Here is a 72,089-nt window from a genome sequence, read left to right as displayed (position 1 = left end):
TAGTTGAAAAAATGAATTTGCACAGGTACTATTTGAGTAAATTTATTTTAAAAATATATTATTTAAGTAAAAAAACTCTTATTTATCATCCGATATTTACATGCCTCTTCAAGATTTCCTAGTTTTTGCTAAAATACAATTCTAAGGTTTTACCTTAATCAAGATGACTTGGCAAATTAACATTTAAGCTCGAGTCTCCTTCACTACATTAACCAAATGCTTAATGAAAAATGCATCCTAGAATTTTAGATATTATTGGAGAGTTTTTACAATAAACGAGCACTCCATACAATAAATAATGCACACAAATAAACTTGATATTACAAAATAACTTATATATTTCTCACTTATATATTATTCAACATATTCAATTCTAATTAATAGACTTCACTTCATACTTAAATTCTAACATAAATAAACATATAAATTCACATTCTCCGAAAAGAGAGAAATTTATAATTCTAAGAGCAAGTCTTTTTCTGAAAAGCAGCAATAGTTAGCTACCAGGTTGAATATTTCTTCAGATTGATTCCAAATGGTACGGCAAAGATAAATGTAGGGTAAGCTGTCACTTCTACAAAAAAATCAGAAGCTTAGGAAAGAAATGTATTTTTATTTAATTTGTATAATTTTTTACTTTTTTTTTTTTTGGAAAATACGAAAAAAATAATAACATAGTTGAGGTGATGATAGAATTAGAAAGAGATAAAATAATGTTATAAAAAAGTATTTCCTGTTTTGATGTTATCTGTCACATTACATTTTTTTTCCTTATCTCTCTCTTTGTGTTTTTATTTTTCTCTGCAGAGGTCTATCGTACTTTTTCAGTAGATAGTGAATCAATATTTTTCCTTTAATAAATAATTTTTGCCCGTATTCTGTCAGTTTGGTTTTATGGGTTCTCATTCTCTTTCTAATAATTCCGACCACTTCAAGTCTTTTCAGCTCTTTCGAATTTCGATCAATTATTGGTTGTTTTCTTTAAATTTTTTAGAATAGACAAACGGATGGCACATATTATCCTTATCCCAGTTAATATTTATAATAATAATGAATAACATGATAGTAAGTAGTAACGATTTCAACAAGTTGTTCTGACCATATCTATTTTTTATTTTTAAATCGATTCCCAACTCCATTTTAATTTCCCTCCATAAATTTGAGAAACACATGGTTTGGTTTCAATCATTATAATAGGGTTTCGAATTTGGGCCAGTAGGCCCAGTCCTCAACACTGGTGTACAGTTATCAGTCAAAGATAATTTGGAGGCCATGCTATTGGCAGCTCCATGATTGACCTTAATTAACACTGACTTTTTTTTACTAAAAAACCCTTTAAGAAAGATACAATGGAATTTGCATAAGTCCAGTTATCTTTAATTTGTTGCTAAGGTAATTTAATTTGTATTTTACTATTAGTGTTCTGTTTAATAAATTTGCAATAACCAAATTAAATCCAAAGAATAGCAAAAAAAAAAACAATAAGTAATATATATAGTCTTAATTATGTTGCTTCTACAGGTAACTATTAATTATCTACGGGGAAACTTGGGAAAGATTATTCAAAGACGGTTGCTGTAGTTGATCTTGGAGGTGGCTCTGTTCAAATGGCTTACGCAGTCTCAGAAACTGATGCTGCAAAGGCCCCACAGGCACCAGATGGTGTTGAATCATACATAACGGAGATGTTCCTCAGGGGAAAAAAATATTACCTCTATGTACACAGGTTAATTTATTTCTATATCATAGATAATTATATATTTTTGTATGATCATAGTAAAGTCTAATATATATAGTTGATAGATATTTAAATTTCTTATTATATATTGTGAGTTAAAAGAAATTAGTTTTCGCTTATCAATTGGGTATTTGCTAATAAATTGTAACATCTTTCAGTTACTTGCGCTACGGTTTGCCAGCTCGTGCAGAGGTTTTAAAGGTTTCTCGCAATGCCGAAAACCCTTGTATTTTGGCTGGTTTTGATGGTAAACACAGCTTCTCTATTTCTTTATATACAACTGTTTCGATGCTACGTCCCTTTATCTCCTGCTATTGTCTTGATGATATATTTATCCACTTAGACAGTTCCATAAAAAAAACATATAAAGGAGGTATATATATAAAAAAATCAACAAAATTATTAAATTGCTGAACTTATAAAATTGTATATTTTTATGTATATATGTTTAAGTTTTAAAAGAATTTATACGGGGGAGAGGAAGGCTTGGTAGGATCACCCCTACTCCCTTAATTTGATCCATATCTGCTACACCATTAAGTTAAAAAAAAAAAAAAAAAAAAAATCTTTACATTGTTGCTACAATGTAGTTGTGGACTGTCTTTTAAAACCATGCTCATATCCATGCAAGTGATCGAAATTCGTTACGTTCTTTTTCTTCTTAATCATAATTATAGTGTATTCACGTGATCTTAAGTTGGAATCTTGATGTATTTTTTAATTTTGATGGATAAATTATAATTATTGTATAATTCCATTGATATGTGCACCCTGATCTTATTCTTCTAAGGGTATTACAAATATGGAGGAGTGGAGTATAAGGCTGCAGCTCCCTCTTCTGGTTCAAGCTTGAGGGAATGCCAAAGTGTAGTTCTTGAGGCTCTCCATGTTAATGCAACATGCTCTTATAAGGATTGCACTTTCGGTGGGATATGGAATGGTGGTGGAGGAGCAGGAGAAAACAACTTCTTTGTTGCCTCTTTTTTCTTTGAAGTGGCTGATGAGGTAAACCTTATTTAATTTTATATATTTAACTATTGAAATATATGAAACACATTAGAAATTCTAATCAACCACTTTTTTGGTTCATAGGCCGGTTTTGTTGATCCAGATGCACCCAATGCCAAAGTTCGCCCTGTGGATTTTGAGAATGCTGCAAAGGTTGCTTGTCACACAGAATTGAAGGATCTCAAGTCCATTTTCCCTCGTGTTAAGGATGGAGACGTTCCTTATATATGTTTGGATCTTGTTTACCAATATACATTGCTCGTTGATGGATTTGGTATGTTTTGTGTTGCCATTGGAATAGTTATATCTATTTAAGTGAAGTTGATACGAATTAATCAATTGTGTTCATGCACTAACTGCAATGATCAATTTTTCAGGCATAGATCCCCAGCAAGAGATTACGTTGGTGAAGCAAATTGAGTATCAGGATTCTCTCGTGGAAGCAGCGTGGCCACTAGGCAGTGCCATAGAAGCCATATCATCGTTACCAAAATTTGAGAAATTAATGTACTTCATTTAACCTTTAGACAAGGAGCCATGTATGTGTGGCATGTATGAACCGTATCTTGAATAAATATGGTTTTGTGCTTAAAATGAAGCTTATCTCTAAATATTGACATTTTGAATAAACATAATACAAAAGTATAACCATACCAATGGTGAAATTGGCAAAATTAAAGAACACAAAGAAGGTGGTTCTAACTTAAATATTTGAAGTTAAATAGAATTATAAAAAAATGAGTAGATAAGAAATACGATAAATAATGATAATCAATAAGATATCATCTAAATTACTACCTTCGTATAAAATTTATCTTAAAATAATTATTTGTTTCACCAATTTATATTATTTTATATATTAATTATTTTTATATTAAAATGTCTCTAATTAAAGTATGTTTTATTAAAGTATGTTTTACGACGGTCTCTGCTCCTCATATTATTATTTCCTATAATTCAATAATTATAAAGAGTTTTCAAAAAAAAATTACGAATAAAATAAAACCTTGTGGGTAGAAGTGTCGATCAAAACTAAACAATAATCAAATTATGTTTCAAAAAGTAATTACAATGAAATAAGAATTGAAACCTAATACTAATTCAATTACTAGAATTAAGTCTAACTTAACAATCAATTGAAAACACAAATTCCTAACTATTGTCCTGACGTCACATGTTATCAGAGCACTTTGAGTACTCTTCAACCTCATCATTATCATAATAGACCTCATCTATAAACATACACCAAAAGACAACAAAAGATAAATGAGGTGAAAAATATCTCATTCTAGTTATCGATGTAAGTTATGATTGGATAGGCACACAAAAATAATCAACAGATATACATATACATTTAAAATTAATAAATATTAATACATTGTTCAATAGTATGCCTTTTCAACATATATCACATTCACAATTTACAACCAACCAAGATATAATGATTATGTTACGATAATGCAATGGACAAGGATACTCCTAAACTATATGCATGTAACACCAATAAGACAATTGTCAACTATTATCTAAAGACCAAGTATGAGTAGTTTAGGAAAACATGTGTGTCAAGTCATTACAATACTCTACATTAGGATGATATACATTAGGACGCGTTAAGATAGAGGTTTTGCAAGTTATATCTCATGCACATAATGGGTAAAACTCACACTACTACCAAACAAACTATCTACACTGGTTCTATTATGTCTTCTACATTAGTTTTAAAAGCGATGTAGAATAGAGCGACATATAAAGTGTATAGCCTTTTACATCAGTTTTTAAATCGATGTAACATATACATATTTACATTGTTTTTTTTTTTTAAAATAGATGTAGATTTATACATACATTTACATTGGTTTAGGTATGATTCGATGTAGACTTATGTCCTCATTAATTTATATCAATTTTTTGATGAAATGATGTACAATTATGTCTTAATCTACATCATTTCAAGTATGAATGATGTAGATTTTAAAGATTGTGATTATTTTTTGTTCTTTTTGTTTTAACTTGTAATGAAAAGATATATAATTCTTGGGCAAATTGATCCACACACCCATATTTTATTTCTTTTTGTTTTAACCTGTAATGAAAACATATATAATTCTCAGGTAGGTTAATCTACACATCCATATTTTGATACACACATTCACATCAATAAAGACAACTAATAATTAAAGCTTGAAAAATGTTTTACTATTGGAAATTAATCAACACATCTAACTTGGAAGTGTTTAACTATTACATGAAAAATCATGATCTATTTCTAAATTTTTCTAAGAAATTTACCTATTAACTCTGAATATCTTCCAATTTAGTTTCTAGCAATGATGCAACATATCGTCAAAAAGCTATAGCATACAAGATGATATTAATTAGATCATAATCAATACAAAATAATCAATGCTTAAAGGAAAAAATTATATTACTCCAATCTAATCATATCTTTTACATCTCCTTCAATTATGTCTAAGATCCATCTCATGTAGTATCTACAATTATAACCTCCTTGTTGTCAATTACTCTAAATTGAATACCAAATTGAGTTGTATAATTATTCTTTTAATTAAACTAATAAAACACATTTTTAGGCATATTAAGATTACAGACCACTTATTATAGGATAAATCCAATCTATATTCTTTGTGTCGTAAATTTATCACCCATGACATTATTTACGACCATAACACTAAAGAAAATAAACATAAATTATATGATTAAAATTTATATAAAAAAAGGCATAAAATTAATACATATGTTACAAATTAAAACTTACCTCTTTATTAAATTTGAATTGTACATTGAACTTATGATGCATAGAACAAAACCGTATGATAACCCTATTTGGAGGACAAAGAACCAAGAGTTGTTAATGCTTTTGGTATTGAGTCACAATTAGTACTTGTCTCATTAAATAATAAAAGTAAACATCTTTTCTGGCTTTCATCACTTACTTGAACTTGGTTTGCAAAGTAATCCACAATCTTTGAGATATCAATGCATTAGAATCTTCCTTGCCCACGTTGTTAATAGCAATGACAATATGAGTTTGCCCAAAATCAAATGTGTAGATAGCCTTGACAAATTCCTTTAGCCTAAAAAAATGTCTTCTGAAGGAGTTTCTCCTTGTTGCATCACACATATATACTACTGTGGCCTTTTATATGAGGGGGTTTTAGTGCCATTCTCGTGTTAACAAATCACAAATTGACACGTGGCAGCGGTAAAGGGGTAATTGGAGAATTTCACAAATTGACACGCACCCTTTAAGTTCACCGCCTCCGAATACACTTCTTCAGCCTTCTCTCCTTCTCCATCCCAAGTTGGCGTGTCACCACCGCGTTCGATGAAACACAATTAACTCTGATTCCATGCTTCCCCAACTCCACGCACAGGTTCTTCATCACATCCACCATCGCGTGCTTTGACGCCGTGTTTGGTTGCTAAAAAAACGCTAGCAGTGAACACAATGCTCCCTCTCTTTCTCGGAACCATTATCTTAGCAGCGTGTTTCGTGGCGTAAAAACAACCAAACACGTTCACCTTAAAAACGCTCTTCAACTCACCAGGATCAAGGGCCATGATGGAAAATGTAAAAGCAGCATTTTGTTGCTTCACTTGTACAGCGATGAAAACAATTCTAAACGCTAATCTAAACGTGCTCTTTTAGAAACTCCTAAAGTATGATAATAAAGGGTATCACAAAATTGTTCAACAAATTTTCGGTTTACACATTAAATAAATAAGATGTGAGACGCTGAAACATAAAATATTAATAAGTAGTAAGTATTAGGTAAAGTATGTTAACACTTCTCTTCTAAATTATTGCAAGTACAATGGATAGATAGTGGGGCCAAATTCTATTTTAAAAAATTATTATTATGATCATGATAAAATATTAGTCAATGAAAGATAAAATTTGATAACAAATAAATTAGAGTTAGTGTAATCAAATATAGAATTAAAGGGCGAAATACAAAAAAAGAAAGAAAAAGAAAACAGTTGCAGATACATATTTATAATTTTCTAAAAGTGAGGGGGGTATATTTGCACATTCTCATTATAATCTTCGTCTGTTATTGTGTGAACATGCAATTTTTTCCAAAAATGATATCAAAATAAAAAATAAGAAGGATAATAAATGAAAAAAGAAAAGATAAACAAAATTGAAAGATAAGATTAATCTAATTTTCATTTGTTTTAATTTATCTTTTTAAATCATAAAAATGTAAAAAAAAATTGAAGAAAAAAATTCGTGCATGTACATTTTGGGATTAAGCTTTAACTTTAGTGATCTATCTCATTTTTATTATTATTATTTTTTGCTAGCTGTTTATGGTGACAGTCCGGTGGAAACATGACTAACCCACAACCTCTTCATGCTTGCATGTACCTTTGCATCAGATGCTGTGCTATATAAAATAATGACACTGTCCCCCCATACGTAAACAAAAGGACATCCATAAAAGAAAATGGTTTCGCACCACACATTTTTTTTCGAGTTAATCACTTATATATTATCAGTGTAAATTTTTTTTACTAATTAATCATATTTTTTAATAATACTATATCATTTATTCATTTAATTAAATAAAAATAAAATAAAATAAATTAAAAAATATAATTAATTACTAGTATAATCCAAGTATATAAATAATTAACTCTTTTTTCTCTTATACATAATACACAACTGAAAAAACTTAACAAGGACATTCCATGCTAAGATAACCTCACCGTCTTTCATCCTTCATAATAACTCCCCATGCACGTACAATTACTTTTCTCTGTGAGGTCAACAAAGCATATAGCACCACGCATTGGAGGATGCAAAAAAAAAAAAAGTAGTGGGGACCAAAAACTAGAAGTATTCGTAATCAATCTAGTTCAGCATAAATTGAACAAAAAACAAATCAAAAACCCAAACATTGAAAATCAAAAAAATCAAAAACAAAAATAACCCAATTTCTTATTGGATTAATTATATTGGTTTTTGGGTCCAATAAGAAAACTAATACAATCCAAAGAACTCTTCCTCTCTCTCACTATATATATATATAATTATTATCTTTTTTGATTTTGTATTTAAAAATCTACTTATTTACTTGTTTATTTTAAGGTAGTGATTTTATCATGTTATTGAATATTGATAGACTATCTCAATTTATAATTTTGTATATTATAACTTACACTACAAAAAAATAGGTAATTACTGGCGGTTTTTTTTTTGCGGTTTCCCTAAACCGCCAAAAATTATTACATTTGTGGTGTGGATGGCAATGGCTACAAATTAATGACACTTTCTGGCGATTTTAAACTGCCGGAATGGTCATCATTAGAAGTGTTGACACTTTCTGACAGTTTTAAACCGCCAGAACGTTCAATAATTTATGTGCCTCAGTTCTTTTATGAAATTAAAAAAATAAAATAAAATAAAAACTTATAAAATCAATTTAAAAGAAACAACAAAAAAACAATTTCTAATTCACGAAAAGCCTCACGAACCCGCCATCGCCAGTGTCCGCGCGTCCATGTGCTTCAGCCATTTTCCCCTCTGGCTTCTTCATCCTCTCTGGCTTCTTCAGCCTCACGAACACAAGGTTTGTTCATCCTCTGTTCGCCTTCTTCATCTCACCCTCACCTTCAGCGCTCGCCGGACACTTCATCCTCTTTCATGCTTTTCCCTATTTTTTCTCATTCACCATTTTCCCCCTTTCTCTTCTTCCTCCTTCATTCTACAAACTATTTCTTTTCTTTTTTTTTCTTTTAATCTCACTTCACTGATAAACAATTTCCTCTGCTTCATAACCAGGTCACACAATCCATTTGCCTCCATGCTGGGACAAAGATTGCATTTCTATTCATATCTTCCTATTATCCGTGAACAGTTGCAGGTGATTTGATATTTCACTTCTACATTTACACTTTTCCCTATTTTATTGATCTTTTTAATTGTTATTATTGAAATAAAAATAAATAAATAGACACTAAAATGGAGCCGTAGTGTTGGTTTATAGCTAAGGATTATGGAAATAGTCCAAATATTTGGAACATGTAATTTATTTGTTTTGGAACTTTGCATGAGCCACTGCCTGTATCAGGATTTTCTCACTGTCTCTTCAATTTGATCTTGTTTTGTTTCAATTGTTAAGTTTATGCAATGCTTGGTGTACTAAGTTTATGTAATTTCTAAAGTGTTTGATGTTTTGATGATATTCTCATATTAAGTTGCTTATCTTATTTAATTCACTTTTGGATCGTTTAATTCTTCCTACATTTGCATAAATCTCAACACTCTAGCAATTTTGTTGATTGGGAATTTGAAGTTAAAGCTTACAAGTGGATATTTAAAATGGGGTTTAGTTAAATGCAAATGCTATGTTACTGGAGTGGAGACTAATTGAATGAATGACCAAGTTTCACACATCCTGTTATCTTATCTGAATCAGTTATCTCACTGTGATGAACTTCTTTTCTTCTGTACATTGCCTACTAATTTGTTTTTTTGTCACTCGATTCTATTTTTGTCAACTTTGTTTGGTTCTTCAGTTCTGCTTGTTTTGATTTATCTGATTGATGAGTTAATCTTTATCCAATACTCTATTTATTCTTTATTATAGAAGGCAGAGGGAATACTTAAGAGTGAGACCCATCCAATGTCCTGTGAGTGCTCTGGCCTGGATGTATGACAATTGACAAGTATCCTTTCGTTGCCAAGTAGATTTGGTTCATGCAATTTTTAATAAGCAAGACTTAAATATCACCAAAGTCTTATAAATATTGCGGTTTTTATTTTTAGTATTTCTAATTTTTTGAGTTTCTGAATCATGCAATGTTCCTATTTTTGCTCTGGCCTTGCATTGTTTTATTGTGATGTTTCAGAGCATTGGGAAATATATGATCATCTTCAATGTATAGGTGTCTAAGATCAACGGAATGAAGAAAATTGAGTTTCATTTTAGATCGACAGAATAGTTCATTTCCTCCATTTTCAATAATTTTTCAGCTGATTTCAGGATTACAAAAGCTAGCTTTGTTAAATTTGAAAGGGTGCCATATAATAGCTGCATGTTTGGATTCTCTTGCAGGTTGAATTACTTGATGGATTTTTCATATTGATTTTGTTAATTTTGTCATTACTCATTATAATATTGGATTCCTTTGCAGGTTGAATTACTTTATTTAACAATGACACTGATAGTCAAGTCTCTTTAAATTGTTTGGTTGAAAGTACTTTGGTTTTAAATGTCATTTTTTGTGGTTCATTATAGTTTTGAACTATTCATTTCTGGACAGAATTTCCTTGAATTTATTCTTGAATGTTGATTAGGATTCTATGGATTGTAGAGACTACTGGACGGAACTGTTTAATGTTGTGATTGCTAAGGCCAATAAACCACAGTTTTATACATCTGAGCATCCATTCCGGTTTGTATCCTTCAAACTTCTGGTAGCAGAAACTGAATATTTTCTCCTATATGACTGCATTTGTATATTGTTATGGTGTTGATTAGCTATAAGTGATTGATTACAAAGCGCTATCAAATTCCTTTTTAAAACTATTAATCACAAAATTCCTTTTAAAAATTATATTTTTCTTTTTTTTCTCCTTCCACATTCCAGACTCGGGTATACATTTATTGTTAGGCATGGGTTAGTTTTGGCAAAGTTACTAAAAACTCTCGAGGGTCAAACTTCACTGTTTACTTTTTGAAAAGGGAAGACGAAAACAAAGACTCTAGAGTAACATGTACACGGTCTAACATAAAATTAAGGAAGTCCTTACTTTAAGTCTCTGTCTAAAAAAAAAAATATTGGGCCGGCACTGTACAGATCTCCTATCATATTAAATAATTATTGTCATATATATTATATAATTTGTCACTTAAAAAATATATTTACATTTTGGAGACAATATTTTCTCTCATGTTGTCAAAGTCTGATGCTTCAAACTCCACTAAGAATGTGCCACATACATCCATCATATGACTCCACTGAGAACTTGTGCAGATCACATGACACAATGGTGAGATGCGAGGAAGCACCGTGTGAGAACTGAATAAACAGGGCTGTATTGGGCTTCATGTCATGACTTTGGACCAAATTGTTCCAAGTCTGCTTGTGAACCAGTGTTCAAAAAGAAAGCATATATCATAATAGCTTAATTTTGATAGATATAATTCTTTAAAATATTAATGTACGAAACATTAAAAGAAAGGATTTTACTTTTTTAAAATTTAAAGTAAAGAGATATTTTATAGGATGAAGGGAGTGGACATGACATGCCAACACCACAAGGAGGATCTTCATTAGATAGTAATGTTCGTGGAGTTTGACATTATTATTGTTTTTTTTGTTAGAAATGATGAACTCATGAATTTGAACCTATGTTTTTATATTTGAAGCAAGATTAATTTTGGGACAATTTACATATTTTACTTTTAAGCATCGATCATGAATTTGATTTTCTGAGTTACTTAATATGTTAGATATGTTTTAGAATTGATGGATATTAATGTCTTAATAATGAAAAATATGTCATGCTAGACATATGGCTAGATGTTGTCTTTATTTTTTTATAATATTAAAAGTTGTTAATTTAATGTATCTTTATATAAATATATTTGAACAAGAAACATACAAAACACATAAATATTATTATAATTATAGGTAGAATTTACTAAAATAAGTGATATTAAAATTCGACAAATAAAATTTTAATTATAAGTTACTTGAATTAAATAACAATATAATAGTCATTATTAATTTTTAATGATTAATATGGTTAGTGAAAATTTAAAATAATAATTTGATAAATATCTAAAATATATATATTATTATTTATCAATTTATAATAAAAACGCGCTTTTAAAATAATTCCAAATATATTTTAAAAATGAAAAATAATAATTTTGTGGCGGTTTAAAACCGGCATAAATGTTGAATCGAACAAAATTTAGATGAATTTTGTGGCGGTTTTAAACCGCCATAAAATGTAAAATGAGTGACATCAAGATGCATTTTGTGGCGGTTTAGAACCGCCACAAAGTGCTTGGATTTTCTGGCACTCAAAACCAGCGTTTACAAAATCTACGCCACAACCCGTTTTTGGCGACCGTGGACCTGGCAGTTGTTGATAACGCCGGTAATGCAGTTTGTGGCGGTTTTTAACCGCCAGAAGATGCTAAAATAACCGCCACAAATCACACATTTTTTTGTAGTGTTATATTATTATTGCTATTGTTGTTATTGTTAATTATTAATAATTAATTATTTTAATATTTTTTTGTATATAAAAATATTATTACTTTTTTTACTCATAAAAATATTATAGCTATGCTTGAAAAAATGAAAACCTAGCTATCTAATTGAAACCAAAATATATTTGAATTAGATTGGATTGAATTTAATTTTTAAACCAAACTAATTAGATGCCCAGTAAACAAAATTGAAGAGATTGGATCGGATGATTTTTTTCTTTAAAACCAATCCAATTCAATCAACAAACACCCCTACCAAAAGGTATAATAATTTTATAAAAAATATTATAAGTTCTTATAAAAAATTATATAATTTCAACGTGTGTTTAATATTAAAAGAGCAAAAATAGTAAAATTTAGGAACATCAATTAGTAAAATTAGTACTAATTTATTCTCTCTCTCTTTTTATTTTTTATCTCATAACTTGTTACTTTCATTTTAAATATAATAGACTAAATTTCACTTTTAGTAATCTTCTTATTATATTCGTATAATATTACATTGCAATTTTAATCTCTCTATTTTTAATATTATAATTTTAGTCCTCAACATTATAAAATTTTTAATTTTTGTCCCATCGTTAAATATTTATCCATTGATCGTTAAAATTAAAATATTTATCTATTAATCGTTAAAATTAAAATATTAGTCATGACCGACATTAAGTGGATGACATGATAATTAATATTACTTTATCCATTAGAATTATAATGATTGAGGTTTCATTAATTCTATGTCTCTTGCTGACTTACACAATGATTGACTTAATGGAATCACTCTAATCCTTCCCCAAAGCATCATTAGTAGGAGTTGAGTTGAAATTTGAAGCTTTAGAGTTGAGAATTTGGAGTTAGGGTTGTCGTACAACGAAAGCTTGGGAGGTTTATTCTTCACCGCTTTCCTTCTTTTTCCTTGTCTTTAGGAGAATCGAGGTAAAGGAAGCTTGTAGATTAACCTTGTTGTGTTGCATGTGTTGATTATTTCCTGAATTTTCCAATTTGTGGTTATGTTATTGAATTGAGAAGTGAAGAATCTCATTGCTTGGGTTTTTGGTTGTTTAGAGATGAATTGATGATATTGGATCGTGTGATGGATGCATGAGCTCTTGATGAATTTGAGTTGTTTTATGTTGTATTTATATTGAATTGAGATTTGCATATTGGAATTGACGAAGATTTTAGGTGAATTGAGCCAATTTGCGATTCTACAAAGTGTAGAAATCACCTTTACGACAAGCACAACTTCAGGGCATTGAACATGAGCAAGTCAAGGACTCTCTGCCTTATTGACACCGGGTGTAGATTGAGTGGCATTGGACATGAGAAAGTTAAGAGCTCTTTGACTTTGTTACGTTGTGCATGGGATAAGTGATGTCGGACATGAATGTGTTAGAGACTCTCTGACTTGGTGACATTGGGCGTTGGATGAGTGGCACCAAGTGTGAGCAAGTCAAAAGCTCTCTACCTTAGCGACATCGGGTGCAAGATTAGTAGTATTGGGTTTGGATTACACAAAGACTCTATCTCTCATTTTTGTTGAGCGTAAAAGGATTGACATTTGGTGTGAGTGAGCTAGAGGCTCCTTGCCTCACCAGTGTCAGGCAGGTGCATTATGTTGGGTGTGAGTATGCTGAATGAATAGAAGAAATATATTGTTGTGTGTTGCATTGTGAATGCATGAAAAGTATGTTGTTGTGTAGTATTGTGTTGTGACATGTAGGAGACATATAGTGTTGAATTATGTTTACAAAATGCATGATGCATGTAGTTAAGTTATGTTGTGAACTTAGGACTAGAGAAAATGTGTTGTTTTAAAAGATTGAAATATCTCATTGTGTGGATATGTGTTGTGATTCTCTAAGAGTCCAATTGTTAAAAAACCCTTCTTAAGTATAATTTTCTCTTAAAGTAGAATGTTGAGTCGATCTCCTCCAAGTCTTTAGTTGATATCATATAGAGGTTAGGTCGAGTCATACAAATTTAAAAGTGATCAATTGAGTAAGTTATGAAGTCAAAGGATATTTAACTCAAACATCAAACACCAATACAATCTAAAATTTAAAACAAATTTGTAGTTTGAGTTGTCAAGTTGTTCAAACATTACAAGAGCAAAATCCATTATTATTGTTGTTGTTATTCTTATTTTTATTGTTGTTAGAAAGTGAAAGTGAAAATAAGGTTTTATTTATTTCGACTAAAGTAGTCATTTAGCACTAAAATAGTTTAGCTTCTCTGTGCAGGAAGCTTAAATAAAATACATCAACCGTTCAAATTTAGGCAAAGAAGATATGGCTTCTATGGCAGTGCCAAGAGGCCATGCTGCTTCCACAACAGCATCCTGATATTCAATTTCAAGTGCCACTGTAATCTCTTGCAAAGGATCTAGGCCTACAAACAAATGTAAAAACAATTAAAAACATATATATACACACACAATATTAATTAATTCCAACGTATATCAACTTCAATTCAATTCTCATAATAGGGGTTAGGTTTGCGTAATATGCACACATTTTTAGATTTAAACTCTTATACTATCAAATAGAAACATTTATATAATAGTGCAAAAAACCTACCAAATCCATCAACAAGCAACGCATATTGATATGCACTATCGATGCACACATATGGAAGTCTGTCCTGAGTAAGAAGTGGATAAACGGATTTGACATCTTCAAATGCTAATCGACAAGCTCGCTTAGCCACATTTTCAAAATCTGCTGGACGAACTATGCCACTGGGTGCGTTTGCATCAATGATACCAACCTATAATAGAAAATTAATATAATTACCATGGCCTGAGGAATAGAGTCAAAATTAGAAACTTATGCAATGATTAACTAAAATATTATGTAGTTATTACATCTTGGGCTAGGTAAAAGAAAGATGAAGTAGCATAAAGAGTTCTCTGTCCACTTCCTCTTCCACCATCCCATATCCCACCAAATGTGCAATTCGGATGAGAACATGGCTCGTTCACTTTCAGAGCTTCCAAAACTATCTCTCTGCATTTTTCATAGCTAGACCCAGAAATCGGAGGGAACAATGCATACTCCGCTCCTGAATATGTGTAGGTCCCTTTAAAGAACAAAAAAAAAAAAAAACACTTCACTTGTCATATATTGGCATGTTATACACTTCCTTCAACAAAGATATATACATGAATGCTCACAATAATTTCACATTTTGTCACCATATCATTACAATAAAATTGTCATACAGTGACATACACCCTATAGTGACACTATATATGTCACTAAAAATTACTTTTACCCACACAATAATTACAATATATGTTGATATATTATTAAAAAGTGTGGGTATAAACTATAGTGACACACAAAATATGTTGTTAAATCTCATTCAAAATCAACACTAAAATTGTGTGTAACTATATATCAAATAGACATATATCTACATATATTGTACCTATAGTGACACTTTTTGTATGTCACTACATGTAACATTTCTTGTAGTGTATATTATCTATCATATCTATAGAAATCTATTAATTAACACACATATACACCCATACATCTCCGTAAAATATACTTTTTTTTTATCATTATTTATAAAACCATTTTAATTAATTTGCACCTTTAAAAAAATAGTTAATGTAATTAATTATATTAAATTTGTCAATAATGTGTATTATTCTATCAAAAGTACTCCTAACTATTTTTTTAAAAAATTATTTATCTCTCTAAATTATCTTTCATTTAAGTAATTAATTTTAGTGATTGAGAGAAAAGAATTTAGGTAAATGTATGAGGAGATAAGTTGAATTCTCATCGTTGTCTTTGTAATTTTTTTATATAGATAAATTTAGAAAATTAATGTTTGGAATGAGAATAATTGGCTAAAGGTACTTTAAAAAAACAATAATTTAATTTGTGCATCTAAAATGTTAGAAATGAACTTATAAAATAGTACAAGAAATTTTTTGGAAAGGGTTTTATGAATAGCAATGATGGTGGTAGTATTATTCTAAATATATATGCATGGATCCAAAACAATATGTTTACCATAATAGCCATCTAAAACGCAAGGGTTAGCATAACCATCAGTGACCTTCAAAATCTCAGCACGAGCTGCTTCTTTACCATAGTGCAAGTAACTGAAAAAGATGTTGAAAACTATATATTAACCATGACATGTGTCACGTATATATATTCATCTAGAATTTAAAAAGTAATTGCTTTAAAAGCATGTAAATCCAAACTTAATAATCCCATGTGTGTGTAAGTATGAAGAATTAGACAAGAAACCTGTGAACATAGAGATCGTATTTGTTTCCCTTGACTATTAGTTTCTTTATGTATGGCTCCTCTCCATCATGTACTTTTGGAGCATTTTTCGCTGTGTTCCTTGAAACCGCATATGCCATTTGAACTGATCCACCTCCAAGATCAACTACTCCCACTGTCTTGGTAAACTTTTTTCCCAACTTCCCCAATAGATAGTTAATTGTCAACTAGAATTGATAAAGATGCAAGATAATTAGTGTCAAAATACTGCTACACCAATCAAATACAGTCCAAAGAATACCCCCAAAACAAAAAAAAATCATTATTTCTTTATTCAAAAATTATCATTCATACATTCATTTTCTCTTCTATCTTACTGTCACTTCTTTTTATTCTTTATTTCTTTCTTCTTTTTCCCATTACATCACCTATCACTTCTCTTATTTATATATATATATATATATATATATATATATATATATAGATATATATATATATATAATTTTTTTTTCTTTCTTTTTTATCTGTCTCCTAATTCCTCTCCCAATCCACTTATTTAGGCGAGTGAATATCATTACTCTTCTTAATTAATAGATGAAGAGATATAATAAAAGAAATGAATTATAAAAATGTCAGATGGTATGACAAATGTAATATATATATATATATATATATATATATATATATATATATATATATATATTATAATGAATAGATAATTAATATTATTTTATTTTTTATTATTAGATTATAGGGTTATAAATTTTTAAATGCTGGTGGATGAATCATGGGCCCTTACGAGTATAAAATAGTAGCCTTCTTTAGTCTTTTGTGGCAGTGTTTTCTGGCCATGGGATTATTAGTTTATGGCTACATCAGGACTAAATACCTTTTATTTATTTTTTATTTTTTAATGACAACTAATCTGACATATCTTGTCCTATGATGGGTTTCTTTTTTGTTAACTATGTTTTTGATTTTATTTCTTTATCACCCACAGCTATATATATAGAATTATATTATTCACATAGTATTTTATACAAAATACAATTTTTATATTGTTATTAACATTTTTCCCGGTCTTTCTTTATCAAATTTATCATTGTATATCTTAAATTTTTATTTTTGCTCATCTCTCTTTATTTATAACTATTTTTTTTTTAAATTCTAATAATAAATTTCTATATAATTTTATAATAAATATAAGAAATTGTAACAATGTAATCAGAATTTATGAATGTATCAACTCAAAAATAAAATATGTTCATCCTTAAGAAAAAAAAAACTTTGTAAGATACTTTTCAGAAGGTGTTACTATATAATATAATTTCTCAAAAATTAATATCATTTTGTAATTTGAAAGATATTGATAAGAAAATATATATCACATGTTTTTACCAAGTGTTTTCTTTAAGTGGGCAGGATAAAAAATTTTAGAAAACAAAAATCTGTGTTTTGAAGCAAACACTTTCAAATATGTTCAAGATCAGGCAAACAAATTTTAAAAACAAAATAGAAAATTTTTGAGAAAGGATCTTGGCAAAGTGGAAGTGATGGTTTTAGATAGATTCAGAAGTTTTTTGGTCTAAGTTTATCTTATATATATATATATATATATATATATATATATATATATATATATATATATATATATATATATATATATGATCCTTTGGATCACGTGATTTCATATAGATGCCAAAATTCATTTTTTATTTGGTGGGCTATTGGAGGAGTTTCTTTAATTTGTTCCTCCTTTATGTATACTTATGTGCGGTGGAAATGGGGCACAGGTAAAGATTTGGCATGATTACCATTTTGGCAATTTTACCCTAAGGATTCATTTCCAAGATTATATTTTCTGTGATAAGAGCACGTGTTACTTATATGGGAGAGCATAAGAAGTGATGTTGGAAATGAAAGTAGAGAGGCAAAATTTGTTTGTGGGCAAAGATATTAACTCTTGTGTAGCAAGATATTTCGATGGTAGAGTTAGTAACTTGGTAACAAGAATCCTAAGGTTTATCTATACAATTAATAAAAGTGATTATTTTATTTATTGCATATATTTTTTGAACCATTTATCTTTATATATATTTATATATCAAATTATTCTTTCTTTCTCAACCTTTTTCCAAACACTCCTATAATTATATTTACTCAAAAATTTATTATTAATCATTTATTCTTATTTTTTTTTTATAAAATTACACAACGGTACAAAGTGTCTTTTTTATGTTAATATATAAAAATATACGCAATGAGTAGGGATGGAAGGAATAGTTCCAACATATATTTTATGTTAATTAAATCTACTTTCTCCTATTTGCAAGCTGAGCTGAATCATGGGGGTCAATGCTGTTCACTGTTTAGGAATTTTTGGTTGCTTTACCATTTATTTGGTGTCTACAGGTGAGACTTGAAATTTTTTTTCTATACATAATTAGACACAATAACTCAATTTATAAATTCTTAACTTTTCTTTATCCCAACTAGCGGTGGACTTTTTTTTTCTTTTTATTTTTCAACATTTGACGATCAAAATCATTTCTTTCAACAAGATAAGCTTTTCTTAAAGATGAAAAGTTTACAAATTTTAGACATGCCATTACATGGTCTATTCGAATATGAATAATAAGATTATTATTTGAAGGGAGTTTCTTTCGTTTAGATTGGTATCTTAGATCTTGTTAAAGCTAAATCACAGTCCAAGGGTGGGAGTTGAATTGGGGTGTGTGAGTCCAATCAATTGTATTAGAAAATGTTAATTTTGCTTTCAGGTAAGCCTTTCGTACTTACTTTAATATATATTTGCTCGTCGAAAAAAGGAAAGCGAGACGTGCAATCAAATGAATCAAGTTTTTTTTTAAGAGGAAAATGAATAAAGTTAATTGATTAGGAACATAAAGAAATGTCATACCCATAGATAAGAACCTTCTTGGGTGCCATCAATAATGGCTACCGCATCAGATTGAACGTTTAGTGTACTTCGGTTCTTGAACAGATCCGTAACCTAAAAAATAAGAAAACGAACACTTAAGACGTTGAAAGCCTAGTTAACAAGATGAGCTAGAAAATTAAACTCATGGTTACCGCTTGCAATATTTTTTCGGAAGCATCCCCATCTAAAAGCCTTAAACCTGCTGTTGCCTGCATAAGCAGTTCACAGTTCACACCATAAAAAAGTATCACTTTGTGCATTTTCAATGAAATTCTTATATATATATACGTTCTTAAAGTTAAGCACCGAAAATATTATATTAAGCAACTCTCACCAGGTTTGCTTTAAAATAAAAAATAAACAATTTTCTTAGTCAAAATGATAATTTATGCATCAGTGAAGTAATAAAAAGACGTACTGAAAATACTAGAGTGGAGTATTGGGTGTATCTAAATATTATGTAACAGTTAATAAAGGACCTAAATTGAGTTTTTGTATTAAAGATGCACAAATAAGTGACAAACATAGAGAAGAAAAAGAAACACTAACCCCAAGTTTAAGGGGTGTCTTGGGGTGCAGCTCCACAGGGACAACATTTTCAGCTGCCTCTAAAAGTGGAACCAGAGATTCTGCGGCTTCTTCAGGATCACTAGCATATGAACTTAAACCTGGTGTAACCTACATATCCACCATAAAGAAGAACCAGCAAGTAGTTAATTAAGAATAAAATGATTAATTAATTAATTACTATAACTTATATGAATTAATGGATTAAAAAAGGTATATATATAACTTATGAAGCAAAATCATAGGCCATCACCTTTTTGTAAAACTCGAGATCGTTGCCAATGTGAAGGAGTTCTAAGTTCTGGTCAAAATGGTAGACATGAACACGACTCCCAGTGCTACCAGCATCAAAGATGACAGCATAAGAGGTTATGTCTTCTTGTTTGGGGAAGATCTTACGATTAGTTAGTATGTTTTTCCCAAGATATTGTGAAGAAGAGAGAAGTGGCGATGTGAATAGTAGAACAGTAATGAGGGATAGGAAGCCCATGCTCCTAGTCTAACCTCACTAATGAAAGAGCAATGTAGTTGCTTGAAATGCTCATCACTTGTGTCCACAATATATAATAGCTCTAGAAAGGTATGTCCTGAATCATGAACAATAATGTGCAATTTGACATCTAATTTGATTCAAATCCGTGGCTCACTCGTTTTGTCTTTTACTTCTCTCTTCTTTATTTTTATTGTGTTTTTAAATTATCACTAAAAGAATAATGTTTCAATGATCAATTAAGTAATATATTGACTTTTCAAATTGACGATAATTAATTTATTACTTTTAGCAATTGAAATGACAATTTTGTAGTTTCGGGTACTCTTAGATAATCAATAATAGGTAAATTATTTCATTGGAATTATTTAAAATAAATTATTTTGATAATACAATTAAAAATAGATAAAATTGTTTATAATATTCATTTATATTTAAAATAATCATTCATCAAAGATGAAAAAAAAACTAATTAAAAAAATGAGTTGTTAATTTTTAACCCCATCCTCTTCAACCTAGTCATTGTCCGCGTATAGTAATAGTACTGACCATGACAACGCCAACACTTTGGAACCCTTCAATATGATGACAACAATGACATTATGTAGGAGTTCCTCATCAATTCTTGTTCTCCAAAATGTTTTTTTTTTTGTTGTTGTTGTTGTGCTAGATGTGTTATTGCATTCTACAAGTACCCGTGGATTTGAAATAAAGCAAAAAGTGGGTGGGATGGAGCATAGGGTAGATCAGAATAGCTATTGTACGTGTGGACACTATTGGTTTTGGTTGTTTCACATTTTAAATCAGTTGTACTACAACCAATATAGAAAACTTTTCTATGTCCTATAATCAATGTAAAATACTTACTTTAACCCATGTTAAATGTCTATTTTACATTGGTGTGTGGTAAAATTATAAATTCTTGTCTTCAAATATTTGTTTTTTATGATTTACTACCATTAAAAAGTTTATAAAAAATGTATGCATGTTTCTAAAAAAAAATTATATAAGCATAAAACTATAACTTAGGATTGTATATGAGTATATAGATAATCCGTAAACTCAAACTTATTTGAACTGATCCAATAAATTTGGTTCCAATATTTTGAAGGTTTAGATGATACTTAACTCAGCCCAATAATAATAATAATAATAATAATAATAATAATAATAATAATAATAATAATAATAATAATAATAATAATAATAATAATAATAATAATTTTTATGCATATTTATTTTTCAGGCATATTTATAATATAATGATGAAACTTACTCTTTTAGGTTGTATTAATGTTTGCAGCTTGGTTTTATAACATTTCAATAATACAATATATTTATTTTAAATATTATTTTGTATTAATGTTAATTGTTTATATTGATAACAATATAATAAATCAACAAATTTTTTATAGAATTAAGTTTATATCGTTATTTATTTTATGGGTTGATAACATTATAACAATACAACATATATTTATTTTATTTTTTTTATTTTGTATTATGTTAATTGTTTAAATTGATAATAATGTAATAAATCAATAAATTTATTATAAAATTAAATTTATATTATTATTTATTTTATAAATTGATAATATTACATTTATACCAAGATATTAAATGATTTAAATATATTATAAAATATTTAAATTTCTTCTTAAAAATTTAATTATGTTAACATGGTTAACTCAACTCAATATAACTCATGTGATTGGATCCGTTGGATTGGATTCTAGAATAAAATTACACATTCAATCCAACTCCATCAATCCATTAATTTATGAATGGTTTAACGAAACTAGTCAAATCCGACTCTGGAACACCCGTAGTAATAATATTTACAACAGTCGGTTGAGCATATCCGGGTAATAGTAAAGTCAATCGAGTACCATTATATGCATTAATAGAATTATTTAACCTTATGTGAGGTTGGTGAACATTTATAAAATCAACACCTTGGGTATCCTCATTAATTAGATACAACTACTACACCCCTACTACAACTTACAATGTTCTCCAATTAAGACTAAATCTTAAAATGGATGAATTAATTAACTATGCACATCAAGTGAATATATTACCTAAAATTAATTTTAAATATAATTCATCTTCACTGTTAGAGAGAATATAGACTATACCTTACAAATAACACTCTTTTTTTTTCATGAAACCTGATCATAATCACTGATTTTCACCAAAATTCTTCTTAATGGAAAACTTTATCATATAATATAAAAAATTAACGATAATAGAAAAAATATTATCTTTTAATTCAAATTTTCCTACATAATTGTGTCGAGAAAAAATATTAAAAATGTAAATTCAAAGTATAATTCAATTTTATAAAATTGATTTATAAGATAAGAATTATTATTTACATACAAACAATAATCTGACAAAATGTGAGATCTTTGACATATCGTCACATCAAAGACTAAAAGTTTCAAATATAAAATTTATAAGAGACATAAGAAAATTTATTAATATTAATTATTAAAATATAAATTCTTATACTATCTTTAAAAAGTAGGTAATAAAACTAATTCAATCTTAAAAATAAGATTATTTTTCATTTATATTATTAATTTTACCTTATCATAAGACATAGGATGTTAAACAGAGGATCCTAATCGTACCCGCATTTACCTGCTTCATGAAGCAATCTCTGTTCTATGAGCTGGCCACTAGGTATAGGTTCACTTTATTTTGCTTTTTTAATACTTTTCTCCCTTTTTTTGAGGTCAGTTCATTTCGAAAACTTCAAAGAGATGGGAAAAACATATTTATTATTTTATGCGTGGAGCTGTAGTACTTTCTTTTTTTAAAAAAAAAGAAAGTTAAAATAAGCTGTAGTACATGTTAGACCACGTTGTAATTGATATCATAATTAATATATCCTGGATAAAAGTCACTTTGAAATGTGAGTATTTCTCAGTGGAGTTATATAAGGGAATTACTATGAAAATTAAAGAGTTTTAATACATTAAATTATGTAAATAAATAAATTTTAAAAAATAAATTTAAAATAATATAAATTTTAGATTAAAAATTTGTATAAGATGAATCAATAAAAAGACTAATTAAAAAAAATAATTAAAAGATCAATTTTCATAACAAATTTTGTTTATATGTAACAAAATTAAAAAATTAAAAACAAAAAATTATAATAATATTATAAAAATATTAAAAAATTAAAATAAATAATACAACTGAAAAACTAATTTATACTATAAATTCCAAAATAATATAAAACCATTTTATTAAAAAAATTTGTGTTCCTAACATTTCTCATGTGTGTATATATAGTCTGGATTTCAAAAGTGAAAAGAGTGCCACTCTTAAAAACTATCTTGTTTTGCCTCCTAATGGTTGATGATCCTGCAACAAAGTTTGTCCTATGCCTATAACTTGTTTCGCTGAGTTTATAACAGATCTAATCGACTCAAAGGTTTCTAAACCCCAGAATTTCACAGCTTTATCAATAGAACCTAATACCTATAAAACAGTTTTTGAATTTCAATATCTGGTTTCTCAATCATAGAGGACTAACTCAATCCCAAAAGTTAACAAAACGCTAACATTCGTTTTACATATCATCATAAATAAATTTAACCATAGTTAATCTCTCTATTCATTAATTATTTAAAACTTATAGATAAATAAGATAAATATATCTCTTTAAATAATTTCAAAATCTTATTTTCTTATTTAAAACATTTTTATCTGTAAAACCTCTCAATTAATTAATTAAAAATTTTATTAATTTATTTTAAAAAATTCAGGATGTTACTTGTTTTCTTAATTTGGTAAAATGTATTAATTATAAAATTTTTAAAGAACATACATTCTAATTGATTAGGAGAAAAATGAGTATTAATTAAGAGAAAGAAATAATATAAGACATACACTATAATTTGTTTGAAAATATTAATATTAATTAATTAGGAAAGAGAAATGGTATAAAAGAATTTTTTAATAAAATATATATAAATATGATAAATTTATTAGTATCAACTAACTTAATATATATTTTTTTAATTTTGATGAATTAAGTGATTAAATTTTACATTTAAAAACAAAGTAGTATTATATTAAAAAGAAACTAACATCACACTTAGTAGTTTTCTTTTTCTTTTTCTAACAGCATACTTGTTACCATGTTATGGGAGAGTAGAGGTGCCAAAATAAGTCAAATCTGATGGGTTAATTTAGCTTACCACAAGTCTAAACAGATCAGGTTAAGATATAAAAAAATTATATTGATTTAGATTAAATTTTAACTTAACTACTTAATTTGTGAATCAAACGGATTCGAACTAAATAAGATGGATTGACCCATTTAATTCATTATTATTATTATTATTATATATATATATTTTATATAATTTTTATTTAAAATTTTAATCGATATTTTTTTAATGTATTTACATTTGAATCAATGATACATTTTATTTCTAAATATGAAAAATTATAATTCTTTATATTATTTATTTAAAATAAAAATATATTAATTTTTTTTTATTTTTAGAAAAATGTAGTGAACCAACCCTAATTAACCTACCAACTAGTCAAACAGAATTAAAATTCTTTTAATTCACCAGAAAGTGAACCAGATTATATTTACCCATTTATGATTCGTTAACCCGTGACACCACTATGGGAGAGGGAGTATTTTGTTTTCCTGCTTAAATTTAAAACCTCGGTGAACTGCAACCGTGGAAAATTTTATCTCCAAAATGTACTAAAATACGAAGGACTCTCTTATCAGTATCATCATTATTATGGTTCAGACGCCCACCCGTTACCTCAGCTTTATCACACATTTTCCTCGGCTACAGACAGAATTTTGAAATATCTGCTAGAAATGTATAATTTTTTTTTCTAAATTATATTTTTATCTATTTATAATATTTAAATGTGACTTTCGTTTCATAATTTTTAATTTTACAGTTTTAATTTTTAATTTTAAAAAATTCATAATTTTAATTTTATTATTAAATATTCATCCATTTATCATTCAAATTACAATTTTAAAAAAGATAAGAGCATTTCCAATGGAAATAACTCATTTGAATTGCTTCATGCATCGAAAAATAAAAAAAGTGGTCTCCGCTATGTCAGCATTAAGTAACTCAAACAGAAATTTACTTTAATAATAAGAAATTTTAAGAAATTCAACTTTTAGAATTTTTTAATTTTTTAATTTTTAATTGTTAATTTTTTATTTCTTTAAAACATCTCTTTTTCTTCTTCTTCTCTTCGTGAGAGGGTTTTTTCATTTTTCTCAACCTTCCTTTTCTTCCAACTCCATCTTCAAACTTTGTCTACCGTTGTCGCCGCCGCGCGCAGGTCCAGCCAGAACGTCTACCCGCGACAGAACGTCCACCAGCGCGCCTCCGCTGTCCACCCGCGGCAGAACGTCCACCAGCATGCCTCCGCTGTCCACCCGCGGCAGAACATTCACCTCTGCTGTCCACCGGCGCGTCTCCGCTGTCCACCCGCGCGCCGCCACCGTCCTACCGCGCACCTCCGCCATCCTACCTCGTGCCTCCGCCGCACCTCCTTCAGTTCACAAAAGTAAGCAACCGTTGCTTCACTAAGCAACCCTCTCTCCTCTGCAAGAAACTCTTGCTGCCACTTTAGATCTCTCCAATGGTAAGAAACTGATGTTGGAGTTGCTTGATGAGTCAAGCAACTCCCATTGAAATTGCTCTAACACTTAAGTACAATTTTTTTAAATATGATTAATGTTATTTTTTAATCAAAATTAAAATTTTACAATTAGTGAGACATACATGAAATGGAATTACATATAGCTAAAATAAAACTTTAACTTTATTAAAAAAATAACACCATTCACACATTAAAAACCTATAGTTAATTTGGGCCATATTAATAATGATGGCAGGGACCATATAAATATTGATGCAGGTATAACAGTGACATTTTCATATTCCACGTGCAGAATTGACGAATGGACTATATTCGTCGGGACTATATTTTAAAATTGACTTAATTGCATTTTTGATCTCTCAAGTATTGTAATTGTGCAATTTTGATCCTCAAAGTTTTAATTGGATAATTTTAGTTCCTAAAAAATTACAATTGTGCGATTTCGATCCTTCAATTTTTCATTGAACAATTTTATTCTCTTAAATATTATAATTACGATTTTAGTCTCTTCCATTAAAAATTTAATAATTTTAATATATATATATATATATATAATATTTTAAAATTATACAATTATTTGTCTATTCAAGTTAATGCATATTATAATTTTTTTTAATGTATCAAATGATATATATTTATTATTAAGAAATAAATAAAATTTATATATTATTATTTTATAATATTACTGATAAATTATTATCAATAATATTATTAGTATATTTATAGATAAACTAATAATTTGATATTAATAATATTACTGATAAATATAATTTATTGTCTATTAAATATACTAATAATATTATTGATATTCATTTATCAGTAATATTATAAAAATAATAATATATAAGTTTTATTTATTTATTAATAATAAATATATATCATTTAATACATTGAAGAAAATTATAATATGCATGCGTTAACTTGAATAGACAAATAATTGTATAATTTTAAAACATTGTATATATATATTAAAATTATTAAATTTTTAATGGAAGATGCTAAAATAACAAAATTGTGATATTTGAGGGACTAAAATTGTTTAATTAAAAATTAAAAGACCAAAATCGCACAATTACAATCCTTTAGGGACTAAAGTTACCCAATTAAAACTTTGGAGATCAAAATTACACGATTACTATAGTTAATTTTTTACTTTTAAAAATTTTGGCAGGGGCCATATTAATAATGATGGCAGGGACCATATAAATAGGGAGTTGCTATGGTACCCTCAAAGATTGAGAGGTTTCAATACATTCTTTTATGTAAATTTATAAAAAAAAAACTAAATTAATTATAAAATGAATAATCTAAATTATATTTATAAAATGAAAAGTAAGATAAAATTATAGAAATTAAAATTATAAGATTTCAATAATATTATAAAATATTAAAAAAATAAAAAATTAATAAATAGTAGAAATAAAAAATTATTAAAATTACAATATAGAAATTCAAAAATTTTAAGTGAAAAGATAAAAATATACTTAAAAAATTATTAAAATTAAACTATTTAAATATATAATAATATTATTACAAATAAATTAGAATATATAAAATAAATAAAATGATTAAATAATTTAAAAATTAAAAGAATAAAATATCATAAATATTATTTAAATAAATTATTAAAAATATAAAATATAAAAAATTATACCAGTATCCTCTTAAATAAAATGGGTACCATAAAATTTCTTGTATAAATATTCATGCAGGTATAACAGTGACATTTTCATTTTCCACGTGCAGAATTGACGAATGGACTATATTCGTCGGGGCTATATCTTAAAATTTAATTACGAAGAGAACATTCGTGTTAATTATGCAAAAATATGACGAAGTCTAAATCATAAGTAACCACTGATACCGTATCACTTTCAAGCATCACTTCAAAGGAAAGAGGAAAATCTAGCTATAATGAGCAGTAATTACCAATGCAAACTAATATCATGCAGAAATCAGCATAGAAAATCTGTCATATGATCTAAAAAATTTGAAACAAACCCAAAATTTGTAGGAACATAATCTTTTACTACAATGAAAACAATAACTGTGAAACATCTGACGTAAACAAATCACTTAGCAGTAACTCCTTGATCATAACAAGCAAAAAAATACTGTTAATAACTGGATAAGGTGTGAGTGTTTAAAAACGGTTCTGATGTGGCCAAAGTGTGTGAGTGGCCAAAAACATGGAGTTTCTAAGCCTCATCACTTTTCTACTCTTCCTAGTGGTGCCAGCAACCTCTTCTTCCCAATATGTGGGGAACAAGCTACTCAGTAATCGCAAGATATTCCTAAAGACGGAGAACACAACCTCTTATGCTGTGATTTTTGATGGTGGTAGCACCGGGACTCGTGTGCATGTCTTCCATTTTGACCAGAACCTAGATCTCCTTCCCGTTAACGATAGTTTTGAGTTTTATGATAAGGTAGTGACATGACATGCTTCGTAAGTTAAGGTTAATTACATGTAAATTAAGCATTAATATCTTGTGTTCTTCTTATGCTTCAGATCACACCAGGTCTAAGTTCTTACGAGGATGATCCTGAAGAAGCTGCAGAAACTCTCATTCCACTTTTGGAGGAAGCAGAAAGCTTGGTCCCTGAGGACTTGCGCTCCAGTACCCCCGTTAGGCTTGGAGTATGTCTTTCTGTACCTATTTTCTCACTTACATTTGCTTTGGTTAGATAAACTTCCCAAAAGCATGAGAAAAATAGTAAGAAAAATCAAAATAATTATAAATTAAAACTAATTTATGGGACCTGTTTGGATGAGTTTAAAATTATTTTTGAGAATATTTTCATTAATTGTTGGTAGAAAAATTCTTAAAAACGTTTTTAATTTATGTATATTAGTTAAAAATAAGATTTTAAAAAGATAATAAAAAAGAACTTGTATAAAAGTAACTTTTTGTGTAAATTAATTTAAGTTATAAAAGGCTTATTTTATTTTCCTTCTTGAATTGCTCGTACGTCCAAAAATGTTTACAGAGAAATTTATAAAAAAAAAATTCCGAATCCTATAAAAATGTCAAATTAATTATCACTTGCAACTGGTTCCATATGGGTTTAGTACATAATATCTTAACTAAATTACGTTCACACATCCCACGAGAATGCACATTACTCTTATTATTTTAACATTTTGGTTCACTACCTTTACACGAGTCACAGTATTATTTTTTTTTCAAACAATTAATTAATGAGTTATGCCAAAATATATTCGAAACTGCTGTGTATATTGATCATGATATGCAAATATATACATGAAACGTGAAGAAATTATAAGCTAGAATTACGCCAACTAATATAGCTGGTATCCTAATTTTGTCTACTGATAGATATCAAATTGATATGCATTGCTGTCATGTTAAGATAAATATGGAAATTACAATCATGGCATGATACGGTAGTTGCAATCATATATTTTATTTTATTCTTATCACCCCCCCTCAAGATGGAGCATGGAGGTTATGAATGCCCAGCTTGCCCAAAAATGAACCAAATTGAGTGGCGCCAAGAGATTTGGTGAAGAGGTCAGCAAGTTGATGGTGAGTGGACACATAAATAGGTTGAATGCGATTGTGTTGTATTTCATCACGAACAAGATAACAGTCCACTTCAATATGCTTCGTTCGTTCATGAAAAACAGGATTTTTGGCAATGTGAAGGGCTGCTTGGTTGTCACAATAGAGATTCATGGGCTCGGAGTGGGGAATGCCCAGACTCGAAAGAAGACCTTGAAGCCATTTCAACTCACAGGTTGTGTTGGCCATAGATCGATATTCTGCTTCAGCGGAGGATCGAGAAACTGTGTGTTGCTTTTTGGTTTTCCATGAAATGGGGGATTGGCCAAGGAAAATAAACCAACCTGTGAGAGATCGTCGCGTGAGAGGACAACTAGCCCAGTCTGAGTCACACCAACCATAAAGACGAAGATCACTTTCCCTTTTTAAGAGCACACCCTGACCCGGTTGACCCTTTAAATAACGCACCACACGTAGTGCAGCGCGCCAGTGCTCCTCTCGCGGTTGGTGCATGAACTGAGATAGGATGTGAACACTGTAGGATAATTCAGGCCGTGTAAAACACAAATAAATAAGGCGCCCAACGAGGCGTCGATATTGGGTCGGGTCGGATAGTAGTTCACCATTAGCCAGTGCTAGACGATGATTTTCTTCAATGGGAGTGGACACAGGTTTCCCCCCAAGCAAACCTGCTTCAGCTATGATGTCCAATGTATACTTCCGTTGGCACAAGAAAAGTCCTATAGGAGACCGGGCAACCTCCACCCCAAGAAAGTATTTTAATTTACCTAAGTCCTTCATATGGAAACATTGATGCTGATAATCTTTGAATTTCGCAATGGCCTCACTGTGATTACCAGCAATGACAAGATCATCCACATAAACTAACACGACCAGTTGTACATCTCCTTTCCGAAAGATGAACAAGGAGTGATCTGACTGAGAGCGTTGAAACCCGTATTGAACAAGAGCATTTGAGAGTTTAGCAAACCAACACCGAGGAGCTTGGCGAAGGCCATAAAGGGACTTGCGGAGACGACACACCATACCCTTTTGAGACACTAAGAACCCCGGTGGTAGTTTCATGTACACGACTTCCTCAAGATCTCCGTGCAGAAAAGCATTATGGACATCCATTTGATGGAGTTCCCAGTCTTTGGCTATAGCCACTGCCAACACTGTACGGATGGTAACCATCTTTGCCACTGGGGCAAAGGTCTCGTCATAGTCAATCCCTTCGACTTGGTGATTGCCCAAGACAACTAATCGTGCTTTGAAGCGTTCAACACTCCCATCAGAGTGATATTTGATTTTGTAAATCCACTTGCATCCCAGAGGCTTTTTGTCTGCCGGCAAAGGGGTAATGTCCTAGGTTTCATTAATTTGGAGAGCATGGATTTCACTAGCCATGGCATCTCTCCAGCGAACATCCCTAACAGCTTCAGAGAAATGCATAGGTTCTCGCTCTTCGTGAAGAGCTGCAAGAAAGATTCGGTGGTGCAAGGAGAATTTATCACAGTTTAGGTAATTTGTCAATGGATAAGACATACCTGAGGAAGCGGACTGTGGAGTGCGGAGTGAGGGCCCGATTTGTATGGTGGTGTTAGTGACATAATCACGAAGTTTCACAGATGGCTGTCGGACACGGTGACCTCTTCCAAGCGGTGCAGGGACAGTATGCATCTCGTTTCCCTCTTGTTCTATCGTCATACTGTTAGTGGGTTCTGATGGGAGAATAGCCTGGGAAGAGGGCTCTTGTTCATGATACTCATCGTGGCCCCCCCTGAATTCAGTTGTGGGCACATCCTTTGTTGTGGATTTATTTTCACCAATCTCCGCAACGTGTTTGTCATTATTTGTTGTATCAAGTCCAGGCAATGCTTCTTCGACAATGCCAACATCAACAGAGGGCAATTCCACCTCCAAATGTCCACGACGGGTGAGAGAAGCAAACGGGAATTCATGTTCTACAAACTTGACATCTCTCGAAATCCAAAAAACTTCTCTTTCCAAATCAAACAATTTCCATCCCTTCTGTCCAGCCGAATATCCAACAAACACACACTTGCGACTTCTACTTGCAAATTTGTCACCCTTCCTATCTTGGTTATGTGCATAACACAGGCATCCAAACACCCGTAGTTGTTCATAAGAGGGTGGCTTCCCATTCAATATTTCATATGGAGTTTTTCCTTGGAGAACTGTTGAGGGTGTACGATTGATCAAGTAACCCGCGGTCAAAATGCATTCACCCCAGAATCTAAGCGGAAGTTGTCCCTGAAACCGTAGAGCTCGTGCTACATTTAGGATGTGTCGATGTTTTCGTTCGACTCTCCCATTTTGCTGAGGTGTTCCAGTGCATGAGGTTTGATGGAGTATCCCATGTTGCTGAAAATATCTTTGGAGACACATAAACTCGGTTCCATTATCACTTCGTATCGCTTTGACTTGTTTCTCGTATTGTCGTTCTATCAAAGCGACGAAATTCATTAAGGTTTGTGACACATCTTTCTTATTATTCAACAGGTATATCCACACAGCTCGAGAACAATCATCAACTAGAGTTAAAAAATAAGATGCACCACAAGAAGAAGGAGTTTTATATGGACCCCATAAATCACAATGTATTAAATCAAAAATGTTGGATGCTTGAAAATTACTTAAAGGGAATTTATTCCTACTTTGCTTTGATCTCTCACACACTTCACACGTTTGATTTGTGTTCTTATTTCTATGCCCGTTGCTCACATTCGGAATTTTCTCCACAATCTGATAGGCGGGATGTCCCATTCTCTTGTGCCAAATCTCGAGTTGATCTTCTGCGTTGATTTGATAAGCCTTCATGCCACTCACACCACGATACCAATAGAGGCCATCTTTCCGTTCACCCACTCCAATCAGCGTCCTCGAAGTGTGGTCCTGCATTGCACAAAATCTATCAGTAAAATGCACTGTACATATTGCTTCATCTATCAATTGTGACACCGAAATCAAATTGCAATTCAACTTCGGGACATATAGGACATTTTCGAGTTTCAGTCCTCCATCAAGGAAAACTGATCCTTCTTTGTTTGCCAGCACCAATTCACCATTTGGCAATCCCACAGGGCACCCGTCTAAGGCTCGGCTCTCCCACCAGTTTTCTAGCGTTCCTGTCATATGGTTAGAGGCGCCACTGTCAACAATCTACAATTCACATGTTTTCTTACCAGTCATCTTTTCAGTTTCATTTGCCTTGTGAGAATTCAACATGGCTGCCAAGATCTGCCACTGCTCATTACTCAGTCCTGCTACTTCTGGCTTTCTAGTTTCTGACCTTGAGTCATTGCTACTTGCACCAGTATGTGCCACATTGACACGAGTTGCTCCTCCTTTCCCTCGGAAGGACCCTATCCTTGGTTGATTTCTTCTAATACTTTTGTTTTCATTCCGTGGCCTCTCTCCCCACCAATCTGGATAACCAATGACCTCGAAGCAACTGCCCTTGTCATGTCCTGTCCTTCCACAATGCCCGCACACAACTGATTTTTCTTTTGCTTCATTACGCAGCTTGTTCTTAGTCTTCGCTCGCACAGCCAGTCCCACAATCGTTCCTCGCTCTTCTTTAGACCTGGTGATCGTTCTCACCCTTTCTTCTTGCACCATGGTGGCATATACCCGATTCAATGAGGGCAATGGATCTGTTGCCAAAACATTTGATCGTGCTGTTCCATAGTTCTCGTCATCCAGCCCCATCAAGAACTGATGAATTTTTTCTTCTTCTCTCCGTTTCTCAAGTTTAGTTGCAATATTACACTTGCATCCCCCACATTTACATTGTGGGATTTGCTCGTAATTTGCTAGTTCGTCCCACATCGTTTTCAGCTTCCCATAATAGGCAACCATAGTCATTCCTTGTTGTTTGCATTCTGCCAATTCCGACTTTAGCTGCTGGATTCTTGGTCCGTTCACGATCGAGAATCGTTCCTTGATGTCATCCCACAGGTCCTTTGCGTTTTCCATGTAGGCAACAGTGGAACGCAAACTGGGTTCTATGGTGTTTAGTATCCAAGACACAAGCATCAATTGAATTGTCCACCAATCTTCCATCTCAGATGTGTTTTTTTCAGGTTCCTGGTGAGTTCCATCAATGAAACCCCATTTTCTTCGAGCCCGCAAAGAGATCTTCACCGCCCTGACCCATTCCTCATAGTTTTCTCCTTTTAATTGTACTTGTGTAATCACGTTTCCGGGATTATCACTAGCACTCAGATCGTAGGGTGATGGCATTTTCTTCACTGCCACGGTTTCAATCTTCTCTTCTGCCATTTCAGCAGTCCAATTGCGTTCTCGGGCTGTTGGATATCAGAGCTTAACCTAGCTCTGATACCATGCCAAAATATATTCGAAACTGCTGTGTATATTGATCATGATATGCAAATATATACATGAAACGTGAAGAAATCATAAGCTAGAATTACGCCAACTAATATAGCTGGTATCCTAATTTTGTCTACTGACAGATATCAAATTGATATGCATTGCTGTCATGTTAAGATAAATATGGAAATTACAATCATGGCATGATACGGTAGTTGCAATCATATATTTTATTTTATTCTTATGAAGTTAATACAATATTTAAGAGTACAAGTAAATATTTTTCAAGCAATTTGAAAAAATGTGTATAATTTCACGAAAGTTTAAAGGTTTTATGTGTAATTTACTCTAATATCTTTTCAATTTTTTTAATGTTAGGCAACTGCAGGTTTAAGGCTGTTGGAAGGGAATGCTTCTGAGCTAATATTAGAAGCGGTAACCATGAGCTTCGTTTCTTATCCTTTTTAATTCTTTAGCTGCTTCGATAAGTAGGCTTTCAATGTTTAATTAAAGCATTCATTTTCTTAATTATGTTTTAGGTTAGGGATATGCTGACTAACAGAAGTTCCCTGAGCCTAGAATCTGACGCAGTGGCTATTCTTGATGGAACCGCCGAAGGTTCTTATATGTGGGTGAGGCTTAATTATCTATTTCATGGGTATTAAAAATATTAATTAATTTTGTTGATAATATATTATTAATTCATTATCAATTTATATTATTTTTCCTTCTAAAACTACTTCTAATATTAATGATGTACTTAATTCACTAATTATATTATAAATTAAGAGAAATGAATATTAACAAGTTACTGATCTGAGTGATATTATGTTGAGTTTTTTTAAGTAAGATTTCATATTTGAGTTCTGCATGAGAAAAATGTGATTGGAGAGAAGACCCAACTAGGGAGTCAATTAAATTCTCTAACAGAAATTAGTCATCAATCAAAATTTACCGGACATAGTTAGCAATTTTTTTAAGAGAAATCATTAATATAAATACATAATATTTAATCATTATGTATAGAATGTATTTAAAAGTGTATATTCGCTCTCCTTGAATTTTAAGTATGACATATATGAATGTTTTAAAGAAACTTCTCCATAAGCATTTTTATGAAAGAAAATAGGAAGAAAAATGAAATTGGTATCTCCTATTAACTTATTTAAATTTTTATTAACTTGTTTTAATTTTTACTTATTTTTTTTCACCTAAAATTAAAGTAATTCTAGAAAACCTCATACCCTTTTTGTTGGTTTTGTTACTTACTTAAATTTACTCCACGCCAAAGTTTTCTCAGCCCTTCGTTTCAAGAACAGACAGTGCACTTTATGAAACCCACCAAAAATGAATGGCTGCCCTACCTTAATAATAGAAACTCTATCTAAGCCGTGGGCCGGGCTATGTGTTCTCATTTATGCCTAAAAAAGGTTTCATCATGTACATAACTGTCTTTTAGCATATATAATATACAAATATATTTATTATATAATTAAAATCTATAAAAAATTATATATTTCAAAATATAAGTTAGATTTAAAATAAATACTTTAAAATATATAAATTATATTTTATATTTATGATAAATAATTTATATTGTAACAAAATTATTTTTATTTTTAAAATTTATTTTAAAGTATTAGCATATAAATTATAAATAATTATGATAAATAAAAATTTGAATTTGATAAAAAAAAATTAAAAATTCAACAAACTCTTTTATCAAAGAAAAAATTGTATGTAATATATAAAAGTTGATTTTTTATTATTATTTAGGGATACTATAAATAAGAGGCTCTCTTGTAGTATATTTAGATAATATTTACCTTTATTTGTTTTTAGCTTAAAAATTCCTTTAAAATTTAAATAAAAAATAAAAAGTTGAATCTAAATTTAAGCAGTTTGATCATTTAATAACTTTGTAAATTAACATATAAAACCATTTATAATAGGTTAATTTTTTTAGTAATTCGCTTTTAGATTTTGAAATAAAAAAAGAAAAGAAAAAGTAGAAACTAAAGCTCATTTTCATTGAAAATTAATTTAAAGAAAACGTTAATTTTGTTGCTTCTTATTAATCTCTTATAAATACAAAATGGAAACAGCAAATGTTTTCTCAAATTAAGTACTCCAAAAGAGTGTTTTATTTGAGGAAACATTTTATATTTTCTTGTGTTCTCTTTTGAATTTTACAAATATCACTTTATTTTCATTTTATTTTCTATTTTCAAAAGTTAATATAGAAATTTGTAAAAAAAAAAAACAGAAAACAATAAAAAATAAATTTATTATTTCCTATACAAACTTTTGAAAATACGATATAAAGTACGTAAAAAATGAGGTGACGGATTTGTAATTAAAAGGATATCAGAAAATTAAAATAGATAACTTAAAAACCAAATGTCTCCTAATATTATTGTTCATATTAATCTTTCATAAATATTAAAAAAAATTAATAAATATTTTGTATTACCTTTACTTAAAAATCAACTCATGCCATAATTTAATTTTATTTATAAAACATTTATCAACTTTCGTCAAAAACTCTTTGTTGCACATTAACCTTTTAGAAGATGGCAAGATTATCTTGGGTGTGTGGGCTTGAAACCGTGAAAGCATGATAGATGATGACAAAACTTATACCTAAATATAAATAATCAATTTACATAGTTTTAAATTAAAATTATTCTTATATTGGTATACTTATCAAACATATTTAATGGTTTTATCTTGTGCCGGTTCTACCTGCTTCTTTTTCTCAATAAACTCTTCTTGCTTATGAAAAAATATAAATTTACAGTTAGACTACTTTGATTCAGTTTTACACTTCTTTTAGATGAAAAAAAATAAAATGATCTAACTTTGTTAAAGTTGGACTGCTTTCATCCATATTATTGATCAGTGGGTCAAATATGATAGATAGCACAAAATCATGAGAATACAAAATGACAATAATAAGAAGCTATACACTCCCCCAATATCTTAAGTAGTTTATGAATTAACAATACATGTAGTATGTATTTTAATTAATTTGTTTTGTCTTATCTTGCAACAAATTTTTGAAGGTGGCAATGAACTATCTATTGGGAAATTTGGGGAAAAGCTTTTCACAGACGGTGGGAGTTGTCGATCTTGGAGGTGGATCAGTTCAAATGGCATATGCAGTCTCAAGCAATACAGCTGCAAATGCTCCAGAAGCACCAGATGGTGAAGATGCATACATACAGACACTTGTAGTTAATGGAACAACTTATAACCTCTATGTTCACAGGTTTCTTCCTCAATTTTAATTCATATTCTTTCCACAATATCAATTCTTTAAGTTTGGACCAACCTTTTGAGAATAACCACTTTCAAATTTGAAGTGTATATAAAGGCAGGTAGATAAACATTCTTTGTGACTTGTGCCACTGCTAATATGTTGATCAAACATCTTTCTTTCAGTTACTTGTACTATGGTAAAGAAGCATCGCGTGCAGTGATTATGAATGTCACCGGTGATTCATCTAACCCTTGCATTTTAGCCGGTTATAATGGTAAATATATACTCTCTTTTTTTTCGACTTAGTTGCATTTTTTAATCGTCTATGTAGTATGATTATGTAAATTTTACCATTTAACTTTTAAAATCACACATTTTAACATTAAATATTCAAAAAAAATTTCACATTTTTTATATATTTTGATATTTTACTAATTGATCATCTAACATCATTAATTAACGATTGATATAATACATTAATACTTGATATAATATATTAATTATTAACATAATATATTAAATTATATTATTTTTATGTTATATTAGTAATTTACATTAATAATCAATGTATCATATGTTATATTAATAGTCATTTGATAATGTCATAATTAACTATTAGAATAATAAAACATGTGAGATTTGAGTAACAAACTTTTAAAAATCAAATGAAAAAATTTATAAAATTGTATAATATGGTCATTAAAAATGTAATTAATTTATTTTTTGAACTCTACATTTGATAAATGCTGGATATAAGTAGGCTTGGGATTTTGAGTAGATTTTTTTTATAAAAGCTTTTAGTATGCCAATAACATGTAGACAATTTTTCTATACTTTAAAGGGACCTACACATATTCGGGAGTTGAATACACGGCCTTGGCCTCCACTTCTGGCTCTGATTATGACGAATGCAGAGAGATAGTTCTTGAAGCTCTCAAAGTGAACGAGACATGCTCATATAAGAATTGCACTTTTGGTGGGATATGGAACGGTGGTGGAGGAAGTGGACAAAGCACTCTTTATATCACTACATCTTTCTATTACCTGGTTATAGATGTATGTATTAATTTGTTTTATTTAATCACGATGTAGTTTCTTTGCTAGCTTTTATATATATTTCCATCTTATACAAATTAAGTTTTAATAAGTTTCATATTTTGATGTTATTGTTTATGTTGTTTATTTTTATAGTCTGGTATAGTTGATTCAAATAAAACCAGTGCCACAATTTATCCTGCGGAATACAAGATTGCAGCTGAGAAGGCTTGTCAAGTAAAACTTGAGGATGCTCAATCCACTTATCCACTTCTGGACGAGGATGTACTTCCATACATTTGCCTCGATCTTACGTATCAATACACGTTGCTCGTCGATGGATTTGGTATGATTAATTGTTGTGAAGTGATATTTTAAATTAAATTTCCACAATCCCTTCTCACACTCAGTATTAAACATCTTGAATTTCTTTTTTTTTTTTTTTATAAAAAATTCAATAACGGGTTGATAATTGATTACCTGATAAGTTTAACAACAATTAATAATAAAGTTTTCTAATACACAATATGGTTGACAACTATATTTGTTAATTATCTTCATACTCTCACTATCTTTACTTTCATTTGTTGGCAGGCCTAGATCCATATCAAGAGGTTATAGTGGCAAATGAAATTGAATATCAAGATTCTCTTATAAAGGCAGCATGGCCTCTAGGCAGTGCCATAGAAGCCATATCTTCTTTGTCTTCGTTTAAGCGATTGATGTATTTTATGTAACATATCTAGAGAGTTTGAGCTATCTCTACTAAATAAAATGAAGCTCGCCTCTTCCTATCCTTTATTCCATTGTGTATAACGAGATCATCTTTTCCGTTAGATTCATTTGCCAATTCTTTATAATTCACAAGGGAAAATAGCACACAAAGAACATGTTAGACACACCCTTTTTAATGCAATATTATTGGCATGTGACTTTCGACAAAAGGAAAATCAATCAAATGTCTTTTAAATGTAGAAGTTATTTTACTTATAAAATTTAATTCAAAGCTCTTATATATATACATACACATATATATTAGAAGGAATTTACTTATTTTAAGAGTAAATTTACTTACTTTCTTTACTAAATAACTTATATTTCATATCAAATTTTAACGATCTAATCGTTAAATCAAAAAATTTTAATACTGTTTACAAATTTTTTGAAAATTTAAGAATTATTTGATACTTTATTTCATTAATTTAAATTGATAGATAATCAAATATTTTATGGGGAAGGTTTAGGGTTTGGGAGGTCTTTATAACTAATAGAAGAAATAAGTGAGGAAAATGATATAGGTTTGTCAGATTTTTTAATGTTCAAAATGACAAGATCCTAGAAGCACCACTCGATAAAGTTTACTTTGGTAATGTTAAACTACAAGTAAATATCTCAAAGTATTGGTGAGGTGAATGGAAAACGTCTGAAAGAAAAGGTCTTTTGAGGGAGGAAGAGAGGTAGATGGTGTAGAGAAAAAGGAGAATAAGGGTTGAAACAAAACTACATTTCACAAACATACACACAAGTAGTCCAACAAGGAAGCAAAGAAACAAAGTTAGTATGAAGAGCTAAAGGTGGGGGACAACTAAGAGGTAAAAATTAAGGATGGAATGACATCACTATATCATTATCATAAGAAAACACATAATAGATCAAAGACAACTAGTTAGCTAGGAAGACTCAAAAATCTAGAATTGTTTTGACAGGTTATAAGAAACATGTATAATACAAGGGATGGATGAAAAGACCATACAAAATATGAATCTTAAGGAAGACAGAGATATTTGGTCCTTATTTGACTCAATCAAGAGATGAAGTCTAGATTTGGTCTTAGGCAACCAACTAACTTGGCTTTATTATATTGGTGAACCCATTCACAATGGGGAAATAGTTGTTTTGCAAGTATTGTTGGTATATTTAAAACCCTTGTTTCTCTGGATAATGACACAACTAATTTTGGAGCCTGTCCAATATACTACTAAAGTTAAAATTAATGGTGTCATTAGGCAAGTGAGGGTCTTTAAAGAAGTGGTATCATTTGTTAATCAATGTAAGTGTTGGTTATGGAAAAATGGTTTAGAATCCATTTCCTCCAAATAAAGTGAGCTAGTAGCTAACATTTGTTCACCAACCTCAGAATGCTTGGAGGAGAATATTGGGATGGATGATGAATACAATGAAATGGTGGATCTCTATTGGAGTAAGTTAGAGGAAGAAAGTTTGAATTATTACCAAAAGGTTTCTAACCAACAGGTCATCCAAAAAGGAGGTCACATCATGTCACATATACTAAGAAAAAGTGCAATTGGGGAAGGGAAGGACATTCTATAATTAGTGAATACTGGGTCTAAGAGCCTACAAAGGGAGAGGGATGCAATAGTGCATGATACCTTATGTAAAAGTGGTAAAGGTTCAAAACTTGTGGTGGAAAGTAATGTTAGGGAGGGACTTCATGGGCTACGAATCTCACTACATGTGGAAGACTCACCAGATAATGGGCCTCAAGCTGTGTACTAGGGGGTCATAAAAACCCAAACTCCCCAAATGCATTGTCTAAAGGCACTACAGGAGGAAACAAGGGGGTAACATTTTAGTGGATCTTATTAAACGAACCAATTATAAGAATGTGTTAATGCTACAATAAGGGCCCATTATTATTATCCAAAAAGTGGCACGTTAGGGAATGGTAGAAGTACAAACATAATTGAATTGGAGGGCCCTCTAGGAAGAATGAAGGGCATGCATGAAGTGCCCTAACTACAAGCCACCTATTTGTGCACAATCATTAGAAGCTGGAATAATGGAGGTCACAATTAGAAAAGGATATAGGGGGAACATATATAAGAAACGATCAGAAGGAGAGCTACAAAGGTTGAACCATTCTAACGGATCCTATTTCACATTCTAGGAGGTTAGAGAATCTTGTGAATTGCCTAGAGGCAGATGTACAATAACCATTGGAACGATTAATCACATATTATCAACATAACCATTTGAATAGAAGAATGGATCATTTGTTCCTGTTCTTCGTAAGTGTGCTCACTTAATTTTCAAAGCATCCAAGAAGAAAGTGGTCAAATTAGCTTTTCATTCATTTAACAACTCTTTGTCAGATGGCGATATTAGAAATTGTAACCTAATTTTCTGGTTGAAGAAGGAGACTATAGAGGCTAAAAAATTATGGAAAATAAGAAATAAATTAGGTATTTCATTTAGGGGGAGAAGAAGAATATAATATCCATAAAGTGGTGGAATTTGAAGAAAATGATCAATAAGATAGACAATAGTTGGTTGGTAATGAGTGTAGACACCCAATTTCGTCCGGGGGCATACAAACAAGGAAATGGACCTTTGTTATGAAGGAAATGAGCTCCCGAAGCATGCAAACAATAGGATAGGACATCAGAAGGCCTAAAGCCCAAATAAATTAGTTTTAGTGGCCCGGAACGGGCTGTTCCAAAATCAGAACAAGTCGTTCCAAGCCACAAAAAGGCCTAAAAACCTAGTATAGAACGGGTCGTTCCAAAACTAGAACGGGCCATTCCAAATTAGGCAAAAGGCCTAAAAGTCTTAGGCTGGAACGGGCCGTTCCTAAACCAGAATGGGTCGTTCCAAACCGCTAAATAGCCTAAAAAACCTAGTTTGGAACAGGCCATTCTAGCAATGCATTTTTGTGTTAATCTCAACCCTAGAACGGACCGTTCTGGTTTCAGAACAGGCCGTTCCAGGGTAAGAATTTAACACATAATGTTCAGATCCAGATGGGCCGTTTTGGCACCCTTCTGATGCCTATAAATAGACCGCTTGGGCACAGTTCTCAGGGCCTCAAAAATTTCATCCAAGACTCCTTAGAGCTCAAAATTTCTCTCTCTCCTATTGTATTTCTTGAGTTTTGTGAGGCATATTGTAGTGTGAAAGGTTGCCACAAAAGCACCTAAAATCTCCATAGTTGAAGATCTAATAAAGCTTGCTACGAGGTATTACTCATCAATCTCTTTTTCTATCTTTCTCTTCTTTTATTTCGTATATTGCTATAATAAACATAATCATGTAGATATCTTAGGGTTCATCGTGTAATTTAATTTTCATGTAAATAATCATTAATAAAGGGGATTAAATATTTAAACTATTAATTCTCATTACGTTATCTTCATCATAAGGTACCGATTTAGGACGTTGTAGGGGTGCTTAATACTTTCCCTACACGTAACCGACTCCCAAACCCAATTCTGGTTATCAAGGTCATTATTGGACTTTTAAAAACCTTTTCTTTTTCCAATGTTTTGAGTAAAATATTGGTGGCAACTCCATGAACCTATTTTCAAAACCATTAATTAAGGATTAGTTTGGTGTCCGGGCATTCCTTAATTGATGAAATTTTCAAAAGGATGTCTAAATCATAGGTCGCAAGATTAGAAATTTTTGAGTCGCGACAGATGGCGACTCCACTGGGGAAGTTTTAAGAGGGTCAGGCCCATATAAATGATAAAGTTAATAAAATAAGAATAATAATTTAAATATTTTTTCCCTTTACTTTGTTTGTTTTATTTGTGTGGCTTTAATATCTATTTGCCTGTTTAAATTCTGCACTTGTTTGAATAAAAATTGTACACAAACCTTTGCACACAAAAGTCCCCCTACACCTGGGGGCATGAGGGTATTAAACATAGGGAGTAGTTGATGTACGACCGGCCCAAGTTTGGCCTTGAAGCCTGTGAGCCTTGTCGGAAATCACACTCAAGGTGATAACCGGTTACTCTAGCCCGAAATATTGTGACAGACCTTAGATTTTGCTAGGTGACGACGATAGAGATACTAGGTCTCTATAATGGGGGCACCTTGGGGGCCTTAAGACCAGTGAGATTAGAACTGTCTTATACAACGCACTTTTCTTACAGGAACCACAGACCAAGGATTTTGAATGTGACTTCCGTGGGTTTAAACATTTGTTTGAGCATATGTGTGTTGCATTTGTTGTGTTCTCTTTTTGTTCATTTCAAATAGAAAGTGATTATAGAAAAAAAAAGATATCAATAAAAAAAACTAACACTCTTCTGTATACCCTAGCTCTAAGGCATCATATAGGATAGTTTGTTTCAAAAAAAAAACAAAAAAAATATAGCAAAAGTCATGCATCATAACCTTTAGTAAAATAAAAAAAAACTTGATAAAATTTAGGTAGAAAATAAATATCATGCATCTCCTAGGATAGTACATTAGCATGCATCCATTAGAGATGGAAGACACATATAATAGTATGCAAGGAATGTTCTCTAAACAAAAATCAATGAGAATGATATTCATTGAATTTCTCAAGTGTATTTGCATTCTATTTTATGTTTCATATAGATAACACGCCTTCCTTGTAAATAATAAATAAGAATAAAAATGGAAACCTAATCTGTGCGTATTAACCGGATAATGGAAATCACTGTAATCAAATACTAACCTGACACATCAAATCGGGGAACACTTATCAGTAATTGGGGGCATCACACGCTCAAATCAACTATTCAAACACTGAGACTTTCCTATGCGAAAACGAAAATTGTCGGGATAGGAGGAATGATCAAGAATTGGCGAATCCTTGCTTCTAGGGAATTACAAGACAAAACCCAATTGAAGAATAAAGGCATTGCATGAAAAAAACCCGCTAGGATAAAAACTTGTAAAAGGCGTCCTAGGCAAAAATTAGGGTGAAGAAAAAAGAATCAAAATCCCGATAGGATATGTCCTATGCAAAAGTTAGGGATATATAAAATAAGAAATGTCTATCTGAGTTGGAATCGAAAGGTGGCTCGAATATTCCCTTCGAAAGTAAGAATTCATAAAGGTTTCATTCCAAATTTAAAACACCGACGTTCAAGCAAGTGGAACGATTTTTTTGAAATTATTAAATCATTCATGACTCTCTAGGGGGCAACCTTCGTCTATCTCTCTGTGTATGAATCACGAACTCGGGGCATGCCCGGGCCTTCAAGCTTTGCTAAAGGGGCACGTGTAAATTGAAAGTACTGTTTTAAATGCCATAGCACTCTTTTGTTTCTCTTCTCTCTTTAAATATTCACTCTAGGTCTCATCCATCAATCCTTAACAAACAAAATGTATTTGCGACAAAGATGTTACTCAATAATAGTATGGAAAGAATAACAAATGAACAATCAGGAATCCAAACATGACTAGGGTTTAATAAAAAAAAGGGCATCCCACGCAAACGCTGCAAAAATGAAAGCCTGGCAGAAACCCACTAAGGGGCTATGCAAAATTATGGCAAGATCCGTTAGGGGACCCACAATCAAAAAGGGTAACCTAGGCAAAAGTAAGGATCAAAAGAAAAATGTCTGCTAGGAAACACATCCCAAGTGACCTAGGTAAAAGTTAGGACGTTAAAGCAGCGACTTGAGTTGAAAATCGAAAGGTAGCTCCGGGGAATCATTCAATCAGAGCACGACCCCAAGTCATCACTCCACTTTCCAAAAAGGATAAAACACAATGTTAGCTTCTTTGTAGCAAATATGCTTTGTTTAATAACCATAAACACTAAAGCCCACCTTGACCATCCATTCTTTTAAAAACCCCTTTTAAAAAAAATCCTTCTAACATCCTTTTGAAAAAAAATACAAACATTCCCTTTCTTCTTTTCTCTCGAACCTTATGGCATTAAAATGGTACCGAAAAGATACATGGAAAATGCACAGTGAATACTCACAAAGGGAAGATAGAGATGTCCCTGAACAGAGTCTGAAGACCTTTGACCAGATAATTAAAGAGCCACTAAGACCTTGGGTTTAAAGGAATATATACCGACAATAATCAAAAATGGCACGGACAGAAAGGAATCGTCAACATTAACCTTAATGCGTACAGGTTAATATTTTCGACAACAAATTAAAAATTGAATTGCATGTTTAGGAACAAACACATGAGCATAAACTTCATCGCATTCATATGAGGTAGGGGCATATGGAAGGGTGTTACACAAAAAAAATAGAATAAATAAAAGAATCATTCTTGTCTTGCATTTTCATTGCATCCATGCATCCATGCATTTTACTTGCTATGGGTCAGAAGAACTCATCAAGACAAAGCTATAATCATTAATAAAGGGGATTAAATATTTAAACTATTAATTCTTTTTACGTTATCTTCATCATAGGGTACCGATTTAGGGCGTTGTAGGGGTGCTTAACACCTTCCCTACACGTAACCGACTCCCGAACCCAATTATGGTTATCAAGGCCATTATTGGACTTTTAAAAACCTTTTCTTTTTCCAATGTTTTGAGTAAAACATTGGTGGCGACTCCATGAACCTATTTTCAAAACCATTAATCAAGGATTAGTCTGGTGTCCGGACATTCCTTAATTGATGAGATTTTCAAAAGGATGTCTAAACCATAGGTCGCAAGATCACAAATTTTTGGGTCGCGACAATGAGAAGGGAGTGGAGTTGAACATTTGATTGATGAAGATTTTATCATATAATATTAGGAGTTTAAGGGGGAAAGTGAAATGGAAACATATTAAAAAGGTAGTGATTAAAGAAAATATACAAGTTTTGTGTTTGCAGGAAACAAAAGACAAAAAATGTTGAAAGGTTGTGCCACTTAATTTGGGGAGATAGTAAGGTTTAAATGCTTATGGTGCTTGTTGTCAATACAACAGGTGAACTACTTTGTTTGTGAGACAATGATAGTTTTTAGGTGTCTCCCCACTTTGTGGGATCAAGATATTTGGGGTTGGAAGGGGTGTGGATAAAGTATTAAATATAGTGATAGTTAAGATATATGCATCTTGCAACAAAAATCAAAACATTACGATGTGGGAAGAATTATTACAAAAACAAAATAAAAAGAAGCATGATTGATTTATGGTGTTGTTAACTCCAAATTTTGTCTTCTCATATAAATCAAAATCATATGATTTAGTATAACAATAAAGTCTAGTTCATACATATAAAAAAATAATACATAAAAAATTAAAAAAAAAACAAATTAAACAAAAAAAAAAACACATGTTGATCATATCTTTCTTGGATTCCAACAACTGCTCCCCCAACTACTCTGCAAAACATTACCCTGCAACCATTCCCTATAGGAGTCACCAAACCTTTCACAAAACCAAATTCACAAGCCATATCCCTGAATCTAAGGATTTGATAGAGAAATGATATCATATTAATCAAATTCAAAATTCATACGTCTATAAATAACACAATACAAAAGGAAGAAGGGGTTGGGAAAATTTTTTCGAAAAGAGAAATAGAAAATCACAAAGAGAGACATAGTGAATATGAGTGTCCAACATTAAAGAAATGCAAAGAGCATCCAAGTAGTAACAAAAGTACAAAACGTGCCAACTAGGTATAATTTCTTACCCTCATCTAGATGGTAATTTTCTCTTATATTTATGAATAAATGGATGAAAAAAAACCATAAAAATGTGAATCATTAAAAATGCAAGAAGATCTAAAATAATGAAGAAAAAATGTACATGTAGCCTTTATTAAGTCCATAGTTATTTTTCATTTTTCTTCTCTGAAACTACTAATAACTACCTAGAAATTTAAAGATAAAACATGTATAAATATAGAGAAGAAAAGCCAAATAAACATAGAACCGAAGTAAGCCTACACTTACCTTAGTCATTTATCACCATGAGTGTCGCACTATATGCCGTTGTCGGAAACGATTTCCAACGGTGACGATGCCCCGTTTCTCTCCTTTTACCTCGATCAATCAGTTATCATTACAAACGTCTCTGTATCCTGTTGGCAGAGATGATTTTCATTTCTCTTCTTCTCCTTCACACCGATTTTCGTTTCTCTTCTTCTCCTTCACATCGTTGTTGTGTGGATCTTATTAGTTGTCGTATCGAATAACCATTTGAACCTAGACGACTGAATCCCACCATACCCCATCGCCAACAGCCAACTCATTTTCTTTCCCTTCCCCTTTCATCGATTAAGTTACAGGATAAAGAGAATTGCATGTGCTAGCCCTAACATAATGAAATCCTTTTTTTTCTTGCCTTTACCTTTTATTCTTCCTTTTTGTAACTTCATTTTATTTTTCTCTTTATTTTTAAATAACCACGTAATTCTCGGGCAGTGCTTTTGTGCGTTTCGTTTTCCAATTTTACAAATGCAAGTTTTTTTTTTTATTTATTTATTTATTTTTTTTATTTCACGTGAATTTAGTTTCATTTGCAAACCAACTCTCCAAATCTATTTAGTCAATTGTTTTAATGGTATTTTATAATTTTAAATCATTAGTTAAGTAAAGTTTGTCATATAAAAATATTAATTAATTAAATTCAAATACAACTTTTAATTATTTTAAAAAATAATCCTGGAGATAAATAATAATGTCATTCCTTTTAATATTATGCATTCATAATAAGGATAATAATTTTTAATCAATTATTTAAAACTTAATTAATATTAATAGAATATAAAATACTTTAAAATAAGGATTAATTATTTGAATGTGATATTTCTTTAATCCTAGGATTTTAAGATGCAAGTTGCGGCAATTTGCACTACTAGAAAAATTAAAATTAGAGAGGGAACAAATCCGTTACTAATCTTCATAAAATCCGTCACAAATAAATTAGTGACAGAATTTGTGACGGAAATGATCCCGTCACAAAATTTGGCGTCACAAAATATTTAGTGACAGATTATTTTCTCCGTCACAATTAGTGACGGAATTAAGGCATCACAAACAATATAATTTCCGTCACTAATTTCTAACAATAAATGTTTAGAAATTAATAAGAATCTGTCGCAATTTGTGAGGGATTAAATCCCTCGCAATTTGAGAGGGATTGAGAGGTATGTGAGTCCGTCACAAATTGTGATGACACAAAATCCCTCACAAATTGTGATGAACGAATCCGTCACAAACTGTGATGCCTATAATTGACTAGAATCCGTCACAATTTGCGACGCTAGAATTCCGTCACAATTTGCGACAGATTTTATCCGTCACTAACTGGGATGAATCCCTCGCTAACTGTTTGATGACTAAATTTGAGGAAACTATTGTTTTAAGAGTCTAGTAATTGATTACCTATACATGTAATCGATTACCAGACAATGAAAATCATATGTTCGAAATTTACTTATTAAAAGGTTCTCTGGTAATCGATTACCCATTTCTTGTAATCGATTACCAGAGCCTATTATTGAAACAATTTCAATCAAAACAAAAATATCAATTCTTTTTTATGAAAATGCATGATATCATTTAAAATGAAGATAAAAGAACAATACAGACATCAAGAGGAGTTCCCAAGATTAATGATGTGCTTAATCGGCAAGACAACACATGAAAAATAATGAATGACCTCTATCAGTGTAACTATGACAATAAAGCTTCATTGGAGTATATCCATAGCCATGATACTTTTCATCATTTAGAGATCAAAATCCACAAGGCACACATTTAGGCAAAGAAACCCCTTCAAACAATACACATGAAGCAACCTAATTTTACTATGCTAGATTGCTTATATAGTGATGACCTTATACCTATCTACCAAACATACAATTAATAGAGGCAACATGTTCCAAATCAAATCATACAAAAATTCAAATACAGGGGAAAAAATTCTTAAAATTGATTACCTTTTTTCCCGGCCTAACAAGCCTCAAGGCCACCTCAGCAGCAGTATTTGCAGTAGCAATAACATCAATTGCCCTTCCTGTGACAGGACCTTCCTGAAGAACATGAGTGTGAGTCACAGCCGCGATGAAACCATCTATATGACAAGCCAAATCACTACAAACAACCAAAGAAACTACCATCAACTTCCCAGTAATAGCGAAAAACACAAATTTCATTCCCCCATCACTCATAACAAAATTCCTACTGAGAAAAAAAAAACCATGCTCAAAAATCTTACATTTTCAATATATCACCTTCTTCCAACACTGTCTCATCACTGGCTAGTGGAGAGAAATGGCAGACCACATTGTTTACAGATAAGAAAGTTGGGAAAGTAACACCTCTCTCAATCTTCCTCTTCACGTTCTTGTACACATTTCCAGTTTGTCTGTACACACACATAAAACAAACTCTATAAGCTATAATCCAAAAATATTAAAAATAAATAAATAAACAAAACAGCAATTCCGTATGCATATATGAACATGTATGTTAAAAAAGTATCACAATTCACAAATAATGCTCCTTCATATATAAATAATAAAACCTTACTCTCTAATATAGGAATTGTGTATGTTTACAGACATTCACGATTATTTTCTCTTGCTTGCCATGGTTTTTTGGGTGACAGGGGAGATCTTGGTGATGATGGTTGGTCTTCGAAGATTAAAGGACCCGGTTCACTATCCTGGCCATGGAGCAGAATGAAAAACATCAAAAAATCAACTGAAGTCGTCAAACAGTTTATAACAGAGCAGGATATTATAAAGGATTTCAAACCTTTCCACTACAATCACCAACAGCAAGCTTGACCTTCTCACACACATTAGATTTACAAGTGAAATAACCTCCATGTTCTTCCTCATTTCCATCATATAAAAAGACAATCCCTCTATAAATGTGCTTGACAATTCTTTGTTTACCCTACAAAATGACATAATAGATAAGATATCATGTGAAGCATGAAGATTCCAAATATACCACAAAGAAAAACCTGCTCATTCAGAGATAACAGACCTTAGATGGACCCTCCAGAACCTTGACAGTATCATTAACCAATATAGTCTTACAGTGTTGATCTAGGGCAGTAAGTTTCAAATCAAATAGCCCACTCTTTATTTCTAACTAGGTCTGTAGCCACCATTATCACTGTGGTTTCTAGGAAGAATATAGAGATAATGGAGGTTTATATGTGGCAGAAAGAAAAGAAAGTTATGTATATAGAAGAGAAAAGTGAAAGAACAAGATATAAATAAAGGTGGTGAAGAGAAAAAACAAGGGGGAGTTAAGAATTACGGTAATTTAGGATGGAAATAAACCCGTGACCAAGCTACTCAGAATTTATTGCTTTAGGCACACTAAAGTTTGCCTTTGCCAGCTCCAACTGCACATTTGATCCTTTACCGACAACACAAGGCTGCTCCAACTTTCTAGCATCAGTTGCACATGTTGCATCCAGCTCCAGCTGAGTTGTGGTTCCTCCTGCAGCAAAAGGCTGCTCCAACATGCCAGCACCAGCTTCACATGTTTGAGACCTAGCAGTAGCTGGAATAGCTTCATCCAAGCCATCACCAAACTGATTAAATAATGTTTCCACTAAGAAAATTCTAAAATGAAATCAGGAAAGAACTATAAGAATATTATACACAAAAAGGATATTTATGAACACACGAAAGTTTAAAGATAATTACTTAGTCTATATAGCATATTTACTATAGCAGATTACTTATATAGCAGATTTACAACATATTTAGTTTATATAATTATTTATAAAAATGAAAGTAAATGAACTAGATAATTGATTTCATTCCACTGAAACAAAAAAACTGAATAGAATTAGGTAATGTATTAAACTCTTTTTATTTAATAAAAATTGTCTTTTTTGAAAATCATCATTCAAATCAATCATCCAAACAAAAGCTAGACTAATTATTCATCAAATACAAAGCCTTCTCAAAATACAAAAGGGTCTTTAAATATCAATATTGCACCAAATTATTCAACGAACACAAGCCCTGTATCACACAACAGATTATCACCATAAGAACAATAAATTATCTATTAATCTATTCAAAGAGAAGACTACAAACTTTCACATTGGAGTGAGGGAAATTCAGACATACACTTTGAAGAACTACCACTATGAGGCAGAGAAGGCATTGATATCACATCTCCAGGCGTATGAGTTGAGGGTGTTGATGGTGCTGAACTTGGTGATGGACCTGTCGTATTTGCTGTTCCTGAACTATTTGCAGGACCTGAGGAGGATCCAGGTTGCTTTCTCTTTCTCCCCATTTGGTTTTTTGAAACCTTAAAGTGCATTCAGAAAACGATGTTAGGAACCTATTTCATACTCTTCATAAGACATAAAAATCATGTCTTCAAATTCACAGATAGAAATTTAAAATCATGTGATTTAATTTAACAGAAGTAAATGTCAAAATCTTGTGGCAAGACATTGCCGTTTGTTCTGTAATTTAACAGCAAACCAAATCAGTCATTTATTAAGAGGTGCAGTGCAATTAGGTTAACAAAGAGACTGAAAAGTTGAACCCAATGGAATGCATAAGCTTCCTTATGGAATACTGGTGTAATTTTTTTCACAATACTACTCAAATGTAGCATGGTAGAAGGTTGCATAATGTAAAATTAACGAATCTTCTTTTCCAACCACCAACCTCAATATACGATGCAGCAACCTCAGAGTGTTTCTCATTAGTCCTTGCAATAAATATATCCCAGAAAACCGACCACCACTCGAACAGAAAACCTCCAGGGGCATCAATTGCTGCAACCCCACATCGCCATTCCACAGACATGCACACACAAGCAACCAAATCAATAAAACAAAAACAATATAAAAATAAAAAAGTTAACTCCAACTTCATTCTTTGACAAAAGAGTAGAGTTTTGAGACATCTCACCAACAGGGTCCGAGGATACTTTTCCCTCAACTTGAAAAGCCTGAGCAGAAGCCTTTAAATCCCTCTTCACAAGATAATCATGGATATAAACATCTAACCTGAAACCTCAAAGCACAACAAGAGTTATGTCACCCAAGTGAACAGTGATAGGCTAAGATTTCACAATTTCAACTTCACATTCTCCACATCACAAAATCAAGTGAACCACCACACAAAAATCCAAGTCCGGCAGCAAAATCAGCGACTCCCAATAAACCCCACCACAAATACTTGCGGAAAACCACAAACCCTAAAATACCCAGAAAGAAAAATTGGAACTTTAAAAGACACTAAACACAACACACGGACCCGGTTCACGAGAAAAACCCGGAGCCGGAATCATTAATTGAGCACGGAGCAGAAAACCCATATCGAAAAAAAGAAAAAGAAAGAGAAAGGAAAAAGGAAAGTTACATCTTATCAGCTTCCCAGTTAGTTTGAGACATGGTTGCGGAAGCGAAAGGTGAGAGAATAGAAGATTATGTTGCTGAGGGGTGCGTGAGGAATGAGTCAGGTGGTGTGAAACGCAGTGGGAAGTAGCGACAGAGTTGAATTTTGTTGGTAGAGAACCATATGAATGCAAAAAGAGTTGAGAAAGAGAAGGAGGCAATATAGTAGAGAAGAAGAAGAAAATCCAAACATGAACGGAGAAACGCAAGAATCGTCTAAGAAACTCCACAAATGTTATTCACTACACAGAGAAACACAAGAACGAATGGGTTTAGGGTTTTCTCATTTCTTTGAAAAAGGGGATTCTAATTTTTCTTCAAACAAAAAAGGAGGCGGGCGCGGGTAGTTTTAGCGGAAAATTTTTTTATTTTAGAATAAAATTGGGATTTAAGAGGGAAAATTTAATTTAATTAGAAGAGGTTATAAACCTCCGTAAATAAAATCAAAAAATTGTAGTGTTTCTACCTAATTTAATAACTTTCATTGGAGTGATCCTACGTGGCAACAAAACTTTCATGTTAAGTTAAAAGACAACTTTGGATTCCTTAAGCTTTAATGCTAACAAATGAAATATTTTAAACGAGACTAACAATAAATTTCATTAAATGATTTAAAATAAATTTAAATATAAAATAATCTCTAATCTAAAGTAAAATTTATCAAACTAAGTATCATGGTTAGAGTTGTTTGAGCCTAATTTGATGGTGTTTCATTCTATCGTTGTCTGTGGATAGTTATTACAATGTCAATTAATTTATATGTTATTTCCCTTCCTTTTTCTTTGTTATACATTTGAATATATAGTTCTAATATTTATTCATTTAAATCAATTCTAACTCATATTTTTCACAATATTAGGATACTTGAAAACACAAGATCAAGTAATACCTGTCATATTAATAACTTTCATGCAAAATAAAATATTTCCATTTTTTAGGTTATGCTTATTTCTTTCATAAATCTAAATTAGATTATTTTATAAGTTTGCTTTTAAGCATAAAAATTAAGAAATTAATGGATATTATTTTATTAACAAAAAATAAGAAATTTTTAATTTTTAACTAAAAATTTAAATTTTAAAATTTAAAATTATGAAATTAGAAAGATATTTTTCAATAAATAACTAAAAGCAATTTTATCATGATAGAATCAAATTATCATATCCAAATTAAAAATTAAAAATTTAAAAAAAAAAATTGAATTGACTTATCCAAACAAAATATTTTAACAATGATAGAAATTGAAATCAAAATAATTCAAATACCAAGAATTTCAAATTCCTTGAATTTGTAAAATTACTCATACAAACACACCATAAGGGAATGCAATTGTAAGAGACAATTATATGAGTAAGATGTTTATTGTATGAATTAGAGTACTTTGTGGGTTCTTAAGAGAACCCTGAGAGAAACAAATAAACTATGCAAGTTTATATTTTACTTTTTGATTGTTCTTTTGTATTCCTTGTTGCGTGAGATGTATGAATATCTATTTAATTCCACAATACATGAGTTTTGATTTGAATTAAACATGTTTGGTATTTCAATTATGAAAAAGATTATGTTATTCAATTTTTGTTATTTGTGTTATGGTATGTGGGGTAGAGGGTGTCACACAAATGATATATATTTATTATTAATAAATACATAAAATATATATATATATATATATATATATATATTATATTTTTATAATATTATTCATAAATTAATAACAATAATATTATTAGTATATTTATACATAAACTAATAATTTGTTAAATATAACTTATTATATATTAATATAATTTTACAAAAATATAAATATACATATCTTATCTACTATATTTATATTTTTGTAAAAGTATATTAATATATACTAAGTTATATTTATCAAATTATCAATTTATCTATAAATATACTAAAAATATTATTGATATTAATTTATTAGCAATAGTAAATTATTAATAATATATAAATTTTATTTATTTAGTAATAATAAATATATATCATTTGTTACATTAATAAAAATTATAGTATATGTTAACTTAAATAAGCAAATAATTGTATAATTTTAAATTATTATATATATATATATATATATATTAAAATTGTAAAATTATTAAATTTTTAATGGGAGAGATTCAAATTGCACAATTATGATTTTTGAGGGACTAAAATTGTTCAATTAAAAATTAAAGGACTAAAATTGCTCAATTACAATTCTTTAGGGACTAAAATTATCCAATTAAAATCTTAGGGATCAAAATTGCACAATTACAATACTTGAGGGATCAAAAATGTAATTAAGCCAAAATTAAATTAATATTCTTTTTTTTTTATTTCACAAGTTTTTTTTAAATATTTTTAATGAATGTCTTAGTTTCTTATGTTCAAAATTGACAAATTTTTATTTAATTAAATGAATTTCATAATTTTTTCACTCCTTTAATGAAATAAAATATTTTTAATTTTATTATTTTTTTTAAAATTTAACATATTTTCTTTAATTATGCATAATTCTTAAATATAAAAGTTTCATAAATAAAATTTAATATTTTGAGAGGGAACAATTTGTCACAAATTTTTTCACAAAATATTTTAACCTATTTGTGACGGGATTTTGAGAGGGAACAATCCGTCACTAAATTTTTTCATTTTAGTGACGAAATTTGTGACGGATTTTTTAGAGACGAAGTCCATTCCGTCACAAAATCCGTCACAAACATTTTTTTATATTTAGTGATGAAATTTGTGACGGATTTTTAGAGACGAAAATGTTTTCGTCACAAAATCCGTCACAAATATTTTTTTTTTTGATTCAGTGACGAAATTTGTGACGGATTTTTAGAGACGGAATATATTCCGTCACAAAAGTCAATAAATTCTTGTCCGTCACAAAATTTAAAATTCCCTCACAAAATGCGTCACTATTAGCGATGCTATTTTTTCCGTCACAAAATTCGTTACAAATATTAATTTTTCTAGTAGTGTTGTTACCTTAAAGTTTTTCTTTAAATTCAAGATATAATTAAATATCAATATTATTATCACAATTTTATAACAAAAATATTTGAAGTCATTATTTAAAAAATTTATTGGATAAATAATTAATTAGATGTGACATCTTTTTAATCTATGAGTTTGATGAGATACAAGTTGAGACAACTTGATATTTTTAAATTTTACTCCAATAGAAAATATCAAATCCAATCTTTTTAAAATATATACTATGATAATAATAATAATAATAATAATAATAATAATAATAATAATAATAATAATAATAATAATAATAATAATAATAATATTAATAATAATAGTAATAATAATAGTAATAAGATTATGAGACACTTCCTTAATCTTGGATGATAGTATTTATTTATTTTTTTAACAAAATTAGTTTAATTGGTTTTATTTGATTAAGTTATTTCTTAATACAAATGTGTTAGATGTTTATGTAATTTTAATTCATTTAGACAACAACAATAATAACAATTACTATGATATTCTCATATTAATATTGACATTAATAATATCTATTATTTAAAAAGGATTATTGCAATGTGATATTCCCTTAATTCTAGAGCTTAAAGGTGAAAATTGTGATAATTTGTTATCTTAAAGTTCTTCTTATTTAAATTTAAAAAATAATTAAATATAAAAAATATTATCACAACTTTTAATATAAATATTTGAAATCATTGGAGAAATGGTTGATTAGATGTGATATCTTTTTAACCTTTAAATTTTAAGATACAAGTTGTGATAACTTGATATCTTTAATTTTTTTTCTCCAAAATAAAAAATATCTAACCAAAAGCTTTTTAAATATGTATCGCAATAATAATAATATTGATAACAATAATTATATTTTTAAAAATAATTAAATAGTTTGCTTTAGTGTACGCCTCTAGCAGTTTTTATACTTTAGGATATATGGGCTATGACAGTTCAAAAATCCTAACTTTTAAGAATAAAAATAATAAAAAATAATAATAAAAAATTCTAAAACACAAATACTTTCTACTAAGAACTACCTGACTCTGATTCTCCATTGCAAGTGGAAATATGTAGGAGTAAGAAATAAATCTTGTTGAGCCAAATAATAAAAATGATATTATCTTTCTTTTTATAACACTAATAATAAATTTTAATTTTTATAAAATAAATGCACTTGTTAAATAAAATATATTTGATTATCATCATTAATTCTTATTAATGTGGGGTGAGATAAATATTTTAAAATTTATAATAAATTTGTTTAATTAATTAAAGGTAATCGTCTTATGACAAACGTTGTAAGGTGCAAATACCTTACACGTAATCAACTTTCAAAATTAAAAATCTGATTTTCGTAGACCATTTTCTATTTTATAGTTTTTCCAATATTTTTTTTCGTAAAAATAAAAATTGGTGCAGCTCCCTATTTTTAAATCTATTTTTGTCATCCCGTGGTAACCTAGGTTGCTACAGGTGTCTATTAGGAGATTTCAATAGTGTTCGAAAAGTAATCGAAAGAGTAGGGGAAGTATGTGAGACTTTGGAATAGGTGATAGAAAGGATTTCAACAAATTTATATTTGACATGAAACTTGTGGATGTTCCTTTGCTAGGGAGGAAGTTTATGTGATATAAGCCTAATGGTTAATCTAAAAGCAGAATTGATAGGATTTTGGTGTCGAAAGAGTGGTTTTTTGAGTTGTTAGAAAGCTCCCAATTTGTACTTAATAGGAACAAATAAGATCATTGTTTGATTTTGTTAAAAGACTAATACGTGGAGTCGGATCCCAAATTATTCCTCTCTCTACATTGTTGGTTTGAAGATAAGGATTGCCAGAATTTTGTGGACAACACCTGGAAGGAGTTGAGTGTCCATGGGTGGGGCATGTCTTGAAAGAAAAGTTAAAAAGACTTAAGAATAAATTGAGAGAGTGGAGCCTTGTGAAATTTGGGACAACACATAATAAATAGAATAAAATTGTGGAAGATCTTAATGAGTTGGATAAGAAAGAGGAATTGGTTGGCTTGAATGGGGAAGAATTTCATAAAATGTGATCTTCAACAGGAGTTTTGGAAGTTGGAGATTAGAAATGAATATATGTGGTTTCAAAAGTCAAGATTAAATTGGTTAAAGGTGGGGGATATTAGCACTAAATTTTTTTCCATTAGATGGTGAATTGGAAAAGAGAAAAGAATGCGTTTTGGGGGTTATTCATTGATGGATCTTGGGTAGATATTCCAAAAGAGGTGAAGGATCATGTTAAGTGTTTTTTCCATGATAGATTTGATGATCTACAATGGGAGAGGCTGAAACTAGATGGGGGACAATTTAAATATACCACTCAACAGGATTATAGTTTTCTAATTGCTGAGTTTGAGGAAATAAGAGATTAAAGTTGTTGTTTGGGACTATGGTAATTTGAAGAGCCTCAGGCTCGATAATTTCATTTTCTTATTCCTAAAGGAATTTTTGGATATGTTAAAAAAGGACATATATAATAAAGTTTGTAAGAGAATTTCATGTTAATGGAAAGTTATCGGAGGGCTCTAATTCCTCTTTCATTACTCTAATCCCTAAAGTAAAGGAATCACAATCTTTGGGAGACTTTAGACCTATTTCATTGGTGGGATGCATATATAAAATTTTAGCACAGATATTGGAAACTAGATTGAAAAGGGTGTTACCATCAGTTATTGATTATAGACAAAATGCATTTCTCGGGAGAAAGAATCTCTTAAACAATGTGATTGTGTTGAATGAGGCCATAGATAAGGTAAAAAGAAAAAAAAAATACATGAATATCTTTCAAGGTGGACTTCAAAAATGCCTATGATTTAGTATGTTGGAACATTTTGTTTTGTATGTTAGACAAGTTGGGGTTCTATAGTAAATGGGTGGAGTGGATAACAACTTGTTTGAAGTCGGCTTGTGTGTTGATTTTGGTTAATGTTAGTCCAACTAAAAAAGTCAAGAAATTCAAAGGGTTAAGGCAGGGGGTGTAACACCCCAATTTCCTTAAAAGGATATTTTTATTAGTAATGGCATTTTTCGTAATTATTGATGGCATTTTCGTAATTTTATAAAGGTATTAGGGGCATTTGAGTAACTCGGAACGGGCTGTTCCGAAAGTGGAACGGGCCGTTCTGAGCATTTAAAATAAGCTAAAATTTTAGGTTGGGAACGGGCCCAGAACGGGCCGTTCCAACAAGGAGAACGGGCCGTTCCGGAGGGAGAACGGGCCGTTCTGCTGGGTTTGAGAACGGGCCGTTCTGGTTTCAGAACGGGCCGTTCTGCTTTTTGGGAACGGGCCGTTCCGATTTTGGAACGGGCCGTTCCAGTTGAGAAATTTGCACAAATTCGAAGGATCCGGAACGGGCCGTTCCGAATTCAATACGGGTCGTTCCGGGTACACCAGTTGGCCTATAAATAGGGCCAAGGGGGGGTGAAAATTTTATACCGAGCAAGAAGTGATAATCTTAGAGAGAGAAAGAGGAGAGAGAAAGAGAGAGAGAGAGAGAGAGAGAGAGAAAGAAAGAAAGAAAGAAAGAGAGGGAAGAAAAAGAGGGGATCCAGAGGAGGAGGCCCTGCCCAAGTTCCAGCTCCTGCTTATCCAGGTAAGGGGGGGAGTGAGAACCTCGCTCAGGGGTGTGGGGATAATTGTTGGATAGTTGTTTGTCGGATTGGCCCCCAATCCCTTGCCGTTGTTCTGTCTGATTTTCTATTTACTCTATTTTGTTCCTTGTTGAGGATGCCGTTGTTCTGTTTGATTTTCTATTTACTTTACTTTGTTGTTTGTTGAAGGTGCCGTTGTTCTGTTTGATTTTCTATTTACTCTACTCTGTTTTTGTTAAAGGTGTCGTTGTTCTGTCCGATTTTCTATTCTTTGTTGAAAGTAATAAATGAGTATGAAATTAATGTTAATAATAAATGAGTTTTAATATGAACAAGAATGCTCTCTGTGAATACCTATGCGGACCTTATGAGGAGTATTGATGACATGACCATGTGAAGTATGGACAAATGACATGAGACCTAAGAATGGACTATTGAGACAAACTATGATTATGATACTATGACAAATAATGATATGATGTACTAAATGAAATTATGTAATAAGTTAAATGTTGAGTCCATGAGATTATGAATGTATGACATGCATCATATGCATATATTACTCCAGGTGTGCCGCTGAGGCCGCATACCAACGACTAATGATGTTGTGTATTTTACTCGTATTTTAGCACTTTAATTCACAAGAATTCATAGCATAATCATGCATATCTTTCATGTTTTTAATAAATTTTTATATCATTTTCCTATTTTATGCTTTTCTTGGTATGTGTTGTGTTTTCTCTGAGCAGGATCAAGATTTAAGAATTAAAGAGGAAATGCTGAGCTACAGGGAAAATCACGGCCGTGATTCTAAATCACGCCCGTGATTCACCAGAGAAAATCACGGCCGTGACTCCCAATCACACCCGTGAACGCCACTGACCCTTCATAGATGTGCTCCAGAGAAGATCACGGTCGTGATTCTCAGTCACGGCCGTGATTCACTTCGCGTCCCAGCTTTTTAAGTTTTATGTTTTATTTTTATTTTATCTTTGTAATTTTTATCTTGGTAGTTTTACCTTTTTACCCTTTTAGGTTATAAATTAGATGAGGTTAGCCTAGAACGGAGATTTTTTGTTTTCGGAGACAGTTTTTTTTAGTTTTTGACACTTGGAGAAGGTTGGGCGCCTGTGCCATCGACTCTAAGGTTTGCTTTTCTTTTATTCTTCTTTTCTTGGAGAACTACTATGAACTCCTGTGAGTAGTTTCCCTTTTTCTGGGATCAGGGCTTAGCCTCTGAGAACCTCTTTATTAATGCATTATTCAGTTTCTTAATTTTGTTCCAATTCTTGATCTGTTCTTTTATATTTTATATATGAACTTTAATATTTTTGTTTTCATAATAACATTAATTAAGGATGAACTGAGAGGAGAACTTGATTATAATTATGATAAACAATTAATCTTAATTTTCATAATCATAGATAATTAGGGATGAACTGAGAGGAGAACCTAATTATCGGAACCTAAAGGAACAGACTTGAGTGTTAAATCACGAGAGTTGATTTAAGCTTTCGAGGAGCAATAGATTAACAAAGATCTTAATGGGTTTAATTGAACGTAATTACCACGAGAGTAGAGATTAATTTTAATTAAACACGTCCTCGTAGCCTGAGAAGGTGCAAGGATTAAATTAGGTTAAGACTACCTTCAAGATGGAATAGAATTAATTAATGAAAATAATAATTCAATATTGTTGGAACTCTTTGTGCGAACCCTAGATTCCCGGAAATCTCCTTATCTTATCTTAAAGTTTTATCTTATTCATTAATTGCATTACTATCTCTTTTACCATCAAATCTGATCTTATCATCTCAAAACAAAAATTCAATCTGTTTTAAAATTCAAATTAAAATACTAGTAATTCTAGGTCAAACACGTAGTCCCTGTGATTCGATATTTATTACTTGACGACAACCGTACACTTGCGGTTTTCCATCCATCAACTAACAAGGTGTACCTTATGGTCACCCACGATGTAACATGCTAACAAGGTGTACCTTATGGTCACCCACGATGTAACATGCTAACAAGGTGTACCTTAGGGTCACCAGTGATGTAACCAGGTGTACCTTAGGGTCACCAACGATGAATTGTGAATCTTCCGTATGGCGCCACATGCATGCATTTATGAGTTGAGTCCATGACATCATAAGCATGATAAATGAGTATATATATGTGATATTGACTATTTATGTATTGTTTACATGTGACTTATATATGTTGTGTGTGTGTGTGCTATCTAGCAGTTATTTCTGCACCTGAAACTGAGTGAGATGTTTCTCACTCCCTTGTTGTTTTGTATACGTTTTAAATTGTGTTGCAGATGATCAGCATCATGAGAATGTTGGTGATGAGGCTTAAAGGCTTCAATTGGGCATGCTCTGATAGGATGTGACATCGGGGCATAGTTATTTTAGTTTAATATGTTATTGTTTTTATAACTTTAGTTTCTCTTCTTTTGTAATTTCTAACGAAGAGATAACGTAGATAACATGTATAATTCAAGGAAAATATATGTTAAGAATTGTAATTTGAACGTTCTTGATAAAAGACCAAGATGTACATTTTGTTATATTTTTATTATATGATTTGGGAGTATAAATTAATTCCTAACCAGGAGGCACTGCCACCTTTACTGGAGTTAATTTATATTTCCTTTATTATTATTTGTATATATATGATTTCTTGTTTTACACTAAATTGTATTGAAAATCTTAACTTCTTTTCTTTTATAATTTTTACACTGGAGTTATGATTTATGAGTTACGAATGTGAATCTTCTACCTTGTTATATTTGAAATATTTGTCAACTATGAAAGATTTTATTTACCCAAAAAGAAGAAGAAAAGAAATATTTTATTGTTACTTTTGGTGTATATTAATAATGGGGTAGAGGGTGTCACATTTAGTGGTATCAGAGCAGGTCGATCTAATCGGCCGTGACTTATCGAGATTCTGTTGTGTACTCTGACATTGTTTTGTTTGTTGTATATTTTGGTGATGCTTTGCTTTGATGATGTTTTGCTTTGATAATGATGATGATGATGTTCTCCTTGTGTTGATATTGTAAAGTTTGATATTGTTAAGTTATTTTTTTTATTTTTTTTTAATTAGAGGAATGATAGTCATGATAGTGTCAGCTAATACCATTATGACCTTTCTTCTTCATTCTTATGATTGCTTAATTGTTTGATACTTACGTAAGAAGTGGTGGTTGAGTAATATCGCTTGTGTTGCAAGCATATGTGCGAGTAGTGGTAGACGAAATATGTTGTTAATATTGTGGGAACTATTGAGGCCTTAGATTTGGGTAAGACATTGATTTATTTTAAAGTGTATTAAGAATTTATGATTGGTGAAATTTTTGAAAGCTATAGTTGTAGCAATTGAATCCAAAGATGAGGTATGTTGAGAATTGGAGTTTTGGTATTCTTAAGGAGAGATTGAAGTGTTGATGATTTTTAGAGTTTGATGGTTGCATGAAAATTTTATTTTCTAAGCCTTTTGTACTGAATAGGTGAGTTATTTGGTTTAGATTTGTAGTGGGAAACTTTGATATGAATTTCAGGTGGAAAGGAGTAAGTTTGGAAGGATTGAGGTATTTTTGTGGTTTTAGATGTTGATACACTATTGTTATCTGGTGTAGGAGATGTTTTGTTGTGACAGTACAAGTGCTATACTGACAAAATTAGAATTTTTGTTAGTCTTCAGAAAAGTGGTAGCCTTGGATGTTATCTTTCTAATGGAATTGGAATCAGGTAAAACGGAGGTCTAGAACTCCTGTATAGCTGCTTTGGTAATCAGAGGTATAGTTGTAAGCATTGAATATATCTATGGTGATTTTTGAATTTTTAGCTAAGGAAATGATTTTTTTTAAAAATCTCATGTCTCCCTAAGAGTTGTAGCCTATTCACTTAGTGATAGGTTGATATCACATGGATGAGTAGAACTCTTTATGTGTTGTTTTCTTTGATAGTTGTTAAAAATAGAAGTTAGTCTGTATAATAATGTTTTCGGGCTAGTAGGCAATGCAAGGATAAGAATTGACATGTTTTGAGGTGTTTTCGTGTAGATTGAGAGGTTGTTTAAGGTTATATGATGCTATGTGGTAAAGGTTGTTCATGTACATGCTTATGGATGATATATATGAAGGTTTAAAATAGGCATTCTAATATGACTTGATGTGCATGTATGTCGATATGTGAATAGAAGACCTTAGGGATCAAATGGTGAATATTGTATGGTTAGTGATATTGATCTTAGGATGTGATATGATCATATTGTAGTTGAAGGTGAAGATATATCCAAGACGGTTGTATGTTAAGTTTTCTAGTCCCTGTAAATTTCAGTTAAGGTGAACATGAATCTGTCTTAGGTAGAAGTTATGTTTAAGCAGAGAGATATCTAAGCAAGTTAGCGAGAATAAAAGTTTTATGAGGCTTACTATTGGAGATTTATTGAAAGAATTTCTAGGATAGCATTGCCTTTGACTACATTCACTATGAGGGGTATTGTCTTTATGTGAGATAGTAAGTATAAGAGTAGTTCTAACTCTTATGGCAAGATTGACTAGTGATAATATTACCTGACTCTAGTAAGTCTTATGTGGGATATAGTGATGACTTTGAAGACAGGTTTGGGTGGATTATTGATGCAAAGGTAGTAACTTATGTTTTTAAGCATCTAGGAAATGGAAAATTCATGAGAGAAATTACCTTGAATTAGAAGTTGTAATAGCTACGCTTGAGATTTTAGAAACATTATTGAGATATTTAGTGATTATAAGGATCTTAAATATCTGTTTGATCCGAAGGAATTGAATATGAGATAGAAGAGATAGTTGGAAATTGTAAGGATTAAGATTTTAATCTTAGTTGTTATCTGGGTAAACCTATAGCAGTCGATGCTTTGAATAGGAAATATCTATATTTATCTTTCTTTATGGTCAAAGAGATATATCTTTTGGCTCAAGTTAGGAATTTAAGTTTGATTTGTGAAATTACTCCTAGTAGTAAGGGACTATGTATGACTCGATTAACGAATGGATTATTCAAAGGATATTGAATAAGTATATTAGTCGATTCATTTTGGTGGCCAGATATGAGATTATAGGACAAGGTAGTGAATAAGAGTTTTCTTGGAGTATAAATAAAGTGGTAAGACTTGAAGACCGAGTATGAGTACATAGTGAACTTATAATTAGGTGCCTAATCATTGGAGAAGATTATACAAGTTAAACTAATATGGTGACAAATGTCCTGAGTAGGATGAGCATTTATCTATCATTTTGATGATATAAGGGTTGAGTTTGATTGAGTAGATTAGAAACTTAAGCATGATGTGTGAGCTCACCCTTAGGAACATTGGATTGAATATGTTGAAAGGATTAATAATGAGATTAGAAGACTCAGGAGTTAGATTCTTTCTTAGTGACCCAAGTGAAAAAGATTGATAGGAATATAAATAGCCTTTTTACAAGTGGAAGTTGATGGTGTTTCGGAATACAAGGATATAATCTATGTGCCTAGTAAACCCAAATTAAGGAAGATGATCTTAGAGAAAGGACATAAGAATATTTTTAGCATTTATTTAAGAGTTACTGAAATGTATCAGAGTGGCGCAGCGGAAACATGATGGTCTAAAGAGAAGTAGAGAAGTTGAATCAAGGTGTAGAAAGTAAGTTTAAATTTGGAGTGGATGGAGTGTTGAGATTTAAGAATGGGTTGTATATTCCAAATGTGCTAGAACTTAAGAGAGCAATCTTGGAAGAAGGTCATAAGAGCAGTCTTAGTATTCATCTAGGAGTTACTAAGATGTATCAATATCTTAAGAAGTTGTTTTGGTGGCCTAAGATGACGGAGGAAGTGGAGGAATTTGTGTATGCTTGCTTAATATGTTAGAAAGCTAAGGTCGAACACCAAAAACTTTCAGATTTAATACAACCTTTAGACGTTCTAATTTGAAAATAAGATTCTGTATCTATGGATTTAGTTGTAGTTATGTATGATATTCTTAAGAAATTTGATCTTATTTGGATTAATGGATAGGCTTACCAGGTCTGCTCACCTTGAACTTATTAACATTAGACATTTCTTGGAGAGATTGATAGAGTTGTACATCAATAAGGAAATTTTGAAGAAAGTGCTACATGGGAGTTAGAAAGCAAGACGCGAGAAATTTATCTATTTTTGTTTTCAGGTAAATTTCGGGGACAAAATTTCTAAAAGGAGGGGAGAATTGTAACACCCCAATTTCCTTAAAAGGATATTTTTATTAGTAATGGCATTTTTCGTAATTATTGATGGCATTTTCGTAATTTTATAAAGGTATTAGGGGCATTTGAGTAACTCGGAACGGGCTGTTCCGAAAGTGGAACGGGCCGTTCTGAGCATTTAAAATAAGCTAAAATTTTAGGTTGGGAACGGGCCCAGAACGGGCCGTTCCAACAAGGAGAACGGGCCGTTCCGGAGGGAGAACGGGCCGTTCTGCTGGGTTTGAGAACGGGCCGTTCTGGTTTCAGAACGGGCCGTTCTGCTTTTTGGGAACGGGCCGTTCCGATTTTGGAACGGGCCGTTCCGATTTTGGAACGGGCCGTTCCAGTTGAGAAATTTGCACAAATTCGAAGGATCCGGAACGGGCCGTTCCGAATTCAATACGGGCCGTTCCGGGTACACCAGTTGGCCTATAAATAGGGCCAAGGGGGGGTGAAAATTTTATACCGAGCAAGAAGTGATAATCTTAGAGAGAGAAAGAGGAGAGAGAAAGAGAGAGAGAGAGAGAGAGAGAAAGAAAGAAAGAAAGAAAAAGAGGGAAGAAAAAGAGGGGATCCAGAGGAGGAGGCCCTGCCCAAGTTCCAGCTCCTGCTTATCCAGGTAAGGGGGGGAGTGAGAACCTCGCTCAGGGGTGTGGGGATAATTGTTGGATAGTTGTTTGTCGGATTGGCCCCCAATCCCTTGCCGTTGTTCTGTCTGATTTTCTATTTACTCTATTTTGTTCCTTGTTGAGGATGTCGTTGTTCTGTTTGATTTTCTATTTACTTTACTTTGTTGTTTGTTGAAGGTGCCGTTGTTCTGTTTGATTTTCTATTTACTCTACTCTGTTTTTGTTAAAGGTGCCGTTGTTCTGTCCGATTTTCTATTCTTTGTTGAAAGTAATAAATGAGTATGAAATTAATGTTAATAATAAATGAGTTTTAATATGAACAAGAATGCTCTCTGTGAATACCTATGCGGACCTTATGAGGAGTATTGATGACATGACCATGTGAAGTATGGACAAATGACATGAGACCTAAGAATGGACTATTGAGACAAACTATGATTATGATACTATGACAAATAATGATATGATGTACTAAATGAAATTATGTAATAAGTTAAATGTTGAGTCCATGAGATTATGAATGTATGACATGCATCATATGCATATATTACTCCAGGTGTGCCGCTGAGGCCGCATACCCACGACTAACAAGGTGTACCTTATGGTCACCCACGATGTAACATGCTAACAAGGTGTACCTTATGGTCACCCACGATGTAACATGCTAACAAGGTGTACCTTAGGGTCACCAGTGATGTAACCAGGTGTACCTTAGGGTCACCAACGATGAATTGTGAATCTTCCGTATGGCGCCACATGCATGCATTTATGAGTTGAGTCCATGACATCATAAGCATGATAAATGAGTATATATATGTGATATTGACTATTTATGTATTGTTTACATGTGACTTATATATGTTGTGTGTGTGTGTGCTATCTAGCAGTTATTTCTGCACCTGAAACTGAGTGAGATGTTTCTCACTCCCTTGTTGTTTTGTATACGTTTTAAATTGTGTTGCAGATGATCAGCATCATGAGAATGTTGGTGATGAGGCTTAAAGGCTTCAATTGGGCATGCTCTGATAGGATGTGACATCGGGGCATAGTTATTTTAGTTTAATATGTTATTGTTTTTATAACTTTAGTTTCTCTTCTTTTGTAATTTCTAACGAAGAGATAACGTAGATAACATGTATAATTCAAGGAAAATATATGTTAAGAATTGTAATTTGAACGTTCTTGATAAAAGACCAAGATGTACATTTTGTTATATTTTTATTATATGATTTGGGAGTATAAATTAATTCCTAACCAGGAGGCACTACCACCTTTACTGGAGTTAATTTATATTTCCTTTATTATTATTTGTATATATATGATTTCTTGTTTTACACTAAATTGTATTGAAAATCTTAACTTCTTTTCTTTTATAATTTTTACACTAGAGTTATGATTTATGAGTTACGAATGTGAATCTTCTACCTTGTTATATTTGAAATATTTGTCAACTATGAAAAATTTTATTTACCCAAAAAGAAGAAGAAAAGAAATATTTTATTGTTACTTTTGTTGTATATTAATAATGGGGTAGAGGGTGTCACAGGGGGATCCACTATAGCCACCTTTCTGTATACCATTGTGGTAGATCGTCTCATAATTAAGATTAACGAGGAAAACTTCCTCAAAAAAATTGTTCAATGGCCTCAAGATCGATAAGGATCAAGTTGATATTTCTATATTGCAATATGCAAATGACACTATATTCATGGGAGATGTGTGTGTGGGCAATATCATTGTAATAAAAAAAAGTGTGCTTAGATGCTTTGAATTGGTATCAAGGTTGAAAACTAATTTTTCCAAGATCTATTTTGGGGCAGTGGGTATAAAGAGGAGTAGGATGGAAAGGTTTGCACATTTGTTGAATTGTAGTTTGATGGATGTGCCATTCATGTACCTGGGCATCTAATCCAAGATTACAAACCACTTAGAGGCCGACTATTAGTAAGATAAAGAAAAAATTAGCAGGTTGGAAACGTAAATTGTTATTTCTAGCAAGAAGAGTGTGAGTGATAAACACTGTATTAACATGGCTACCTTTATTCTACCTAGCATTTTTCAGACTGCCAACCAATGTAGTTAAACATATTACTACGGTCTAGAGAAGTTTCCATGGGGTTGTAATGAAAGAAGTGAAAAAATAGCTTGGGTTAGCTAGGATAAGATCACAAGAACTAAAACCATTGGGGGCTCGACATAAAAAACATTAAATAATTCAATGTGTCTCTCATGGCAAAATGGATGTGGAATCTGTTCCACCAATAAGATACATTGTGGGGAAAGGTACTGACTTCAAAATATGACTAAAGGAATTATTTTAGTACAAGTAATATCATTAGCAAGGATTTCATATGGTGGAGATATCTAATTAACATTTGTGGTGGCGAATGTCAAGGTAATTGGTTTCATAGTTCAAGACAATAGAAAGTTAGAGATGGTGGGCAAATCAGATGCTGGTTGGATAAATGGCTAGGAACTGAATGCTTAACAATTGCATATCCTAGACCTTTCCAAAATTCTGAATAAAAACTAAAGTGGATTGTTGATATGGAAAAATGTAGTGATGGTGCTTGGGTTTGGGAGTTAATTAAAGTGGCGTAGGACATGGTTCAAATGGGAAAGAAATCAATTGGAGATGATGTTGCATGAATTGTTGAGTACAAATATTTGAAAACAGATTCAAGATTCATGGATTTGGTTGCTTGGACAATCCAAAAATTTTATGATGAGGTCAACTAATAAAACAATCTAGGCAATTAGGAGAGGTGGATAGGTGGAGAATAATTTTAAACAAACTTGGAATATAAAAGCTCCCCCAAAGGCACAAAATTTTATTTGGAGACTGTTTCACTATGAACTACCAACAATTGATAATATATTACACATAAATATTTGGCTTGATAATCAATAAAGATTGTGCCCATTTTGTAAATCAACATTAGAATCCATACCACATCTATTTTGTACCTATAGCAAGGTGGATGATGTTGGGATAAATTTCTTAAGCCAAATAGAAATTTTCCATTTAATAAAAAAAATATGAACCGTTGTCTCAGATTACAGAGTTAATGATAATAACACGTACCTGTATCCATTAACGTTGATCAAAAGGTTGCAGCGGAATAGTCTTTTGGTGCAATGATCTTCCTCAGCCAAATCACTGGATTCCTTGATGGGACTTGATGTTACTCTTCTGATGGGGAGACAGAGAGACGTGTGTTTCTGATTTGGCATATTGGAGACCATGACCATCTTTATGATTTTAAACCTATTAGGGTTCCCATTAACCCCTAACGGGCCAAATCTGGTTTCTACTTATTTGAGCCCATATCAGTTTTTCCTGTTGGCAGTCTAAAGGCTCACTAAAATTAGATCACTTTTATTGAGCCCAACTAAATGTAAATAACTAATATAAATACTACAAATAATATATGTAGCCCACAATAATTATTAGAAATAAAATTTCTAACAATCTCCCACTTGGGCTTCATATTCATTTAAGTATTTATATCAAAAAATTATTTAGGCGCGCAACCATATGCTACTTACTCTTAGACTCCCCTTAAACAATCTGGTCCATCTCATACAACAACAGGGAATCACTACAGCTTTCATCACTATCTAATGTGACTAAACCATAATGATCACCACAATTGAATGCACTCAATGACATAGATCAAATATGGATAAGTGGCATGGAAATTACATGCAACGTGATCTTAATCATGTTTATTTCCAACTGGTCCAAACTTTATTCTTTATAGAGATCCATTCAAAACGCAACATATATATATTGCACAAAATAAGCTCAGAATAGAATTATGAACATCAACTTTATTTCTGTAGAAAATCCAAATAATACAAATATCTGGAAAAAATAAAAATAAAGAAGACACAAAACATAAATGAGACTCCCACTAAACTAAGGTACTATAAGGAATTACACCCATATGAGCAGTGTGCTCATGAGAGACTTTAGGCACCAAACCCTTAGTAAGTGGATCAGCTAGCATAAAATTAGTCCCTATATGTTCTATAGAAATTTGCTTATTCTGAACTCTTTCCTTAACAACCAGAAACTTTATATCAATGAATTTTGACTTGGTTTTACTCCTATTGTTATTGGAATAAAGAACTGCAGAGTTATTATCACAATAGATTTTCAATGGCCTTTCAATGCCATTAACCACACGTAGTGATAAAATTTCGTACCCATATCCCATGGTTGGATGCCTCAAAACAAGCAATGAACTCCGCAGCCATGGTTGATGAAGCTATAATAGTCTGTTTAAGAGACTTCCAAGAGATAGCTCCTCCAGCCAACATAAAGATATATGTATCCAGATGTGGAGCGTTTACTGTCTTGACATCCGGCAAAATCAGAGTCTGAGTATCCAATGATCTCTAAACTGTCAGACTTCTGATAAGTGAACATATATCCTTTTGTTCTCTTCAAATAGCGCATTACACGCTTTACTGCTTTCCAATGCTGCATCCCAGGATTACTTAAGTATCTGCCCAAAACTCCCACTATAAATGCAATATCAGGACGAGTACAAACTTGAGCATACATTAGACTTCCCACAGCTGAAGCATAAGGAATCTTTTGTATCTCATTTCTTTCAAGGTCATTATTAGGGCATTGTTTGAGGCTAAATTTGTCTCCCTTGGCTATAGGGGTATCTCCTGGTTTACTATCTTTCATGCCGAATCTATCTAAAACTTTATCGATATAGTTCTCTTGTGATAACCTTATGATACCATGAGAACGATCTCTCAGTATCTTAATACCTAATACAAAAGAAGCTTCACCAAGATCTTTCATTTCAAAATTCTTTGTTAAAAATCTCTTGGTTTCGTGCAATAAGCCTATATCGCTGCTGGCAAGCAGTATATCATCGACATATAACACCAAGAATATATATTTACTCCCACTAAACTTATGATAAACACAATCATCAACTATATTTGCCTCAAAACCATATGAGGTAATAACTTGATGGAACTTGTGATACCATTGACGGGAAGCTTGTTTGAGACCATAGATGGATTTCTTTAGTTTGCATACCATGGACTTTGAGTCACCAGACACAAAATTTTCTGGTTGCATCATATAAATCGTTTCTTCAATGTCACCATTTAGAAATGCAGTTTTAACATCCATCTGATGGAGCTCTAAATCATAATGAGCTACGAGTGCCATTATTATTCTAAAAGAATCCTTTGAAGAAACCGGAGAAAAGGTTTCTTTGTAATCAATTCCTTCCTTTTGAGTGAAACCTTTAGCAACTAAACGAGCCTTATATCTCTCAATATTACCTTTGGAATCCCTCTTGGTTTTAAATATCCATTTACAACCAATAGGTTTCACACCTTCAGGTAATTCAACGAGATCCCAAACATCGTTGTCTTGCATAGATTTCATCTCATCCTTCATGGCATCAATCCGCTTTTGAGAGCTAGAACTTTGCATAGCTTGACAGAAGTTGATTGGATCATCCTCTGTTAGACCAATGCCATCCTCATGTTCTTGAAGAAACACAATGTAATCATCTGGAATTGCACTTTTCCTTTCTCTAGTGGATCTCCTTAATGGCACTTCTTGAGATTGTTGAGCTTGCTCTATAGGTATTTGAGGGAGAACCTCAATATTGTCTTGTGTAGGGACAATGTTAGGAATAACTCCATGATTGTCACCTATTACTGGGGTAGGTACTGGAATAGTAATAGGCACGAGGACTTGATCACTGTCAATGACAGGTTTTTCCTCAAAGACAACATTTCTTATGTTCTCTTCCTTCCCAAACTCAACATCCTCAAGGAATCTCGCATTTCCCGTCCAAAGAATGATCTAGTAGTGGGATTGTAAAATTTATAGCCCCGAGAGCGTTCAGGATAACCAACAAAATAACAGCTAACAGTCCTTGACTCCAGCTTGCTTTCATGCGGCCTATAAGGACGCGCTTCAGCCGGACAACCCCAAATGTGTAAATGTTTTAGACTTGGCCTTTTACCCATCCATAACTCATAAGGAGTTTTGTTAACTGCTTTACTTGGTACCCTATTTAGGATGTAGACTGCAGTCTTAAGCGCTTCTCCCCACAATGACTCTGGTAAGGAAGAATGACTAATCATACTTCTCACCATATCCTTAAGAGTCCTGTTTCTACGTTCTGCAACACCGTTCATGCTTGGTTTCCCAGGCATAGTATACTGAGGAACGATGCCACATTCCCTTAGGAAAAGCGCAAAAGGCCTTGGACGTTGTTCATCTGATCCATCATATCTACCGTAATATTCACCACCACGATCAGATTTGACGGCCTTAATTTTCTTTCCAAGTTGAAGCTCAACTTCAGCTTTAAAAGATTTGAAAACATCTAGGGATTGAGACTTCTCATGAATTAAAAATAGGTAGTCGT

The 72,089-nt window shown here is 31.5% G+C and overlaps 5 protein-coding genes and 2 long non-coding RNA genes across 7 annotated transcripts; 3 read left to right on the top strand and 4 right to left on the bottom strand.

Moving 5' to 3' along the window:
* The first annotated feature begins 1,535 nt into the window (after positions 1-1,535).
* Positions 1,536-3,317, top strand: LOC109810488 (apyrase 2-like). The gene is made up of 5 exons (XM_083072226.1): positions 1,536-1,726; positions 1,897-1,985; positions 2,529-2,743; positions 2,831-3,020; positions 3,124-3,317. Exons 1-5 carry the CDS (start codon positions 1,608-1,610, stop codon positions 3,264-3,266), a joined length of 756 nt encoding a protein of 251 aa, XP_082928352.1. The 5' UTR covers positions 1,536-1,607; the 3' UTR covers positions 3,267-3,317.
* A 10,851-nt stretch (positions 3,318-14,168) lies between these two features.
* On the bottom strand, positions 14,169-20,316 carry LOC109810489 (nucleoside-triphosphatase). The gene is made up of 9 exons (XM_083072225.1): positions 20,015-20,316; positions 19,744-19,872; positions 19,347-19,403; positions 19,174-19,266; positions 16,275-16,480; positions 16,032-16,123; positions 14,870-15,084; positions 14,583-14,772; positions 14,169-14,394 (listed from the first exon to the last, which is right to left on the bottom strand). The coding sequence occupies exons 1-9, from the start codon at positions 20,249-20,251 to the stop codon at positions 14,252-14,254; spliced, it is 1,362 nt and encodes a 453-aa protein (XP_082928351.1). The 5' UTR covers positions 20,252-20,316; the 3' UTR covers positions 14,169-14,251.
* A 7,768-nt stretch (positions 20,317-28,084) lies between these two features.
* Positions 28,085-38,908, top strand: LOC109810487 (nucleoside-triphosphatase). The gene is made up of 9 exons (XM_020373967.3): positions 28,085-28,353; positions 28,437-28,565; positions 34,189-34,245; positions 34,350-34,442; positions 36,876-37,081; positions 37,255-37,346; positions 37,914-38,128; positions 38,264-38,453; positions 38,702-38,908. Exons 1-9 carry the CDS (start codon positions 28,114-28,116, stop codon positions 38,842-38,844), a joined length of 1,365 nt encoding a protein of 454 aa, XP_020229556.1. The 5' UTR covers positions 28,085-28,113; the 3' UTR covers positions 38,845-38,908.
* Positions 32,245-33,759, bottom strand: LOC145956779 (uncharacterized). The gene is made up of 2 exons (XM_083072463.1): positions 32,661-33,759; positions 32,245-32,370 (listed from the first exon to the last, which is right to left on the bottom strand). The coding sequence occupies exons 1-2, from the start codon at positions 33,757-33,759 to the stop codon at positions 32,336-32,338; spliced, it is 1,134 nt and encodes a 377-aa protein (XP_082928589.1). The 3' UTR covers positions 32,245-32,335.
* Positions 38,909-45,954: 7,046 nt separating the features above from the next.
* On the bottom strand, positions 45,955-47,308 carry LOC114916634 (uncharacterized). Its single transcript, XR_003805197.2, has 2 exons — positions 46,746-47,308; positions 45,955-46,184 (listed from the first exon to the last, which is right to left on the bottom strand). It is a non-coding gene; the product is annotated as an uncharacterized LOC114916634 (long non-coding RNA).
* A 3,535-nt stretch (positions 47,309-50,843) lies between these two features.
* Positions 50,844-52,327, bottom strand: LOC145956699 (transcriptional corepressor LEUNIG-like). The gene is made up of 4 exons (XM_083072224.1): positions 52,154-52,327; positions 51,701-51,798; positions 51,455-51,564; positions 50,844-51,086 (listed from the first exon to the last, which is right to left on the bottom strand). Exons 1-4 carry the CDS (start codon positions 52,183-52,185, stop codon positions 50,859-50,861), a joined length of 468 nt encoding a protein of 155 aa, XP_082928350.1. The 5' UTR covers positions 52,186-52,327; the 3' UTR covers positions 50,844-50,858.
* Positions 52,328-58,737: 6,410 nt separating this feature from the next.
* On the top strand, positions 58,738-61,457 carry LOC145956700 (uncharacterized). Its single transcript, XR_014432937.1, has 2 exons — positions 58,738-58,784; positions 61,109-61,457. It is a non-coding gene; the product is annotated as an uncharacterized LOC145956700 (long non-coding RNA).
* The last annotated feature ends 10,632 nt before the right edge of the window (positions 61,458-72,089 follow it).

Source organism: Cajanus cajan, chromosome 4 (assembly GCF_000230855.2).
Source record: "Cajanus cajan strain Asha chromosome 4, NIPB_CcT2T_4, whole genome shotgun sequence".
Lineage (NCBI taxonomy): Eukaryota > Viridiplantae > Streptophyta > Magnoliopsida > Fabales > Fabaceae > Cajanus > Cajanus cajan.
This window is presented reverse-complemented; position numbering and strand designations above follow the sequence as displayed.

Bases quoted from the DNA above. Each gene is read 5' to 3' on its own strand.
- LOC145956779 (XM_083072463.1), bottom strand. From the start codon at position 33,759: ATGGCAGAAGAGAAGATTGAAACCGTGGCAGTGAAGAAAATGCCATCA. The intron at 32,371-32,660 runs GTAAGAAAACAT...TGTGCAATGCAG, and splicing joins TGAAACTGAAAAGATGACTG to GACCACACTTCGAGGACGCT.
- LOC109810487 (XM_020373967.3), top strand. From the start codon at position 28,114: ATGGAGTTTCTAAGCCTCATCACTTTTCTACTCTTCCTAGTGGTGCCA. The intron at 34,443-36,875 runs GTGAGGCTTAAT...AAATTTTTGAAG, and splicing joins CCGAAGGTTCTTATATGTGG to GTGGCAATGAACTATCTATT. The intron at 37,347-37,913 runs GTAAATATATAC...TATACTTTAAAG, and splicing joins CATTTTAGCCGGTTATAATG to GGACCTACACATATTCGGGA.
- LOC145956699 (XM_083072224.1), bottom strand. From the start codon at position 52,185: ATGTCTCAAACTAACTGGGAAGCTGATAAGAT. The intron at 51,799-52,153 runs GTAACTTTCCTT...TTGAGGTTTCAG, and splicing joins AACTGGGAAGCTGATAAGAT to GTTAGATGTTTATATCCATG. The intron at 51,565-51,700 runs GTGAGATGTCTC...GTGGGGTTGCAG, and splicing joins AGTATCCTCGGACCCTGTTG to CAATTGATGCCCCTGGAGGT.
- LOC109810488 (XM_083072226.1), top strand. From the start codon at position 1,608: ATGGCTTACGCAGTCTCAGAAACTGATGCTGCAAAGGCCCCACAGGCA. The intron at 1,986-2,528 runs GTAAACACAGCT...TATTCTTCTAAG, and splicing joins TATTTTGGCTGGTTTTGATG to GGTATTACAAATATGGAGGA. The intron at 2,744-2,830 runs GTAAACCTTATT...TTTGGTTCATAG, and splicing joins TCTTTGAAGTGGCTGATGAG to GCCGGTTTTGTTGATCCAGA.
- LOC109810489 (XM_083072225.1), bottom strand. From the start codon at position 20,251: ATGGGCTTCCTATCCCTCATTACTGTTCTACTATTCACATCGCCACTT. The intron at 16,481-19,173 runs GTATGACATTTC...TATCAATTCTAG, and splicing joins AAGAAGGTTCTTATCTATGG to TTGACAATTAACTATCTATT. The intron at 16,124-16,274 runs GTTTCTTGTCTA...CATCTTTTTCAG, and splicing joins TACGATCTCTATGTTCACAG to TTACTTGCACTATGGTAAAG.